A 72,089-nucleotide genomic window follows, 5' to 3' on the forward strand; every position below is an offset into this window, starting at 1 on the left:
CTCTCTAAATTACAACAAATTTCATTCAAATTAGTCCAGTGGTTGTCAATTAAAATCATTCCGCGTGCTTGTATTTGGATAGGGAAATCGTGGTTGACCATGAGCTAAAGCTTGCTTCAAGAAATAAAACCCACTGAAGTGCGGTGTTTTCTAGCTATGACTAGGTGACTGGGGAAGCAAACCATGGTTTATACCACCTCGCTCTGCCAATGATGCATCGGCGCATTACTAACTCTTACACACCTGCCGTGATGGCGTATAGTGGCTATGCGGCGTTGCGCTATAGACGGTTTCAGTGTTTACAAACAAACCTCGCTTGCCGCTGATTGGTTGGCCCCTCGAAACTTCCGGCAGGAGAACTTCCGGCTATGTTGTTTGAAGGCATGCGCGACGTGAGGCCGGCGTGTCTATGATTGCTACATCGAATCTGCGATTCTACATCGTGAATATGAATACATCGTGACTAACTTAAATGCTCAAGAATTTACCACTCTTCTAACAAAATGAAACCTGTAGTGTTGGGCACGAGATTGCAATCCACAATTGGCCTCCGTTTAGAATGTGAAGGCTTTTAGAATGTGGCCGAAACATCCTACATGCATGCACGGAAATCGCTAGCTTTTCTGCGATTCTGCTCTGCGATACCGATACGAATGCTCACATGCCGCCGCGGTGGCTCGGCGGTTACGGTGCCCGGCTGCCGACCCTAAAGACGCCGTTTGGGCGGCCCCGGCCGTCGCATTTAGATCGAGGCGAATTGCTAGAGGTCCGCGTACTGTGCGATGTCAGTGCACGTTAAAGAACCACAGGTGGTTGAAATTATCCGGGGCCCTCCACTGCGGCGTACGTCATAGCCTGAGTCGCTTTGGGACGTAAAACATGATAAACCAATGCGCACAGGTACTACCTATGGTAGTAAAGCTGCAGAAGTGCACTTGTGCCCCAGATACGAAAAAAAAAAAACACGGCGGCAGCATGGAACCCGCTAAACAATAATTTAAACTCATGTTCGTAGCATGGCGTTCCACGCAGAGGCAACAAACTGGACGAGCGGGCAAGCTCGGGGCGAGAGTCGAGCTGCTCTCGCGTGAGTTACACGACATACGGCCAGAAAAATCGCGCAGTAGCACTTTTATTATTCCGCATTATAGCATGCAGTCTACTCCACGTAGTAACGTACCTTGGATGAAGTGAGCAGAGCAAATCTGGGAGCTCTTGGTAGGCTGCCACTTGTCCCGGCGCACCGCTGCTATCCAGGCGTTTCTCCTGTCAGCCTCGACAGGGAACCTAAATGTTCGAACTTTCGAAAGGAGGTTGGTTCCTGAGCGAAGGCTGCACCCTGGCACGACACAACACGAACCCTTCCTTGAACGTTTCACAGGTGATATGTACGATTCGGAATGCATTTTCAAGCCAGCAACAACAACAGCCAGGAAAACACCGTTGAGGATTGAAAGTAACGAAAACAGTCAATGCTCCAGAGAGCTACTCGCCGTCACGCAACACACTTAATGCCACAAGTCGCACTGATATTGATAAACCCCCAAAAATAACACATAATACGCACAGGACGAGCGCGCGAGCCAACAACTACCAGCAAAAACGAGCCAAAGGAACCGCTACCGGAAGTTTCCTAGGGGCGCCGGATGCCGGCGCACAGCGTTGCCAGAGCGCGGTGGTGCTGTATGAAACCGTCTATACTGAGCCCGAGGGCGCGGGATCAAGTGCACTTCGATGGGGGTGTAATGCAAAACGGCCCTGTACCGTGTAGAAAGAGCTCCAGGTGGTGAAAATTATTTCGCAGTCCCTCACCACGGCGTACCTCATAAGGAAATTCTGGTTCTGGCATGTAAAACCCCAGAATGTTTTTTCTTTAAACTCTGAGGCGCATTTTAAAAAAATGACCATTGTAGTGTTCTGGTGTGTTGTTTTTGGTGGGCTGTATTAATTGGTCGATTGCTGATTAGGCAATTCTACCCTGCACATGTCGGAAGGAAAAACAGGGTAGGGAAAACAGTTCTTTCTTTTATTGCATAGCGTACCTTATCACAGCGCTCGCCGGATCGCTTCCTCCCCTGTCTTTGTTGCCCTCTCCGATAAGGTGGCTTTAAATAAAACGCTTCGTGCAAGCCGACGGGTTCAGTTCTGTTTTACCAAATAATGGAATAAACGGTTCCGTATCGTCCGTCTGAACATGACACCTTTGTCATTTTGAAAGCTGGTACCTTTATTAATGATTTCGTACACATCCTTCTCCGTTAGTGATCTGCCCATGCATATTTTGGAGTCAAGTCGCAGATCGATCGTGTTTCCCCATTTTCTGATAGTTCTCTGGCTGTGCGATATGACAGATTGCTGCGCATAATAAGGCTGACCTGAGTGCAATAAAACCAAGTTGTATAGGTCAGCGCTTCGGATGTCTTTGTATTTTGAGTTCGTCCCAGTCAAGCTGCGTTTTCACCAAGGAAGACGAGTACTGAGCTGGATGGGAACCAATAACTAGGACAGATGCTTTTTGTCCTTCTCACGCGTTCCTGCCTCGGCATTAAATTTCCCGCTCGTTCATCCTTATTTTACAGGATGAACCAACCAATACAAGCAAGAATTCTTAGATGGCTTTTATGCTGATCGATTCAATGCTGAGGTTTCACGTGCTCGAAAACACCTGGACTAGGCCGCCACGGTGTAGGGCTAACTTTTATAATCCAGTTTCTTGCACATACCATACTGCACAAGACACGTTGCGTTACTTGCTGACTTGAACGCGTGAATCGACCCCGTGGTGGCGCTGCGTGATGCGCAGGTGATGGCAGCGCAGCACGTGGCTGGGCCCAGCGAGGGTTCCCTGCCAGGAAACATGCAGATTGCTCTGCCTTCAAGGTGAGTGAGCCTCGGCACATAAGCGCCCTGTGCATCCATGCTTCTTCCCTGCAGCAACCAAAGCCGCAACGGCGCAATGCGCTGGATAGCCCTGGCAGGTGGCGTCGCCTTTGTCCTGGTCATCATGGCTTTTCCGGCGGTCATGATCGCCCTCTCTGAAGGTATTTGTCACAGCCATTACATGCGCTTTAAGTGAACAACTTCCTCTGAAAATGTTTTGTAGCATACGTTAAATTTGAAAATGGGACATGTTTCGTGCAACACCGTCATTCCATAAGTGCGCCATGTACGAACATGGTCCGGTTGGATTTCTCAATCGAGCAGTTGGATTGAGAATGTACACGCTAGATGGGAGGAGCCATATGTCTCGTTCCTTAAGAAAATTGCTCAAACTGCAGTGACTCCAGCTGTGGGCCATTGTCGGTCACAAGTGTATTTAGATAACATTCCCGACTCAAGACTACACGGAGGAAGTTACGTTAAGGTTAGATTTGACCACCTTTTTATCGATAACACTCGGTACATCTGGTGCAATGCCTCTAATTTCCTTGTTGAAGTTTCTAATCGTCGCAGTCCTCCTACAGCAGCAGCTACTACATCATATTCAGCAGCAGGTTGACCTTCAATCCAAAACAATCTTACCATCTTGGATGCCAACGCTACAGGTATAGCTTACATCCACATTTCGCTCATTTTGTCCTATTCACCCGATATTAACGGTATTACCGAAACATGGCTACATGAAGGTATTCATGACTCAGAGTTTACACTGCCAGGCTACGTGACCGGGCGAAATGATCGTCATTTTCAAAAAGAGGGTGATGTTGCATTGCTTTATGTTCGGAATTCAATTTTAAAGTACTCATCTCTCCACTAGACATATAATCAATCTGATGTAAACTATGCTCTGGTAAACAACATATAACCATATGCATTTTGTATCCACCTGCTAATAGTTTCTGGGAACTTCTTCACGGCCTGGACAAGCTTATGCTACAACAAAACCTACCTGCCGCAAATTTCGTCGTTCTTGGGGATATTACTGCTCCCAGAACTGACTGGTCGTCTCTCTCACTTTTCTAACATGCTGTGGCACTGAACTTGTTAACTTCGCATTTTCTCTTGGCTTAAAGCAAGTCGTTCCCGATTCCACCCGCCCTGGTGCTGTGTTCGATTTGTTTTTTCTCAGCACTGATGTAGCCAACACGGTTACAAGTACGACGTAGTTGAAGGCATCTCGGATGATGATGCGGATTTTTTTGTATCTCAACCGGCCGATATATAACCAATTTACACTTTCCACCTTACGAGACTTTTTAAAGGCTGTTGATGTTCGTATCATAGATGAGTTGTCTAGTAATTTTCATGCGTTTTCGGCACTCAGTGTCTCTTATGACTTTGACGCGCTTGTGGCTTGCTTTTACATTGTAAAATTACGTATAGACCCCTTTGTTCGATTAAAAACTAAGAAAAGAAACAATAATCTTCGCTGGATGAACCACGAACTGTTGCACTTATCGCGGCATGCTAACTGACTGCGCTCTAGGCGCTCAAACAATACTTAAGCATGTATTTTGCTTGCACAGGTAAAAAAAAAAAAAGCTCAAACAAACAACCATTTGAACTAAACAACTTTCCTATATAACTTTCAACTATACCTAAGCTGCTTAAGTCTTACCCTAGCAAATTCTTCTCCTTTATCTCGCCTAGTTCTTCTTCCACATATTTCAAAATCGACAGCAGAGTTAATAATGATCCATTGGGTATTTCAGAAGCGCTTAATACTTACTTTTAGTCTGTCTTCGCTTCGGATTATTCTAATATTCCAACATTTACGACTGAAAACTCTTATGTAATTGATGAGATCATCATTGGCTTGGCAGGTGTTTTCAACCTGGTGCTGAATATCAATACTGAGAAACCTCCTGGACCTGATATAATTCCAAATTCTGTGCTATAGACTTCTAGGTTCCTTATATTTCAAAAGTCTCTGAATAATTTTGTTTCTTCCAGGACAGGAAAAGAGCAACGGTACTAATCTTACCTGAATCAGGGGGCAGACAGATTTCATCAAACTATAGACATTTTTCTTTAACGCCAACCTGATACTTGAGCACATTATCTATAAACATATCATGGTGTTTCTTGGAAATAATTACCTCTTGGCTAGTTTTCATTACGGCTTCAGGGGTGGTTTTAGTACTGTGACCTAACTCACGGAATTCACCCGTCATACTTCTCTTCATAGCGGTAATCTAGGTAATCAGATCGGCTCTATTTTTGTTGATTTTAGCAAGGATTTTGACACTGCGCTGCCCCCTTCAGTCGCCATGTCTCCATATGGAGACGCGACTTTCTTCGTTGCCTTTTTAACAAAAAGCGAAGGAGTCTCGCTGTACACTGATGCGAATTATATGCGAGACACAAATAAACGTAATGAGCGCCACCTGATAGGAAGCGGCGAAACACTACTGAAAAATGTTTCAAGATGGTTGCCTCCACGTTTTACGGGAGCTCTGGTGAATCGCTGTTCCAGTTTCTCTTTTACCGCAGCCTCTATCATTCAGAACAGTTAAAAATCCCAGTTTTATGTAAAGAAAGAGCTATATTTCATAATAAACAGTTACTCAATACTCCGGGTTTTGTTACTGAATAGTTATGACCCTTTTTGGATCCGCGTCTTCATACGCAGACTGCATGATTTACGCACTCGTTTAACACGAAAGTATAGTCTTCTAGAATAGGGGTAGTGGACTCAGATGACGGCTCCGCTTGAGGCCCTTGATGTCGCCTCCGAGAGATGGCGCTTCAAACATTCCCACCTGAAACGTTTTGGAGTCTGGCGCCTACGCTATGCGGGTTATTTCACTGCATAGCGTAAATCTAAAGGAGTTCTTGCTATCTGTATTACCGGAAAGGCGTAAATTCGCCATTTTGTGACTGCGACGGCTCGGGCGGCGTTATCGATGGCCTCGCGAGTGCATGAGTTTGGGCGCTGGTTCGCCACCGCCGTGGGCAGCTTGCGGCAGTTTGTAGCAGTTACTGTGACGATAACGTGAGCACGATAATTCGTTATATATATATATATGATCACGATGATTCGTTATATATATTGACACGTATACATGTTTATCTTTCACCGGTGGCCGCTTTCCATCGGCTAACAAATGTTAAACTTATTGCTCGGCGCAGGACGCGCCTGTATCGGAAGTTTCTAGAACGTTATCGATGCTTCTTTCCGTTGCCCGTTTTCACCGACGCTTATGTTATCTGATTGTATGACCGACGCGAATTGTCTAGAACTTTCTGGAAGACACGCGGGCACCAGGGAATAATCTGGAACATTCGATGACTCATGCATAAAAGCCGACGCGTTTCGCCGCTGAGCAGATTTTTGACGATCGCCGACTGTGTTCGCCGCTTTCGTTGTGCTTCGAGTGTAGCTTGCTTTTGTGGACACAGGTTCGCCCAATAAAGAATCAGTGTCGTAATACACAGTTTTACGACTGTTTACTTCAGCGTCACTACTACGTGACAATATATATATATATATATATATATATATATATTGTTATGAGCCAGTTGTCCGGCAGACAAAGAAGATGCTGAAGCATAGAGCCGAAGAGATGAGGAAGACGTGAAACTGTGGTTCGCCATCTTTGTTGTTGTTCCCCAACATTTAGTCTTATTGTACATAGTGTGAATAAACCCCCTTTTCTGTAAATCTCCCCGTAACATCTTGGTGGAGGTGCGGGGTATCGATCCCAGTACCTCTCGTGCGGGGTACATCACCAGCACATCACGGAACTTCGAAGCGGAAATCTCGTGGGCCCTTCGACCATGTCAACTGAGAGGCCCGCTGCTTCAGCTTCGGCTACCACTGCACCGATTGTCTTCACTCAACTCCGGGACCCTGGCGCCTTCTCGGGCACTGACAACAAGGACGTTGAAGACTGGCTAATCGAATACGAATGCGCCAGCAAGAGCATCCGTTGGGACCCGACTCTAATGCTGGCGAACATCATTTATTATCTCGAGGGAACGGCCCGTGTTTGGTTCCGAACACACGAGGAGGAATTGACCAGTTGGGACACTTGCAAGCAAAAACTGCAGGAACTCTTTGGGAAGCCGCTTGGCCGCCAGCGAGCCGCCAAAAAGGAACTTTCGTGCCGGGCCCAAACATCGACTGAACCGTACGTTGTGTACATTCAAGATGTATTAGCACTCTGTCGGCGGGTCGATGACAAGATGCTCGAAGCTGACAAGGTCAGCCACATTCTTAAAGGCATCGCAGACGACGCCTTTAATTTGCTCGTGTACAAGGACTGCTCGACGGTCGACGACATTATAAGAGAGTGCCGACGCTTTGAAGAAGCAAAGAGCCGTCGTGTCTCACAACAATTCGTTCGGCTACCTAATACCGCCGCTAGCTCATCGTGTGAAGACGTACAGCCGCCTGGTACCGAAAACTTGCTGCGTCTTGTCCGGCGTGAGATTGAGGCTGCGTCTCCGTCGGTTCCCCCGATACGTTCTTACGACGAGTCCCGCCCGGCAGTATCTCTGATTCAAGCTGTCGTACGCGAAGAGCTGGCGAACGCAGGCATCCGTCCGATCTGTTCTGTAAGTAGCCCTACGGTCGGCAATTTCTTTCGACCTCCCCGCCCACAATCGACCTACCTCCGATACCGCGACCCAAACCAGTGGCGCACACATGACGACAAGCCCATATGCTTTAATTGCAATGGAGTTGGTCATATTTCCCGCCATTGTCGCTATCGTCAGATTTCGTCTCCTCGTCCCGCGTACGCTTACCGCCCAGAAGACAGCCGGTTCTCGCCTTTTCATGCCCGCAATGACCTGCCGCACTGTGATGTTGCTGCTCCGACTCCACACTACGATCGCCGCTCGCCGTCCCCACAGAACCGGCGTTCTCGCTCACCGATTGCCCGTCGCTCACCGTCGCCATACCCCCGCCGTCCCTCTTCGGAAAACTGACCGGTGCAGCTCCCGGAGGTGATGCTGCATTGACCAACCGACCCGGAAATCCTCTGTTGACCCTGACCACCCGACAAAACCTTTTGGACATAGGAGTGGACGGCGTGCCTGTTTCGGCGCTCATAGACACGGGGGCGCAATTATCGGTTATGAGCGCTCGCCTTTCTCATCGTCTCCGCAAGGTTCTGACGCCCGCGGCGTCGCCTGTCGTTCGTGTAGCCGACGGCGGCACATCTTGCGTCGTTGGGATGTGCACTGCGCGTGTGAGCTTCGCCAGTCACCAGACCTCAGTACTATTCGCCGTTCTGCAGCAGTGTCCACATGAAGTCATCCTCGGCCACGACTTCCTGAGTACCCATTCTGCCCTCATCGACTGCTCTTCTGGCCTTCTCCAGTTGGAACTTCCTTTTGTACCCGATCTCCCCACCGAGTCACAGCCGCGTTTATGTGTCGCCGAGTTTGTTCGCCTTCGACCAGCCGCCGCGACGTATGTCACACTGACCTCTGATTCCGCCATTTGTGACGGCGACTACGTCATCTCTCCTTCCCTAGAAGCTCTTTTATCAAGGCAGGTAGCCCTCCCTCACTCTGTTGTGACTGTTTCTGCGAACCGGGCATGTATCCCTATTCTGAACTTTGGACGGACTCCACAGTTTCTTCCCGAAGGTATCACGCTGGGACATATAGCACCTTTAGACGCACACGACCCTGTGGCCCTTACTATGGATGCGCCCCTGTCTTCTGGAAGCCCTGACACTAGTACTTCATTTGATGCACATTTTGACGCCATGATCGCCCCCGACCTTTCGGCTGCTCAGTCTGACGACCTTCGTCGTTTGCTAGCCGCTTACAGCGACGTTTTCGATTTTGCTTCGCCCCATCTCAACCAGACAAAAGTTGTGACTCATCGCATTGACACCGGCAACGCCAGTCCCATCCATAGACGTCCTTACAGAGTGTCTGCGACTGAACGGCGCGTAATTCAATCCGAAGTCGAGAAAATGCTTACAAAGGACATCATCGAACCATCTACGAGTCCTTGGGCGTCCCCTGTGGTGCTTGTCAGGAAAAAAGACAACACCTGGCGGTTCTGCGTCGACTATCGCCACCTAAACAAGATTACTAAAAAGGACGTGTACCCTCTGCCGCGAATTGACGACGCCCTCGACTCTTTGCATGGCGCACAGTACTTTTCTTCTATAGACCTTCGGTCCGGCTATTGGCAAATCGCCGTTGACGAAAAAGACAGGAAGAAGACCGCCTTTATAACACCCGATGGGCTCTACCAGTTCAAAGTTATGCCATTTGGCTTGTGCAATGCCCCCGCAACATTCGAAAGAATGATGGACTCCCTTCTTCGTGGTTTCAAGTGGTCTACTTGCCTGTGCTATCTCGATGACGTAGTTATTTTCTCGCCTACGTTCTTCAGTCATCTAAGTAGACTCTCGGCTATTCTGCGCATCCTTCGCAATGCAGGCCTTCAACTTAACTCTGCCAAATGCCGCTTCGGTCGCCGCGAGATCACAGTACTTGGCCATCTTGTCGATGCTACAGGTATACGGCCTGACCCTGCCAAAGTTAGCGCCGTTGCCAACTTTCCGACACCTCGCTCTACTCAGGACGTCCGTTCCTTTTTCGGCCTGTGTTCTTATTTTCGGCGGTTTGTGAAAGATTTTGCAGCACTAGCACGGCCCCTCACCTGCCTGCTTAAGAAAGACGCGACCTTTTCTTGGGGTCCTGCACAAGCGTCCGCCTTCTCACAGCTGATAGGAATACTGACATCACCACCAGTGTTGGCTCACTTCGACGAATCTGCGCCCACAGAAGTCCGTACCGACGCCAGTGGCCATGGAATCGGCGCAGTTCTAGCCCAACGTCAGCATGGTCAGGACTGCGTTATTGCTTATGCCAGTCGCCTTCTTTCCTCGGCTGAGCAAAACTATTCTATCACAGAGCGAGAGTGTCTCGCTCTAGTTTGGGCCATCGCCAAGTTTCGCCCTTACCTCTACGGCCGACCCTTCACCGTTATTACTGACCACCATGCTCTATGCTGGCTGTCCTCTCTCAAAGATCCCACTGGTCGCCTTGGTCGATGGGCACTGCGACTTCAAGAATACTCGTATACCGTCGTTTACAAGTCTGGCCGCCTGCACCAGGATGCCGACTGCCTCTCCAGATACCCAGTAGATCCACCAGACGCTGCCCTGAGCGACTCCAGCCCGTGTGTTCTTTCCATCTCTCAACTCTTCAACATTGCTGCCGAACAACGCCTTGACGAGTCTCTACGCAAGATCATCGACAAATTGCACTCCCACGCTCCTGATCCTTCCCTCCGCCTCTTTGTACTCCAAAACGACACGTTATATCGTCGCAGTTTACTCCCTGACGGTCCTGACCTGTTGTTAGTCATCCCGGCTCACCTCCGTTCCACTGTCCTGGAGCAGCTCCACGACGCACCAACGGCGGGACATCTTGGCGTGTCACGCACATACGACCGCGCGCGCCGCCGTTTCTATTGGCCTGGGATGTCCCGCTCAGTGCGCCGTTACGTGGGCTCATGCGACCTTTGTCAGCGCCGAAAAAAGTTGACTCTGCCGCCTGCAGGACATCTTCAGCCTCTGGACATTCCTTACGAGCCTTTTCACCGCGTCGGTCTCGATTTACTTGGTCCGTTTCCCCTATCCACCTCTGGGAACAAGTGGATCGCCGTTGCCACAGATTATGCGACGCGGTTTGCCATTACGCGTGCACTTCCCACTAGCTGTGCCACCGACGTTGCAGACTTCTTGCTGCATAACGTCATACTCCAGCACGGAGCTCCTCGGCAACTGCTTACTGACCGTGGGAGACAGTTCCTGTCCAGGGTGATCGATGACATTCTAAGATCCTGCGCGACGCAACATAAACTGACTACAGCCTACCATCCACAGACGAATGGCTTGACAGAACGCCTGAACCGCACCCTTACTGACATGTTGGCCATGTATGTGTCTGCAGACCACCACGACTGGGACGTTGCACTACCGTTTGTGACATTCGCGTACAACACTTCCAGGCATGAGACCGCTGGCTTTTCGCCGTTCTTCCTCTTATACGGTCGCAACCCTACATTGCCTATGGACACCCTGGTGCCTTCTTCTGGGTGCCCTCCCACTGAATATGCTCAAGAGACCATTGCACGTGCCGACCATGCACGTCAAGTTGCTCGCACTCGATTTTCTGAGTCCCAACTCCTCCAGCAGTCTCGCTACAACAGCCACCGCAGGACCACCCACTTTGTCCCTGGATCGCTCGTTCTCCTGTGGTCCCCAGCACGACGCGTTGGCTTATCCGAAAAACTGCTCTTCCAGTACACCGGTCCATATCGCGTGTGCCGCCAAGTGACTGATGTCACTTATGAAATCGCTCCATTGCTGCCTTCGTCATCCTCTGCTCCTCTCCGCAAGGACATTGTACACGTTGTCCGTCTCAAGCCCTATCGTGCCCCGGACACCCCTTAATACTTTGTGTGCTAGCTTTTTTTGTTTTTTGTTTTTTTTTCATGTATCCTTCGTTCACCTGCACCGAGTCGGTGCTTTCGCCGCCGAAGGGTAGTGTTATGAGCCAGTTGTCCAGCAGACAAAGAAGATGCTGAAGCATAGAGCCGAAGAGATGAGGAAGACGTGAAACTGTGGTTCGCCATCTTTGTTGTTGTTCCCCAACATTTAGTCTTATTGTACATAGTGTGAATAAACCCCCTTTTCTGTAAATCTCCCCGTAACAATATATATATATATATATATATATATATATATATATATAACGAGAAGAAAGGGAACCGAGGGGCCCGATTATTTTAATAAGCATATCATAAGAAGCCAACAAACAATAACACCAAGGACAGCCTGTTGTCCTTGGTGGTATTGTTTGTTGGCTTCTTATGATTTGCTTATTATATATATAGTACTAGTTATCACCGTGTAATCCGCCACTGCGGTCCACTAAGGCCAGCTTCGAGCTAGCGCCGCTCTCATTAGCAGTGGACTGCTGCCCAAGCTGACCGCACTTGGTCAAGTTGCGGGCAGTTTTCTTGCATCATAAATGCATATACACGACGTGTGGGTACACATCGCCGGAAAGAAAAACACGGCGCATATATTTATGCAAAAATTATTTTCCTTAAAATATCAAACAAGCTTATTTCTAATTGTATAATTGTAATTGAATTCGAGCAATGATTTCAGCGAGCAGGCGGCATTGCTCTTTGAGCGCATAAAATTGCTTTTGTTTTCGAATGCACTTGCAAGTTCGTGCAAATTTATTAGGAACAGCATCGAAACAAAAGCGATGTACACTATTATTGCCGCAGTGAAAAATAAGCAAAATCAGCCCAATCAAAGAATACTCAAAGTACTGCACAGATTCCAAAAATATTACAAATCTCCAGCTGCTGGTGCATGTGGAAAATATTTCTTTGTACGTACAACAATAACAATGTTTACAAAATAAAACAAACCATTTTTTTTCTCACAGAGCACCACTAGATACAAAGCACTTTAAGAGCATGCCTAAGAATATGGAGTACGGCGAAATGAAAAAAAAAAAGAACTCTTTGCCGTTAACGACGTCAACGAAGTCTCTAATTATGTAACGCGGCTCAAAGTACAATTGGCACACGGCACATGTCTGATCAAGATTCTTGTCTTCACGGTGTAAGTTTCTTTCTCACTGATGTCTCCTTTCTTCGTCTTGTGGGACGGTGAAAAGAGACGCCTTCGGCGAGTCTTTCACTCGACTATAGCCTGTCCGGCACCCTGGTGAAAAACAGTAATTGCTCCGGAGTTTCTTAGCGCACCGTAGAACGAGCACAAAGGAAGTCCGAGGACGTTGCAGAGGCAAGTCGACGAACGTTGCAGTGGCAAGTCGACGAACGTTGCACTTTACAAAAACAATCAAAATCAAGTCGATTCGCGTCCTCGTGTGCAGACTTCATTCAGCAAGCGAATGGAAGTGACAGAAGCGCGCACGCTGGCACGGGTCTTCAGGTGGAACTAGCTCCAGCGCCCCTAGCGGCCTCCGGCGACATGCGCGGCTTCAGCTGGAAGCGTGCGCCGCATAGGGCAGAGAGCACACTACCCAATATTCTAGTACACTGTAACTAGAGTGTACTAGAATATGGTCGAGTGGGACGAGCGGCTGGGGCGGCGCATGCTTTGCAGTGAGGCGCCCGACGTGGAAAAATACTGTGGCGGCGCTGCGATCGAACTGGATTGGGCCGCATCAAGGTTGCGCCGTTGGAAACTGCTGGCGGTGCAGCTCGGCAGGGTCATTCGTGCTACTTCGCGCGCTGGTATTTGCGTTCATATCGCTCAAATTGTGTTCATAATTGCATATGACATGTATTTATGCCTTTAGAATAAATTCTTTCTTTCTCTTCTTTTATTTCATTTTATTTTTTAATGTCGCTCGGTAATTGCGCGTGCATTGCGGCCGCAGTGTCGGCTTTCATTCTACTATGTTATTGTACGGTTCCCTTTGGAGAACAAATATTTTTCGCGTTCTTCAAGCAGCATGCATCTCTCGTACGTATTGTTGCGCATATAGTTTTCCATCAGTAGGTCTTGAGAAAAGCAGACGAGGTAACATATGTAACGTTCTTGTTTGCCGCTTAATTCAAACAAGTAAAGCATATCTGCCCCATCCGGCGCCTGTACTCAGATTTACGGGAAGCATTGTTATAGATAAAAAGAAAGAGTAAACTGCAGCGCAACATTTCATTCAAGTTTCCGCATTCCTCACGTAACAGAATGCGGAGTAATTGGTAAGGGGTCATTTATTGCAGTCGGACCGCGATCGAGCGCCGAAAATGGTTTTAGTTAGTCATTCTATATGCTAATATTTGGCCGTAAGCCGTACGTGAATTTTTTTTCGAGTCGATACTTCAAAGAAGAAAAAAAAAAGAAGAAGAGAAAGAAAGCCTGCGCGGTAGCCTAATTAGTGGCTATAAAGTAGATACGGCGTTGCGCTGCTAAACTGGAGCTGGCGGGTTCAAACCAGGTCGCGGAATTCGATGGGAACGAAATGGAAAAAGACTCGTGCACTTCTATTTAGGTGCACGTTAAAGAACCCAGGTGGTGAAAACTAAACCGGGTGCCTTATAATGACATCGTAGCTTTGCCACGTAAAACCAAATAATTTCTTTAAATTAAAAAAAAAAGAGATAAAAGTAAGTGGCTGCGTTCTTCGGCTTTTTTCTAGGGGGAAAATAAATAATTCTCCAGGCTGATTTCAGAGAAAAACGCTTATCGCGCTTATCCTATATTTCATACATAAATGTAATGCCGTTCCCAAATGTATGACGTACCGCTCAAGTCAGCAGCTTGTACATTATAAACGGCTGCTTTCAGTTATTCGGTGCACTATCATAACGATCATAATGAAACAATTAAAGGAACGGCATGCCTCACATACACGTAGAGATGTGCAGATCTGTTGCGTTCGTTGAAAAAGATAAGTGTGGTACCACATGAGGCACCCAGTTTTAATGGGTTGCAAACATGATGAGACTGTCAAAAAAAAAAAAGTTTTCCTTGTCTGAATCAAGTGAGCAGATTTACAGGCTGCCCAAAAACAGGGCGTTTATATTGAATGACAGCTAGAAACTTGTTAAGCAGGACTTATTAACACCCATGCGTTAATTCTCTCAGAAACTGCGCCTCTGCGCAACAACCACGACTCTCCGGCAGCACTATCATCCGGAATAACAGTCCTCACTTCCATCGGTCCCTCACCTTTGAGACTTCAACAGTGCTGTTATGCGTTACATTCGAACGGAAACGACTATTCGGCGTCGTACAGTATATCAACAACACATGCGCGCACACACACACACACACACACACACACACACACACACACACACACACACACACACACACACACACACACACACACACACACACACACACACACACACACACACACACACACACACACACACACACACACACACACACACACACACACACACACACACACACACACACACACACACACACACACACACACACACACACACACACACATATATATATATATATATATATATATATATATATATACGATGTTTTTGCCTGCATTGGATATTACTTCTGCGAATGAGAGTTTTATGTGCAGTATTCCCTAATAAATGTGTTACAGCAAACACGTGAGCTTATTCCGGTCGGGAGTTCTCGCTTTTTCAATTCGTGCATTTATACTATTTGTTATTTTTTCCTTCCATATATATCGTGAACATATATGTTTATGTACCCTTCGATTTAATTATCTAGAAATACATTGGTCATTCTTCACGCCACGCAGTTATTAAACCTAGTTTATTTCACTCTAATGCTGTTTTCTTCGATGATTTTCCCTGATAAACATCCACCAACAAGAAGCGTGCGTAAAATGACACGATATCAATAATAAAATTACGTAGCTTCATGTTGCAGAGATACCAGTTACTTTTAGAAGACAGTGGTAAAAACAGCAGTTCACCTGGCTAAAACTACATTTGGTACCGGCCGTCAAGAGTCATGGGCTCACCAAAGCAACTAAACATAAAAAAATGTACTGCACAGACGTTCTGCGAGAAAAACTGGGCGTCCGCCAGCGTCCACGTAGCGAACGCGCGCTCGCTAGCAGACGACGCGCTTGACAACGACAGCAAAATTGAAGACGTCGCGCTGTGTAATCCATGCCTCAAATATATATGTTTGGCAAAATGGTGTAAGCATAAATTTGCAGTTGAAATAAAGCACTATTTTAAGAGCTACTATGCGCAATCGGCCTCGACGCACGCAGCGAAAGTACGTTGAATATGCCGCGGAGCGCATTTCCGCCCCAATCCAGTTCGCTCGCAGCGCCCTCGCATTATTTTTCCACACGCGGCGCCTCAGCGGCAGAGCGCCGTTCGGCCCACTCGACCATTGTCTAGTACACTCTAACTGTAACGAAAGTGTTTTATGGCCACATTCATGGCTTCCTGCAACAGATGTAACGGACGAGACGTGCCGCCATCTAGGAGCGGTGAAGCGAAGTACTGCATCGTGACACTAACGAGCGCCGACAGGGAGCGCTGCAGTAGTCACAGCGCGGTAGTAAAAGACGACTGGAAAACAGCGAATTAGGGTTTGATTTATCCTACATGTTTAATTGACAAATGGTGCAACAGAAGGCCCCGGGACTGGTGTATGCGGATGACATAGTGCTACTAGCGGACAATACAAGAGATTTACAGACACTTGTCAATATCTGTGGCAACGCAGCGACAAATCTAGGCCTTAAGTTTAGCACAGAGAAATCTGGAATTATGATCTTTAATGAAGATACTAGTAATTACGTCGTGCCAATTCAACAGCAACAAGCAATATAAGTACCTCGGCGTATACATAAACGAAGGAAATACTCAAGCACCCACCAAGATAATCAGAAAATAAAGGTGAAGTGGTATGCATCCATAATGTAACACAGAGCACTGTGGGAACACAAAAAGTATGAGGTGGTGAGTGGCAGGGGCGTAGCCAGAAATTTTTGTCGGGGGGGGTTCATCGGCCCGACCTGGGGGGGGGGGGGGGGGGGCAAGCGTCTGCTTTGATAATAAGTATCGGTAGTTTAAGCACACTCTATGCATGTATATCAAAGACATGGGACCCCCCCCCCCCCCCCCCTCGCGTGTGTGTGTGGCACTGTGTGCTTGTGAAGAAATTAAGTAAAAAGTAATGTAAGCTCAGTAAAATACAGTAAGTACGACAGGTACAGTGGGCGTTTGGAGCAACCGTCTCTCATCGCGCCACTGAATGGACCAGTCTTCGAAAACGCATCATTGAGACGACCCGCCCGATTGGAGAAGACATCATTAATTGTTAATCTCCGTTAAGCGTAGATGGCGTCGTCCTCGTCGGGGCGAAGTGCGTTTCACAGGTCAAGGACCGCTATACATGTGAAAATGCACGTGTCACCAGGCTATACCTACTCCCATAGCAATAGCTTGTTCGCTGCGTCTTTGCGCTAGAAAACTTAAATACGCGCAAAAACGAATAATGCTTTTTTTTTACGAAGCTTTCGTCGCCTTGCATTTCCTGCGGCAAGTGCATGGGCCGCTGTGTCTTCCGCTGTGTGCGAGCGTGCAGCCGTCATTTGCCTTTACGTCAACAGATTCAGAATTGTACAGAATATTTCACCGCACTGCATAGTTATGGCATGTGTACGCATTTTAAGTAGTGCGTGCGAGTCATTTCTGCTTCACTTAGGCCGGTGCAAACAGGAAGTGGCCTTGTACCTCACAGAATCTCGACTGATTGGTGTACTAGTGATGCAGGAATGAACTCCGGTCTTGTTCAGTGCATAGTGCACATAATCAATTTCTCAGGACGCGTGAACTCCGACGAGAACTGTCAGCGCCTGCAACAAGAGTTTACTTACGCTGTACTGCGCACAGCAGTAATCCATGCTTGTCGGCTGTCTGTTTCGTGCATTCTGTTGCGAGTCGGTGGAATTTCACTGCTGGCATCAACCCTTTCGTTTGTACATTGCTGGTTTTGGATTCCACAACACAACAGCAACTACCAGCCTTTCGTAATTGCTGGTTTGGGATTCAGCAACACAACAGTAACTACCAGCCTTCCGTAGGAGCGCAATCGCAAACGAGAGACGTTTTGCGCTGCAGACTATGGCTACGTTCACATTTGGGAAGCGGCAAGCGGGTGGAGAGGCCAAAGCAGGAAGGAAAATCTTTTCCGCGCATGTCCAAGTTCACATTTGTTTTGCTACCACCGCGGCCGCGCTGCCGCTTTCATCCACATCCATCTAGTCTGCGTACGTTTGTCGGCGTGGTGGCGCTCATTATCGCATTATTTCGAGGGGTATGTTCATTCACTGACCCACCCGTCATCAAAAGTGATCATCTTGCGCAATTTCGCGTGTCATCTGCGACCTTCGGTAAGTTCCGCGTTGGCGTTCTGTAATTCTCCTCACACGGGCGCGGTAGCGCTGTGTCACAGGTTGCTGCCTATAGGCGTGATTATATTTCTTTAATAGCTTTTATTTACAAGTTGTAATAACATTTCATCATTTCGTATTATTTTCGGCGCCTCCAGGACACGAAAGCGGCAACGGGAACACCAAAGCTAAAACCCGGGCTGGCCCTTGTGTTGAGGCTCGCCGAAGCCTGCGCGTCCTACGTGAGACCTACGCTTCCAATCTCTCGTCGCGACGAGAAAAGCACCCCACGACTTCTGCAACATACCGTGCACGTGCGAGGAGAATTATGGAGCGCCAACGAGGAATCTGCCTAACTATTGTCTTCCATGGAAGTGGAAGAAGAAATGGCTTTTATACTTCTACCTACTTGTTTTCTAGAAATGGACAATGAATAAACGGAAGATAAGAAAACCTCGGAAACGGCAGTGGTGGGTTCGCCTGGCTTTGCAAAAGTGTAAGGGCCCATTCACACTTGTGACTAGGCGAGGTCGCGCGACCAATTGCGACTGGCGACCAGAAAACTACTCAAGACGAACGATGTTCACACTTACAAATGCGACCGACGAGTCGCTAAACCGAAATGTATCACGATATGCCGTTCACGTCTGCTTGAAATGTCATCGCTGCGTAAAATAAGCGTCAGCGTATACGGACGTCCTGTTTCTTCGCATCTGATTGGTTCAGCTGTTCTGCGACTGTGGTCGCGCGACTGAGAAATCGAGCAGTGAGCGACTGGCCGGAAACGGTCGCATTTCGAGAAAAGCGACCATTTGCGACTACTTGCGACTGGTCGCTTTGCGACCAACTTGGTCGCGCGACCTCGCCTAGTCGCAAGTGTGAATGGGCCCTAAGAAGTTGGGTCACGCGAAGGCTTCGTTGCCGCACCTCCTGTCGCGCGACGTTGAATACTATCGCGAGTATTGCTCACAGTACGTTTGAGTGCCACTCTTGTCGTAGAGCAAGGGGTGGTTCTTGATCGCGTCGATCAGCATTACAGCCTACTTTTGGTGCCATGTTCAATGTTACGACCGGAAGTTTACATGCTAGTGTAGCTTCCGGTCGAGCAGAACGACTTTCCTACGCGTTTCCGCTTCGCCATGGCGAAAAAATCGGTCCGAGACCAATTTGGCTCGCCGCCTGTTTTTCTGCCTGTTTTGCCGCCTAGGCGGGCGGATTTTTGCAAGATTTTGCCGCTTCCGCCAGCTTCGAGACCAAGTTCCTACGCGAACGCGGCCTAACCGGCACCTGAAGGGAAGCGGCGGAAATGTATACCGAAAATTTCGACCACCTGGGGACTTTAACGTGCACCTAAATCTAAGTAAACGGGCCTCGAGCATTTTCGCCTTCATCTAAAGTGCGGCTGCCGCATTTGTTGCTTCATTTGTTGCGCATTTGTTGCGCATTTGTTGTTTCAGAATGCGGCCGCCACATTCGCGCCCAAAACCTCACAGAGTGTCAAGGCCTTGACAAACACCGTGACAGTTTTTTTTCCATATGCAGACATGATTCGCAGTAAATTACCAACCAAAACGGAAGCGCCCAGGAATGAAAGTGTGAAAGTAGCACCGGTTTCTTGAAATATGTCAGCGCGAAGCGACGAGAGAAAAGGCTGGGTTAGTGGGGGGGGGGGGGGGTGCAAAAAATTTCGGGGGGGGGGGGGTTTGAACCCCCCCAACCCCCCCCCCTTGGCTACGCCACTGGTGAGTGGAGTCTGGAAAGGAGTATTGATGCCAGCGCTAACGTTCGCAAATGCCATTCTATGCTTAAAATGCAAATGCCATTTTATGCTTGTCGGGGTTGGAAAATAACCAAAGGTCGGTAGGCCGGTTGGCTTTGGGATCGCACGGTAAAACCACAAATGCGGCACTGCAAGGTGACATGGGTTGGGCCTCTTTTGAAGTCAGAGAAGCACAGAGCAAAATTTGATTTGAAGAAAGACTCAGGAGCATGGATGAAAACAAATGGGCGGGTAAAGTGCACAAGTATCTCTACATGAAAAGCGTGGACACAGAATGGAGGAAGAGGTCAAGGAAGTTGGCAACCAAGTGAGATGAAGGAGATGAAGGCAGAAATGCTTCTGCTTAAAGGTGAATTCCGGCAAGAAATTAAGACATTACGAGAAGGCATTGAAAGAGAGCTGAGAGCAGAAATCCGTGATTTGAAAAATGAGCATCAAAGCATCACAAAAAGTCTTGATTTTGCACATGAGTCTATAGAAGACTTTCAAAAGAAACTTGAGGCCGAAATTTCTAAAGATGCTGCGTTACAGAAAGAGAATAAAGGTCTGAAGGAAAGGTGCACATTCGTGGAAACTCGAAATAAAGAACTTGAGAGGCGTGTTGTACAAGTGGAGCAGTATTCCAGGAACTCTAACCTAGAAATAAAGGGTGTGTTGAAATAAGACGGGGAGAACGTCAGGGACTTTGTTTCCAAAATAGGAAACGCTGTTGGTGAGCCGATAAGGGAAACCGATATTGAGTGCTGTCATCATGCCCCGACTCGTACACTCAGGAAACGAACATAATTGTTCAACTCAAGTAACGTGCAAAACGTGAAACGATACTAAAGAAGGCAAGGAAGGCTCGGATTACTAATTATGATGTTGGGCTAGATAACACAGCATCGATATACGTGAACGAACACCTCTGCCCGGCTCTAAAGAAGTTGCTTGGCATGGCTGTGAAGCGGAAACATGACAACCACTGGAAGTCGGTTTGGACCTCCAATGGAAAAATCTTCGCCAGGCAGTCTGAGACTTCTGATGCCATAAAGATTGTTTGCGAGGACGACCTTGAAAAGATAATTTAAACAGTGTGTGTGTGTGTTTTTTTCTCAGCTAACTGTAATGGCTGTAAATTACCAAGAGTTTGTCTCACCTAATATGATTACCTTTTGCTCTAGGTCCTTAAACTTTGTACTGCATTTTAATGTACGATCTGCTCGAAGGGAAACACAACACTATTACATACTTACTAAGTGAATTCTCTTTTAAATTCGACATAGTTATGATGACAGAGACATGGTATAGTGAAGGATGTGATACTTTGTGTCTTGAAGGATAAAAAAATTTCTTTATAAACCGCACAAATCGGCGGGGAGGTGGTGTCGCTCTTTACACTGATATCTCTAAAAACTTTGAAATCCTACCAGAATAGAATAGTCGGCAATTACCGATGACTACGAATTTTTATGTGTAAAGAATAGCTTTGAGCTAGCTACTGTGGTGTATCGCCCTCCAAACAGCAACCTAATGTTGTTTATGAATTATTTTGAGGCATTGTTAGAATACGCTCGCTCAAATAACTTAACATTAATTTGTGGAGGTGATTTCAACATAAATGTTCTTGATGACACACCTATTGTACGTGACTTTACTACGAGGTTACTTTCATCAGGCTTTGTTAATATAATCAAAACACCTACTCGAGTAATGGTGTCCACTTCGTCTGCGCTAGGCTTGCTAATTACAACTGCGAAACTGTAATTCGTGACGCTGATACATTAGCATGGGAAATTAGCGACCATTGTCCAATTTTTATGCGTCATGATGCTCCTGGGAAAACCGGAAAACGTCAGTGCGACGCAGTTACTGTTCATTAATTGTATCTCCGATGATGCCTTAGAGGCTTTCAAATCTAATATCTCTTCGCAAGATTCGGTCCTGCGTATATGAAAAGAGAAATGTTAATGACGCATGTTTAGAATTTCTGGAGACATTTACAAACATTTACATGATGCATTTTCCTTTTAAAACTTTCAGACCACCCAGAAAAATGAGAAAACCGTAGATAACGCCTATACGCTGTGGGGTCTCAGACGGGCCCTTGGGACAAAGGAACGACAACACAGTAGTGCAAACAATCAAAAGGGCATTTATTGCACCTTTCATACACTAATACACACTAGCCGAATTACAACCAATAGAACATTCATACGGGCGCGCGACAAATCAAGGAAGTCCGACTCACCGCGACCCGATAGCGAGCGAATACGTTCGCCCCATGCTATGACACCATCGCCTAGTCGTTCACGTGTACAGTCACGCGAACGGTGGCGCGCTCGAACGACCCGTGTTCGTCCATACCGGTGTCCTGCTCTTAGCCTCGCGCGACGGTCGCGCGAAGCGGGCCGGCGCACGCGCGAAGCGTCTGTGCGTGTTGGCCGCCGATCCCAAGCCAAAGAGGCAGCGCCGTTGACCTTTTTCTCCCAAGTCACCCCGCCGTTTGGTGGCGTTAGCATCGCGACCCTCGCGCCATCTCTCGCAATGCGCCGCAACCACCACGACCGCCGTCGGCACTTAGCTACGCGGTGAATTTTGCACCCTTTCTTAAAGACAAGATGTCCTACTGCACTGAAGAAGTTCAAAGAAGTTAGAAATAAGCTAAATGCGGAACTACGGCGAGCTAAGGCAACTTATTACGAAAATATTTTTGGTAACATTTCAAACAAGGACTCCTCTGCAACATGGAATGCAGTAAATAAAGTTTAAGGCCACGAAAGAAAAAATGCGTCTCCGGAAGAAATAACGCACGAAAACAGAGTGTATACTGGTGATGCTCTCGCAGAATTTTTTAATAAGCACTTAATTGGCAATAACACTCCTGCTACAAATCCCCTACTCGGCGACGACTCGGCCAATATCTGCACTGAAAGTATGTTCCTTCATCCCACAGATGAAGTCGAACTTTGTAGGACTTTCATGTCTTTAAAGAATACGAGAGCGCTAGACATAGACAACCTCCAAATTAGACCAATCAAAACAATACTTGAATACATAGTGCCTGTACTTGCATACAAATATAACTTGTCGATAGAACTAGGTGAATTCCCAGATGCAATGAAACGATCAAAAGGGTCTGTTGTATATAAAGGAGGAGACAAAAACGTGCCTAAAAATTTCCAACCTATATCTATCATACATATCTTTGCTAAAGCCTTTGAAAAAATCCTGCATTATCGGCTCAAACTACTTTTTTTCAGAGGATACAGCTTCTGTCAGAATCACAGCATGGTTTTCTTAAGGGACGGTCAATTGAATCAGCATTATTGGAATTGAAAGAACATTACTAATAAACATTCAAAAGAAACTAATAACTCTAGCCTTATTCATAGATTTCAGCAAGGCATTTGATTCACTGGACCATAAAATTTTACCACAGAAGTTATCAATCTGTGGAATACGTGGTAAACCTTATCTTTAATTCGATCTTACCTTACAAACAGAAGCCAGTATGTATGTATCGGCACGCACAAATCATCTTGACTAACAATCACGACAGGCGTACCGCAAGGAAGCGTATTAGGACCGCTTCTGTTTAATGTTTACATAAATAGCATAATTAACATTGATTTGACAGAAAGTTAATTATATATGCGGATGATTGCAGCGTGCTTCTTTCTGTTCCTGACGCGACCAAACTGGCTGTTGACTGGCGCGAAAAATGGAGCCGGCTAAATTCGAGTACCCCCGGCTTGCATCCAACGAAGAGTTCCATCTTTGCTCACGTGGCATATGGCGTTCCACTGAGCAGGAACCATACCGACTTGGCTGGGGATATTGGTGCGCCTCTGTAATCCAACTTCTTGGAGGCCTTGATATGGAATAGCGTTCCTTGGGAGAGTCAATTACTATGCTTATAGGGCTGGGGGTTGGTTGCGCACCCTTGTAATCCAGCTCATTGGAGGCCACAGCGCGGACGTCGGATCTCAGAAGTCTGGTCCCGGTTGAGTCTGGTATTCATTCATGATCCAGAGGTGCCGGAACGATGCGGATGGTGGCGTGTCCATGTAATCTAGCCTGAGTGGAGTCGCGGCCTCTGGACAAGAGCTCTCCCCACCTCCACGGGGTGCGTCACGGGCAACGTGCAGGTGCATGTCCCTGTACGCTGCGTGTCTGGACTCGGAGGACCGCGGTGGCAGTGAGGGGGAAAACGTTTGTACCCAAAAACTAATAGGCAGCCGGCAAAACCAGCGCGGGCTGTCCACCCCCTCCTGCAATTCCGGTGCAGTGGGATGTGTCATAGGGGAGCCGAACTGGACCTGGTCTGCCGAGAGCAGTGGAGAGCGGTCTGCCTTCGGCTGGGCTGCCCGAAACTGCAAGTGGCAGCACTGTTCGTGCTGCTGCGTTAGGAGATCGGGAAGGTTGCATGGTGTCGTGGCTGCGCCCGAACAATTGGGTCAGCTTCACCCATGGGGAATCGGCGTTGTAATCAGGAGCGTCCGACCCATGTCTGACCCGGGGGGCGTCCCTGCGGTCTATGCGGCCAACCCATCACCTGGAAGCAGACTCTGAAATGATGAACCCTGCACCGGTGATGACGTTGCCTTACTGGAATACGATCAGTGACCATTACAGCCCACCTGAGGTGTTGCATAAACTCAGGTGGGTTTCAATGTTGATGCCAGGACATCGTCCGGCACAACTATTCTGGGAGCAATGCCAGAGAAAACAGGTCCCCAGAAGCCAGGCTTCTGGGGACGAAATTGACATACTTGAGAAAATTGTTCGCTGCAGTGTGCTGTATGAATAAATACATCATGCAGCGTTGTATGGTGAAAAAAATGTGGGCAGCTTGCACTAGTGGTGCAAGGCTGGTGTAAACAGCGGAGCTGATGATCGACCTAGCTTTTTCCAGGTTTTGCTAGGCTTGGCTAAGTTTTTCTAGGAAGTGCAAAGTACTGATAGGCACGGTATTCCGAATCGGCTCGCCGCCGACGCGCAGATTCTCGCTTTGCCACGCGACGCACTTCAACATGAGCGGCTTCTTCGGGTGTCCGGATCTTCTTTGGTCGTCCCATGTTAAAGCTACATGTACTCGCCACAGAGTCAACGAGAGTTCTGCCGTCGTCGCGGTGGCTTCTAGCTTTATCTCCCCGGTGACGTCCCGGCCAAGCTGCGTCTCCACACTTGCCGGGGCGTGGCTGGTCGAAACCTGCGGAGGGCTGGTGATTTTGTCTCTTTCGGTCCCCCGTGTGACAAGCGTAGTTCAATGGCGCGTTACAGGTCCCCGAGCCCGCCGGGGTGTGTGCCATTAAGCTTGGATTCTTTTGGCACTATCACCGGCATCGGCCCACATGCCTACAAAGTGGCCCTAGGGCTACCGGTAGGCACACCAACCCAAAAACTATTAGAGCTCGGAATACATAATACCTACTCCGAGCTAAAGACGGCGATACTGACCGCGCAGGGAAGTCGTCTAAGCCAGGTGAGGGCGGGGGGAGCGATACTAGCTAGGGTGGGCTTCCCACCGTACCACCAGAACCTGGACGAGGTACTGGTAGAAATCCCGGATCCCGTCCGATGCAAGATCTCGGTCGCTCCCCTGCCCAAGAGCATGGACCCAAACCAAAATAAGAATCGGAGAGAGGAGAGTAAGATGGCTCCGTTAACACCTAAAAAAACAAAACAAATGTTTTGTATGTGGGCGCTTCCAGGTACAACTGGAACTGGGCCGCAGCAACAGTAATTGGCAGCGACAAGAGAATGTTGACGAGTGCCTCCCTGTACACGTCCTCGATCGCCAAGGCGGAATGCTTTGCCATTGCCCTGGTGATCAAAGAGCAAGAACGGAGGGAGGAACCACACACGATTATAATCTCCGACCGTCTCAGGATGCGTGCCGTTTCTTTTTGAACGGCCGCATCCCGATAAACGTTAAAAATTTCCTAGGTGGGAGAGTGACAAACGGATACAGGTTGATCTGGTGTCCGGGACACGCAGGCCTCGAGGGAAACGAGAGTGCGGATGCCTTGGCGCGTGGGCTCACGAACCGAGCAGAGCTTCGACAGCACTGTCACTCCCCCCAAACATACCAGGAGGAGTCAAGCGAGGAGGACCTATCCCGAATGGCCCCTCACGAAGTTCTTGCTCACCAACGCGGCACGCGACAAAACTACAGCACCCCCCCCCCCTAAATCACAAGAAGGGGAGGACGCCATAGACCTCCGCATGATCAAACGGGGGTCGTTCCACACCTACAAAGGTTAAACAAAATTTTCCCAACGTTGTATGGGCACGCTTGTCCGTGGTGTGGCGGCTCGCTATCGCTGTATCACATTTCGTGGGGCTGCCAAAATAGACCACCAAATTTAAATACCTTTTTAGGTAAATTTCAGCTATCGAACACTTTGGAGCAATGGGAAGCACAACTCGCCAGCTCTGACCCGGAGGTGCAGCTAGCGCTTCTGGGTCACGTCAGGCAGGCGGTAGAAGCCAGTGGAGCCCTAGACTTGGAGCCCCAACCATCGAGCTCATAATCTTCACCCCAACCCCTTTTCAATAAAGTTATTCCTTCCTTCCTTCCCCACATGACAAGGCTATGTGCCATTGAACTTGTACCCTTTCTGCACTGTCACCAGGATCGGCCCACTTTTCAGCATGACACCACCACTGCCGACAGTTGTGAGCCAATAAAGCTTCGCTTAAAATTTGGGGGGCGCTTAATTACACGCAAAATTGCCGCGCGACTGGCCACTCGAGGCACTTTCGTATATTCGCGGGATTCTTTCACACTCGGAAAAACACTTTTATGTAGCACGTATTGAGCAACAGAAAGCTGTATCGGGAGTTTTAGGGGCGAATCTCCTTAGGGTCGAGCCTTGTCCCTTGTCACGCCGTCGTAGCCACGCTAATACTCGATGCTCCCGCTAGAGGCGCAGCTGTGCTCTCTTTATCTTTGTCTCTCGTTCCCGACGCACTCTCTCTCTCTCTCTCGTTCATCCGTAGCTAGGGGCGCTGCGGTGCACAATGGCTATATAAGCGCTGTATATACTGTACACATGTACAGTAAATATATATATATATATATATATATATATATATATATAGTATATGTACGCCACGCTCCGTCTTCCGGAGAACGCTTCCGGCGTTTTGCCCAAATGATCTCCCGGCCGGTGCTTCGCCCACTTATCATCATTCACTTCGTGGATATGTGGTGTTTTTTTTCATGCTGCTTTACAATTTTCTGATTTACACTTTTAATCCAACAATATTTGAGAAGTTGATTAATTAAGACTGATTACGTATTTAGGCGGAATGCGCAAAATATTCTGAGTATCTCCAAGCGACGGCAAACAACATTACCTTGGTTCCGTCCAGCTACGTGGTATTTGCATATGTTTAAGTCCTTGTGCATGATAGTCGGGACACCCTGTATATCCAAAGATGTAAGGGAACTCTCCATTTTCCGAATAAACAATAATTTTCAATGCTTTCTCACGCTATCTGGTAGGTTTATATTTTTTTGCTCCTTCTCTCATTAGCTATCCTGCTTTTATCCCCCTCCCGCATCATAGATTATAAACTGCCTGATGTGGCATGCATATCCAGTCGCAATTGATGTCGGAGTAGCTTCGCAGTATAGCACAGCCGTTGAAATAGAAGCGTTCACGTCGCCCTTAGGATTCGTGCTGTGCTTACGAAGCTGTCATTAATAGTGGATTCTTTAGGCACTATCACGAACCATGAACCATACCATGAACCATACCATGAACTCTAATTACGAAGGCAGTATAGCTTTTCAGTGGAGCAAAAATTGACAGTCACTTAGCATACGCCAATGAGGGTGAAGGCGAAAGCCTGCGCGCGTAAGGGACATACATTAAATTACTTGACATTCTCATTCGAACACGTTGTTACTTCTGACTTGTTTTTTTCCCGGCCAAAGGTCGCCGGTTCGAGTGCATTAATTGACGCTACCTTATTTAAGTGTGCCTAAATTAACGTCGCCCTAATTAACACCAAAGGTCGTGGGTGCGATTCCCACCAAAGGTCATGTGTTCGAGTATCTTAATTACCTCTCTATTAATTAACTGTGCCTTAATGCCAAAGGTGGCGGGTTCGACTCCCACATAAGTTCGAGGGCTAAACCCCCACCAAATGTCGCGGGTTAGAGTGCCTGAATTTTTATTTTTTTAAAATTTATTATTACCCTGAGGGCCAAAGGCATTAAAGAGGGGAGTGGGTTACAGCAAATGAACATAAAAACAATAATAAAAAAGCAGTTCGAGCGTTCAAGTACAAAGGCTTCTGATTATACAGTTTTAGCTATGGTTAAATCGTGGTAAAAATTGGTAGCAAAGTACGATAGTAAAATGGTAAATACAAAATACAAAATGCACTTAGGTTTTAAACATATATTAGGAAAAATGTTTTGATTATACAATGTTAGCTAAAGCCGCTCGAAACCATTGGTTATCGTGAATGGATACGATTTCAGCAGGAAGGTGGTTCCATTCCGTGGATGACCGAAGGAAAAATGATTGCAAAAAAGTTTTAGTGTGATATGATTCGAGACCAACCTTATAACGATGGTCGATTCGAGGCGATACGTATTGTGGCTGAAGGTATACGTATTGTGACAGGTCGTCAATAGAGGAAGTGTACGAGGCTCACCTGTAGTGCAACTCTACAGAACTAGAATAATTGACTCAATATGTCTGTTTGCCGACTGTCAAAACGTGGCACTTGCCAATTCACTCTGAATTTGTCATTCTGTCAGGATTTAAAACTAAATTCCCCAGATTGTATCCAGAGGAAAAAGAAACCGTTAAACTGACACAAGACGCTCTTGCCTGATTCGCAGCGATGACTTTAGTGATAGTTTATGCCTGACTATGACAATATGTGTGGAAAATAAGTTTCTTTGCCCTCGAGCAGGTGTGTACCTCATGCCGGAGAGAAATGGGCGCATCGTTGTACCTGTATTCGTCTTTCGCTTGCGAAAATTTGCAATGAGTAGAATTTTCGAGTTGCTTTGACGGTTACGGTGACCAAAGCTTTGACGGTGACCAAAGCTGGCGGGAAAGAGGTTAGGCGTGGACATTCATACATATGCCTCTATATGCATAGACACATACAGCAAACTGGAGGAATTACCAAAGAATACTAATAACATTAAAATTTCAGTATTTGATCCGAGAACCTAATCATCTAATTTTAAGAGAACTCCAGGGTTTGCCGAGAATAATACTGGGCAGTAAAGACAATCGGTGCTTTTTTTGCGTGTGTTTGATTAAGCACTCAGGCAACTTATACGACTGCTGCATATCTCCGTAGACGCCAGAGAGTTGTATTGCAGGTATGCCTTGTTCCGGGTCGCGGTGGTCGGAAGCTTTCTTTTGAGTCATGAATTGCACCTGGAGTGGAATACTTTGCCGTAATTACTCACCAATACTGCGCTCACCACCGGTGTCGTCGCTCTGCTTCGGCATCAGAGCCCGGGCAGAGAAGTGTTAGTCCACCCGCGATAAGCGGCCATGCGTGACACTTGACATTCGGTAACCTCTGTGCCGTCACTCCCTACTTTCTGAAATAATGTCGTGGCTGGTCGCTACATCAAGCAGAGCAAAATGTCTAATTGCGAAGACGTTGCAGCAGGCATGTACAGTCAACCACAAAAGTTTGCGGACCACGCGAGCGCGTGCCAGACTGCCTATCCGCGCCACCTAGCGGTACGCCACCTAGCGGCGACAGGGGCGCTCTCCCGGATATGAGCCCTCTTGGTACTCGCCTGCCTGTTAATTTTTTATTCCCGTGCATGACATTGTTAGTTCGTTGTGTTGACGCAGAGCGCTGTCTGCGATAAGACCGCCACATATCTGGCTTGATAGCAGTATCGGAGCAATCACTGCAACCTTTGTCGACTGGTGTGCCAGTGGGTAGATAAGTTTCACGAAGCGCTGCGACGATTTTTTTACGCGACGTTTACTGGCGCACTTTGGTTGGCAGCATCTTGGTCCAATGAGTGTTGCTGCTTCTGCGTCTTGAGAGAAAGGGTAGGGAGGTGTTTCACTGTCATCAAAAATAAAGAAAAAGCGGATGCATAGAAAATTTTCTTTCACACATAGGCGCATCTTCGCATCAGTCGCTGAAAACGTAGTAGACTTGCTTCAGGCCACGTGGTGATTGCCTATTTGGAAAGATGCCGCTGCGCGTTCCACTTGACGAAAGAAGGCACATTGTGCGTTTATTTATAGAGGGAATACCTCAGCGCGAAATCTGCCGCCGAACCAACAGGAGCCGGACTGCCGTGAATAGGATTATTCAAGCTTTCCGCGACGATGACAGATTCACAGATATGGAGCGCAGTGGGCGTCCAAGGGCCACGACTGAGGAAGAGGACCGCCTGATTACGGCCGCCATCGTGGCTGATCCTTTTCAAAGTGCAGAGGATATCCGAGAAGCGCTCTCGCTCGCGGTATCGTCTGAGACTGTAAGAAGAAGGCTGAGTGAGCTTGGCCTGCAGTCTTTCGTAGCAGCACAGAAGCCCTGCCTCTCAGACAGCCAGCTACAAGAACGACTCATGTTCGCTACAGCAATGAAAGATTGGACAACAGAGAAATGGGGCGATGTCATCTTTAGTGACGAGTCAACTTTTTCCACGCGCTGGGACCAACGGAAGCGGGTTTGGCGTCCACTAAACTGCAGGTGCGTTTACAGTGTATTGGCAGTTAATTCACGAAGCTAATTCTGCATCACAACATGTTTCACGTAAAATGAGCCTTTGGACATTACGAGATTTTTCTGTAGTGGTATTATGTTGAAAACATTAACGATTGTTTCATAGTACTACTTACTCTGAAGCTAATTAAAAGCTCCCAGTGGGTCTTTCAGTACTATCTAATGATGTTGCACGTTTTCTATTGCAACTCTATAACAGCATTATAAAGTTCATACGCAAGAGGAATCACAACATTTTTAGACGCGCCGCTGGAACCCAATTGTATGCTATTTCTTGCAGATATCTGCCTAATTACACACAGAGTGTTCTATCCAGTGGACGGTGTTCCGTGAGCGTGTGGGGAGCAATCAGCAAAGATGGCCTTGGTCCCCTTGTGCGTCTGGAAGGGCCCTTCACTGCGTCACGGTACTGCGACGTCATCACTAGACACCTCGTTCCGTATGCGCTGGACGGTCCCTTCAGCGACGGCTGCTATTTTTTTCAACACGACCGCAGCCCGATCCATAAAGCACGTATCGTCCAGTCATTGCTAGAAGAACATGCTGTTTGCCAGCTTGAGTGGCCTCCATGTGGCGCCGACTTGAATCCCATAGAAAATGTCTGGGGCATGTTGAAGAAACGGCTGTCCACACGAGCCAACCGCGGCCGCACGGCCGATACGCTGTGGCAAGCGATCGCACAAGAAAGGGAAAGCCTGCGCGGTCGACCGGAGATTACTGAATCTTTGTACGAGTCGATGCCCACACGCATCAATAAGGTGCTAGAAAACGGCGGACATTTCACTTCCTACTAGATCATTGAGAGACCTATGTTTCATGACACTTCTGTAAATGTCTTGTGAATAAATTCATCCTCTTCAGACACGAATTATGATGCACTGTCTGCAAATGCGTCAAATGCGCATGGCATCATTTCAAGACGCTCACTATTACATTCCAAGAAAGAAGACGAAGCAATGTGCTGTTTTGTGCGAGTTTCAGTAAAAAAATTAATTAGCGTATAACTCATTATCTAATTATTCTGAAATCCGTCAGCTTCAATGCTTGCATAAAAAGAATCAACTATTAGGCCCGAAACGCATGCACACTTGCTTTTTCGGTTGTATTCGTGTCGACCGGAGAAAAAAAATACTCTTGACGTTGGTCTTGGAACGCGGCACGTCGAACGATTGTCTAACATGGTAGTGTCTCCAGCAAAGTGATCATCTGCAGCAATACGCAGGACAATGAAGTTAACTGACCGCTAGTTGTCCCATCAGGAAGCGGACACGAATGTGCACACTGAGTTTTAGGTCATTTGAAGAAACACGTGGCGTGGGACGCGCCTCCGAAGTTCGAGTCCCCAAACGAGGACGCCGTGTCGCAAAGGGTTATAAAAAGAGTCATCGCACCCGATTATTTCTTATTTTTCTAAATGTAACCACTATAGCAGCGCGGTGGTTCGGGCTTTGTGCAGCAAAACCTGGGCGCAGGCGATCAAATCCCGGCCGCTGCTGTCACTTAGCGATGGGGGAGGAACGGAAAAATTCTGCCTACTGACTAAGCATCTGTGTCCCATGGCTGCCTCACCGCTCACTCACGCACTCACGAAAAAAAAACAGCGTGGCTACGCGAAAATAGAACTGATAACAGCCGAAGAATACGCTGTCTGATTACTTGTACTGATATTCTGCTCTCAAAATATAAGCAAGTAGCCCTGGCTAACAAAGAGCGCGTCACGTTGAAAGAGATAGGTAGAAAATATTTGCGCACAGTGCGAAAATAGACAGGCCATAGATTTAAGGAGGGATGCGTCTTCAACGTAGCGCTGCTGTCGATCGCTGGTGACGTAGCGGAAGTGTCGCGAAGAGGCTCTTGGCCACGCGCTCGCGTGGTCCGCAAACTTTTGTGGTTGACTGTACCGTGCTTCCCATTGCGTGTTTCCTGATTAGTTTGGCTACCTTGTCTTGCTTGTGCGTGACGCGTTCTGATGTTTTCTGCAGACGCTCGCGTCCAGTACCTGAGCCTTCAGAAGCAGAACTCCTGGAGCAGCAGCAGCAGCAGGAAAGATGACGCCACCGCGGAGCCAACGAAAGGTTAGCGAAGCGTCCGCTTCTAAACCTAATGATCGATTGTGGAGCGTTAATGATGGGCGATAAAGCAAGGAGAAATGTTTTTACTGCAAAAACAGTTTATTGATGGGTGTCTCGAAGACATACGTTCCAAAATGGAACGTGAACTACGACATGGCGGCACCAACCCTGCCCACCTCAAGTAAGACAAGTAGCCGTTTATGACCCGTTTGGGTCCGATTTACTTGAATGATGTAGCATACTAACAGTACCATGCATCTCACCTCTGCAGCAAAGGTCTGTAAATGCGACACCATTGGTCAGCTTTAGTAAACATTATTAGAGCGCAGCTCTTAAGCGCCCGTTCCTGCGGTGACCATCGGCGTCAGTTGTAACCGAGCGCAGCGAAAGGCGAGAGCAGCGGACGATGAAAGACGGCGAGGGCGAAGCTAGCGCGAAGGGGAGAGGAGGGTGCAGCTTAACCATGAGGGCGTAAGAAAAGCGTAGTACGGCGACGTGGCTACGAGATGAGTGTTTTAGTTTAGGCAATAGCTGCTGACCCGCGCGTGGCACCAGCGAAGTCCAAGTGGAGAGCGCTGCTGCCACGCACGGAAGTGACGTCAGAGTTGTGGCCACGTGATCGTGACGTTGTTTAAACAAGTATGGCGTGTTCCGGTTTATAATTTTGCGCGCGATGCAGTGCATGCTGCTGGAGCTGCTTCAATTTTATGGTTTCTTAGTGTAATGTGTGCTAGAATATTCTTCTGTCTAGTTGCGTTGGAAGAGCTGGATCGTGTCCGAGCTTGCGATCACGAGCGACACAAGGGCGCAACCCTGGAGCCGCTCGTTTCTTTACGCCTTGCAGTGCGTTTATGGTTGGTATCGCGTGGTCTTGTGCATTCCGTTTTTCAGTACTGTTGCTCTTGTTTGTTGAATTTGCTGTTGTGAATTAGGCGCATGTGTGCTCCCAGCTAGGCAGCACTTTTTTGTCTGATGGTGTAAAGGTTTAAACTCGTTTTAAACGCTTGTTGCTGCCGTTGCCGCTTAGGTTGGCATCGATCGGGAAACAATTTCGTTTCCTCCTTCGTGAGACTTGTACGTTGCAGATAATGCGCGAGTAAGTGAGCTGTTGCATACTTCTTTATGGCACTCGATGTAGCGTTTACCTCTACTGTTGCTTGCCTTGCATGTTCTGTTTCCCTGTTTATCTCGGATTTTGGTTGCTAGCGAATCACGACTTGCTTGAGCAAGTCTCGCCACAGTTCAAAAAGCACATGTTGAGTAACCCGAATATAAGCGATAAAGACAAATGTTGGGGAACGTGGCCCAGCCGCTGATAGTTCTACTCGGGCCCAATTTTGCTGTAAAGTTTAGCTGCCTTGAAAACCAAGAAATTTTCTTAGATTTATTCCAGCTAGCTTGCTAAGCTGCTATCTAGCATTACTTCTTTTGGTGCTATGCGAGGTACTAATGCTTGTAGAAATATACCTCGCATCTTGTATGCAAACACGACGTAGGTTTATTGCAGGAACCTGCACTATGTTGTAGATGTAATATGCATGCAAATATGACCGGTGTAGGTTTGCAGGCCCATGTCACTCTCAAGCAAATGGCAAGTTTCCATTGTATGAATCTTCCTGCACTTTGCTGCACTTCACAGGGCTTGTTTGGTTATTCCCTTGATCTGTACAATAGAATGCTGATAAGTCTTGAGCCTTACCCTGATCCTCTTGTCTAACAAAAACGTTTTAGGCATCGCATTAGGACATCTATCTGAGTGACAATGTGACAATTTTTGCCTCTATAACCTTTCTTTTCTCCCATATTTATCAGTAAAGTTGTCAACCACTCGTGACTTTGTTCAGAGTGCCGTGCAGTGACAGAATTTCTCTCGGAAAAGAAAAGCCCGTGAAGAAAAATTTTGAGACTCGATAGGACTTCCTCTTGGGCAAGTTGGTGAAGTCTGCTAAACAATGTTCTTGTGTGCAAAAATATATTTACACAGGAAGAACACATGCACACGAAAGTGCGAACTACCAACTGATTTAATGATTCAAAGGATGGAACATACGGTGCAAATTTTGTGCACACACAAGACATGAATGTTGTGACAGTGCTAGTTTGTCTCGTAATGCTACAAAGCGGCCTTAAACAAGTGCATCTCTGGGGAATATAAGGTAATTGAAGTGTTACTAACATGTGCAGGATCTTTCTGATAACGTATGCCTTCATGAGCTCATGTGCTGGTTTGGTGCTGCTTGTGCCCAGGATCATAATGTGCGAAAGCACGGCTCACGTGAGCAGGCCTTGCAACGTACGTGGCACCACCCAGTTTATTTCAAATAAATTGTTTGAATGAATGCTCCCTCAGATAGTCATTTAAGCATTGGCCCGTTTAGCCCACATAGAACTTGCCACAGCTGAGAGGTATCTCATAGACCACAGCACAGTGCACGAAATGGTTGGCATGATTTTTCATACACCCTTGTCTCGTGGTACGAGAACACATTTGGGCTAATTTGACGGGCATAAAAAAACAACTGGGACATCGTACCTAGCAGGCACGACCTGAAATCTGTGGCTAAATTTGTGTACATATTGTCACGTGCCTTGTGAGAGAACGGGCGACGTGACGTTTATTGAGGGTAGCAGCTCCTGAAAAACACGGTGCTGGGAGCTGGCTATCGAGCGGGCGGAGAAGCACGCGCACTTCTTGTCCATGCCTGCCTTTTAGCACTGTACCCACTACTGCTGGTGGCAATATGGCAACCTCAGGTCTTGTGGCGTCTGTACCTGTTACATCTGATTGGCAAGTCCTTGTCAAGCTGCTCTGCAGCTTTCAAAGAATGGATCCGGCCATGGCATGCATGATCTATAGGGTAAACCTGCTTTTAAAAGGCTGTCCATCTGATCTGCCTCATTTTGTTCATCAGTGATAAATTGACAGCTGTTACTGTAGCACCCACTTACTACAGATAGTTCAAGGTGATCCCTTTTTGGTCACTTTACCTACAGAAATTTGGATTTTCTTAGGCCGAGGGAACAAATGTCTTCACTTTTCTTAGTTTTGAGATTGTACAAAAATAAGCGTGTGTCAATTCATTAAGAGTAGCCCACAAAAATAATTTGCCTTCATAATAGCATATACGTTCCTGACACTGCCGGGGCAGCGTGTCGGAGCAAGAACTATCAGTGCCTCGCGCAGCAAGTTGAGTCAACACTGGCATGGACGAACTGTTCTGCCAGCATTGTGCTAGCATTGAACCTGCATGCATGCTCTTGCTTATAGGAACAGAAATGGAGCGAAAAGCCAATAGCAAAATTATTCGCTTTCACGTATGACAAATGTTGTATGCCGCTGCACACGTTCTCAGCATGAAAGAAGAGGTCTCTTTTTTTTCTTTTTTTTTTGCTGAACAATGCCACATTCGAAGCAATGGAAACACTCAAAAAGTGTTTTTTTTTTAGGATGTTGCCACACCGCACATGAAGTTATGCTTTGACATAGCAATTCAATAGTCTGCTAGCATGACTCAGCTTGGTGTTCGAGTAGCTCGCTCATTCGTGGCACTGCTTTGACGCTTTAGCGAGCCTTCAATTTTCGCTAACATTAGCATGCTCAAAGTGATTAGCCGCTTCTCGAGCTAATGCACACAGTGATGATGAAGCTGGATCTGCTATTGCGGCCACAGTTTGAAAAAAGCGAAATGGAGAACTAAGATTTAGGGGCGCGTTAGGGTAGACATAAATCCAGATTTTTGTGATAGGGCCGCCTCACGGTGGACTTCTGGCGCATTAGTATTATGCATTGCAGCACTATCGCAAGTTCATGACAGGAATCGCGCTATCCAAACGTAATTGAAAAATACAAATGGAATTAACTCGTCTCGAGTTCCAAATCAGAGTGAATGAGTCTAATTATCCAGACACCGCCGAGGCGTATACCTTCACCGGATGCTGAAATAACAGGAGCCTGCCCTGGCCACCAGTGTGAGAGCAGAGAGGCAATGAAGCCTATGAAGCATCGGCAGGGGAATCGAGCGAGGCATCAGATCGGACGGAGCAACTATCTAAAGAAGACATGTATTTCATGTTAATCTCAATTTATTACACAATTTTTTCGACCTAGCATGACGAAGAGGACATCTTAACCAAGCCTCTATATGGACAGGCAGAAGAATGACACTGTTGGTTGCTAGCGCGGGCGAAGAGCAATGAGACCGTGAGCGATGAGTTCCAAACAAAGACTAAACTTTTTTATTCTCTCACGAGACACTGGGAGGCGCGTGCACCAACAGACTTGCCTTTCAGGTGCACAACATGGTGTTCAAGAGTGGTGCTATAAACTAGCCATTTAAACGCGCGCCAATTATAGCGGCGCGGCAGATGGAGTTCACTACATCACTTCCTCCCCAGTGAGCTGCCGAACGTTACAGGTCCAGTACAACGGGAACAGTGGCTCGCATCCCACTGCGTTTGTGCTGCACTGTTGTTCGGGAGGAAGTTGCAGTTGGTTCTTTCGTTGCTCTGACAAGAGTCGCGACAGCCGCGGGACCTTCAGAGTTCTTCATATGAGCCGGTTTCACACGGTCAGTAGAGACTACCTCACGTCGACCACGAATGTCCACAGTAAATTGCTTGTTTGTACGATGGAGGACTTTGAAAGGGCCGTCGTACGGTGGTTGAAGAGGTCGCTGCACTGCGTCATGCCGCACAAACACATGGGAGCAGGATCACAGCTCTGGGTGCATGTGGACGGGTCGCGGCGCTGGCTGACGCGGTGGTGTGGCGCGAAGCTTGCCCATGTTGTTGCGCAGCCGGCTGGCGTAGTCGCCAGTAGCTACAGGGCTTTCATCTCCACAGCATGTAAAAAATTCGCCAGGCAATCGCAGTGCTGTTCCATACACCAGCTCGGCACCAATGAAAGCCAATGTTGGCTTTCAGCGTTGTGCGGATACTAAGAAGGACGAGCGGTAGTGCTTCGGTCCAACTGTGCCCTTCCGTCGCCATGAGAGCCGCTTTCAACTGGTGGTGGAAGTGCTCTACCATACCGTTGCTCTGAGGATGGTAGGCAGTAGTTCAGATGCGAGAGGTGCCGATCAGCCGTGTTATGCTGGCGAAAGAGCCGACTCGAACTGCCTGCCACGGTCAGTCGTAACTGTGGACGGCGCGCCGAAGTGAGCCACCCAGTGGTACAAAAAAAGCATGGGCAGTTGTGTCAGCGGTGATGTCTGCGATAGGCACAGCTTCAACCCAGCGTGTAAATCTGTCCACGCAAGTGAGTAATAAAAGTGGTAGCGTTCCGACAATGTCCCAGTGTACATGCTCAAATCGTTCATCTGGCACTGGGAACCTCGCCAATGGCGTCATGGTGTGGCACTGGACATTGGAGCGCTGGCAGGCGATGCACTCTCGTGTCCACTGCCGGACATCTAGATTTATATATGGCCAGACGTACCTTGCCGTCACTAGCTTTTGTGTCGCCCGAACACCCGGATGCGCCAGCTTGTGCAGCGACTGGAAGACGGTACGACGAAGGCCAGAAGGAACAAAAGGACAAGGGTTGTCCCTTGTTAAGTCACAGCACACTCGGTCTTTTGAGCTGGACACATGTAGCCATTTCAACTTCAGCGCGGTTGTTGTTGTCAGCAACTGACCGAGTTCTTGATCTGCTTGCTGAGCTGCCACCAGCCGAGTCAAATCAGTTCCCTTGGAAAGGCTAAAGGCGTTGACATGACTTCGTGACAGGGCATCTGACAGGGCAGCGTGACAGGGCAGCGTGCAGCATCGCTATGTTTCCTCTGGTACCAGCACCAACGGAGTCGCAGCTGCTGTGGCAGTACACTGCGCTGCTCCAAAGGGCGCGAGGTGCGTGCCTGCAAAGCTGCCACTGTTTCGGTGAGGCGCACGATCTCTTCGCGAAGCTCGAGGAATTTGTTGGAAGAGGGGGCGGAAGCACTCGCCACTTGCACGTTAGCGACGGAGGCGGAGGGGTTTGCCGCTGCCATGATGGTGTCAGCGATGGTGGCCATCTTGCCGAGATCCTTTTCAGCCACCGTAGCAAGCACCACGCGCACGTTGCCGGGGAGACTCTGAAGAAATATCTTGCACAGCGACGTGCTGTTAAGATCTATAACGCTTCCCACAAGACGCTGCATGTGGCGCAGTAGTTGAGATGGTGTGCGGTCGCCAAGGATCGTGTCGTTCAGGAGCTGCCGTAAATGTTCGGGTTCGGATAGTGTGAGGCGTCGAATGAGTGTCGCCTTCAAAGTTTGGTAGGTGTTCTCTGCAGGTGGGGCGAGAAGCAAATCGCGGACCTCGCTGGCTGTAGCTGGTGGCAAGCTACTCACGATGTGATGGTAGCGCATGAGGTCGGCTGTGATGCGCCGGGTGGCGAATTGCGCCTCGACTTGAATAAACCAGAGCTCGGAGTCAGTGGCCAAAAGGGGGCAGCTTCAATTCGACTGCAGACACGGTAGGCGCGTCTGTGTCGCTGTGCGTTTTCATGTTGGGTCACCACTGTTGATTGCTAGTGCGGGTGAAGAGCAATGAGTTCCAAACAAAGACTAAACTTTTTTATTCTCTCACGAGACAACAGACTTGCCTTTCAGGTGCATAACATGGTGTTCAAGAGTGGCGCTATAAACTAGCCATTTAAACGCGTGCCAGTTATAGCGTCGCGTGGATGTCGCGAATGACTACAACACAAATGACCAGCGATGTCATTAGGAATGCGAACATGCGGGCACCGAAAACATACTCGCCGTCGATTTGAGGACCGACGACTTAACAAGAACCACAACGCAGAATGGGAAGCATAAGCGTCAGCGCCCATCTTTCAAAAAGATTCATTCTTTTATTGAACACGCCAATACCATGCTGTGCCCCGACTGTTTTCAAAGCCGTGAACTGCGCTGTCCGACAGGGTGCCTATTTGCCATCTGTCCCATAGTTGCGCTTCTGCTGCGACATGTCAGGAATGTATACTTGCAATTATTTTCAGCAATTGGGGCACACTTAGCTATAACGTTCATGTTTAGTGCACTAGTGAGTATTTACCCTAGGTACCTTTACAACAAATCAAGTGTCTGTGCTATGCATTTAGCTGAAAACTTTCTATTTTTTTAACTGATTCTGAACAGTATGCACAATTGTCCAGCAGGTCACTTCCTTCGGCCTCCTCAGCCGTTCTTATCTTCCAAGCTGAAGTAGCCTGTATCAAGCTGAGCCATCATTCTTTTGACCAGATGATTAAAACAGACAATTAACTCGGAGAAAGCATAGGGTAAATTAATTGTGATTATTTGGAATTTATAAATAATACAAAAAAGGGAAATGAAAGTGGACGAAAACAGAACTTCCTGTAGGTGGGAGCTGAATCCACATCTTTAGGCATGGGGTGCTTTACCAATTCAGCTACTGTGGCCCTCGCTTTAAGTATTTGTGTGTAGGATAGCAGCCCTGGGAGTTAGCCAGTTCCACTCACAGCCATGGCAGTAGATGTAGAAGATTCTTTTAACTGCAGGTGTCATGTAAAACATGAGCAGGCTACTGCTCGAGGGCCCCAACTTCAGCTGCCTTGATGCCCTAAAATAGCATACAATGGTTTATTGGCCATTTTCCTTGTTGGGGGTAATGATGTGATTTCATCAAATGATTAGGCATTTAAAAGTCAGCTTCACTCAATTTTTCATGCATGCTGTGACCAAATTCGTTCTTTGAAAGGTGAAGAGCAGCTTGACTAGGACTCGCCATTCAGACGTGAAAGGAACATACATCACTAGACCTGAGTTTGTGCCATGTGTGCACAGAATTAGCCACAAATTGAAGAACTTGGCTGCTAGATATGGCGCTCCAGTCATTTCTCCCACACCCAACAGATTAGCCTCATTGTGTCTTTGTACCACAAGTACTGAGAGACAAGGATGCACGAAGAACCATGCCAAGCACTTTGTGTGTTGTGCTGTGGAGGTTACCTACGTGATACCTTTCAGCTGTGGCAAGTCCTATGTGTGTCAGATTGACTAGTGTTTGAAAGGCCATATTAGGGGAGCCCTCAAACAAATCAAATTAATTTGATGGTGCAGGTCTTAGCACACTTTGCAAGGCCTGCAATGTGAACCGTGCTTCTTGTGTGTTATGATCTTGGGCAGTGCGTGAGCTCACGGAGGCATATTTTATCAGAAAGATACTACACGTGTTAGTAATACTTTAATTACCTTATATTTCACAGAGGCGCACTTGTTTAAGGCCAATTTGTAGCATTACGAGACAAACTAGCACTGTCACAATATCAGTGTCTTGCATGTGCACAAAATTTGCTCCCTATGTTCCATCCTTTGAATCAACAAGTCAGTTGGTAGTTGACACTTTGTATGTGTCCTTCCTTTGTATGTTTGTGTTTGTGCCCCAAAACAATGTGTAACATTTCTGATATTGTGAGCAGTAGGGTACTGTGCCCCTTTACATGCTAGTCAAAAGAAGCGAGAACAATAAGGGGATCCATCGAGCTCAATTCTTTATTAGTTACAACCGCATGAAAAGAAAATGGACAGTGAAGCCAGGGAGCATAGGAGAAAGTAATTGTGTTTAATTTTAATGTATAAATAATAAGTAAAATTGAAGTGCCACAGCTTGGAGTCGGACCCACATCTTCCACATTGTGCGTGCATGTGCTTTACCATTAAGCTACCTTAGCAACTGTCCTGTCAACTTTCTTGCATATTTGCATATGTGTACAAGATTAGCCCTGGGAGTGTTAACCAGGACTGCTTACAGCCATGTTGGCAAATGTGAAACATCCTTTTAACTGCAAGGATAATCCCAGCCGCATTTCGATGGGGGTGAAATGTAAAAATGCTCTAATGCGTGCCCCATAATCCGATTGTGGTTTTGGCATGTAAAACCCAGATTTTATTTCATTTTAATAGCATGTGGCCTTAGAAGCAGTCAAGTTGCCCAAAATTACTAGGGGTCCCTTTTGCTACAACTAAGACGACTTGAAGGAAAAAGCCCTTGCGCCGCTAACTGAAGTCCTTATTTCACCAAACTGAAACTGTGACTCGGCACTTCTTTTTTTTTTGCCGAGTCATCGTCACTCTGAACCTATATATTGCAGTTATTTTTGCAAGTCATCCTTTATTCAGCAAACTCGGACCGTGACTCAGAACTTTTTTCGCTGAGATATCATTACTCTGAAACCATAATTTATCATCATTCATGCAAGTAATATTTTTTTTGCAAGTCACTCTTCCTATGATTCACCAAACTCGAACCGCGACTCGGCACTTTTCTTGCTGAGTCACTCTCACTTGCACCATAATATCTCATATATCTTTTTGCAAGTCACTCCCCCACTTCATAACCCCTTGATTCACTCTTAACTCACGCTTGATTCATTCTTTTGATTCACCCTATCACTGCTTGGTTCACTTTCATTCATTCTGTCATCTCGGTTTTACTTCCATCACACTTGGTTTGCTCTATTACTCCACATTTCCAATTTTCATCACCCTTGATTCACGCTATCACCACTTGAGTCACCTTCATTCACTCTGAATTCACTCTCATTTACTCTTCATTATCTTAGCTCCCTTTATCTCATCATCACCTTTCCTTTGACTCCTATCACCCGACTAAACCCCTTTAATTCACCCCTCTGTATACCCATTATCACTTCAGTTCACTTGCTTAATAATTCTTCTAGCCTTAATCGCGGTTTTGTGCGCATTATCGCCTCTTATCCTAAGAGGACCATTTCGTGTTGATGACATGGTTTTGAAACTGCCTTGAAACGGAGACCTCATCATGAGACGTATAAGGCTTTAGTCTTAATAAACTCTTGTACCCTATCCCACTGCATCGAGGCTGTCAAAATCAGGGCCGTCTACCTTTGCCTGCTCCTAAGCTCAGGTATTGGCAAATCATTTCTGTGGAAGCCTGCAAGGTGAAGGAGCTTTCACAAAAGGAATATTGTCATCAACCTGACTTTAGCACTATGTCCCAGGTTCGATCCCCAGACCAGGAGAATTTTTTTTTCTTCTACGAAGCTTTCTTTCCGGGAAACCCATATGGGTTTCTAAAGAACTGCTCTTAGCTGAGAAACCCATGAAGCCATAGGTACATACGATTGTGTAACACACAGTCACTGAGGACTTCACAATCCAGGCTTCTCTTGCATATGCTCGTCCAGTACCTGTGTAGAACCAAACCATCAGCATGTCGTAAGCTCACGTCGAATCATGCCATCAGTGTCACACGATAGTGGTCACTGCCGTCTTGTCGCTGTCGTTACACACATTGTTGTTCATCGTACACAAACATGTTGGTCCGCCTGGTAACGCTTCACGTTAACCATAATGCATGGGAGCTGCTTCATTTTGATTTCCAACTTGTATAATTGTTTAACCTTTCTGCTTAGATGCACATTCACAAGGCTTCATGGTAAATTACGTGACTGCAATAATAACTTGCAGGCTAATGCAATGTTTTCTGACAAAAGCATTATGAGCAGAGGCGTATGTACAAAGAAGTATTAAACGTGTTTAATGCTTGAACATCTCTGAATTGCATGAGCTATTAAATACCCCCATCACGCAAGTGCAGAGACCTTCCGCTAAGTCTATCTGGCAGGAGTCCTTTGTCCTGTAAATGCTCATGTTTTCCCTGTCCGTTGTACAGCTGCATGAGAGAACCCCCGCTGCGTCTACTTGATGAGACACCGACGTTAAACTCAGAGGAAGAAGTAAAGCTAGATCCACATTGAGTGCCTGTAATGTGATAGCATTGTTATGATTATCAGCATTCAGGATTGGCTCTCATTACAAACCACATTTAAACTCTTGCGCGGAACCCGAACCCTTCAGTAAACAGTACATAGCAAAATTGGAGAGCGTACAAAGAAAAGCGGATTAGATTTATTTTTAATAAGTATCGCCGTCTTGACTCCCCTACAGAACTAATAAGGCAAGCTGAACTTCCCCCTATACAAAATCGAGCCCGACTACTTCGTCTTAAGTTTCTTTTCCTTCTTCTTAATGGCAGTATGAAAATCAATGCGAGTGACTTCTTACTACAGACAGATACACGTAGTTCTCGAACAAAACAGACCAAGCACTTAAGAGAATACAGATTTCACAACGACATCTTCAGGTAGTCATTTTTTCCACATGCAATCCTTGAATGGAACATGTTGCCTGATGACGTCACCTGCACATCACTCGAAACTTATATCGCCAAGTTATCAAACAATGCTTTGTAGCGACGATCTGCATGTAGTTGCGCTGTGTCGTACAATGGCATTCTGAGTCACTTCGCAGTGTCTTGTTTTCTGCCCTGATATATATATATATATATATATATATATATATATATATATATATAATTACTGCTTATGACTTCCCCAGTTCCTGCTGATTCTTGTCTCTTGCTCAATGAACATCCAATATATTTACATTTTCTTTCTTTGTTCTTCTTTTGTGTGCTAAACCTTCCAACATGGCGTTTACTACTTTTCCGCCCTCCTTTTATAGCATTTGTATAAGGAATATACAGTGCATAGGTACTGCCTTGTTCACCTAAACTTATCTATGTCCGCGCCTACTTGAACTGTGTTCTCTTAAATATGTATTCTGCCCCTTTCCTGCAACAGCCTCAAATGTGAGGCTAGCAGTATGTTCAAATAAAAAAGACAAAGCACATACTTTCTGATTAGCTTATCCTGTCCATTTCTCATTCTATAAAGCTTCGTCAATATTTTTTCTTGTAGGTTTTATCTTAAACATTAGGTACACCGGGTTTTTCAACTCGTGGTCAAAATATATTTACACAAGAAGTAAAGTTCGTGCTAGTTAGTGCTGACTAGGCCAAATTTCAGTTTTTAATGTTGTATGTCTTCTTGATTTTTTGTTCTACTTGGCACTTGAGATACCCCAGTGTACATTTACACACAAATCCATACAACTATGTGTATTACAGATTTTCAACCTTAAAATGCAATAAAATACTACTGTTGAAGACAGAAAACACTAAAATTTGGTAAGAAATACTGAAAATTGTTTCTTGCGCAAGACTTGAATTGTTTATTTAAAAACAATTAGTTGGCTTTGGGCAAGGCTCTAAGAAGTATTGCATAGTTCTGTTCACTAAAGTCAGTTTTCCCACGCTACAGTCGTGTTACGCGGTGAAGCATATGAAAAGTGAAAAGGGGCCTTTGTCACAGGACGTGTGTGTTCCTTACACGCGCGCACCTGCCATCTCCTGTCGCATTACGAATACCGAGACATGTAATAACTGTACTGGCAGCCATTCAAAGCTGTCTTTGTGACGATTTAAGTTTCATGTTCTGGGGGTGAAAAGTGCGGCCCCTAGCTATAAGAAAGTAATATTTTGTTTATCAAGCTGAAGTTCATGCTGTTCATGTTTTTTGATGTGTTAATTATTTCTGGAATATTAGCTACATCCTTGCAAGGTGGTCGAAACAAATGCTCAAATCGCCACAGCTACGTCCGAAGTAGCTCAGAAGGCCTGCTACTACACTTAATAGGTGTCCTGGTGCTTTTACTGGCAGGTGACGGTGGGTGTGCACGTGCATAATTAAGGAACACCTATTATATAGTGGCCCCTTTCCACTCTTAATATGCTTCACAGTTTAACACAACTGTATTGCAGTGACGCTGACTTTAGGAAACCGAATTATGCAATGCTTTTTGGACGCTTACCTGAATTCAGTCTAGAGGCACTATGAAAAGGCATGCTGCTCTATGTTCGCAGCAAACATAAGCTGTGTCACAGAAAAACAAACGTTTGTGGTATTTATTCACAAAATATTCATGTAACGTCAGCCAAAATTTCCCCAGCCGTTGCACTGCTGCCAGTAAGTCCAAATAACTGAGCAGGTCTGGATAGTCCAGCTCTAAAAATTGCCCAATGACTATATTTGCATTCTATTGAGATCAGTTTTGCCCTTAATAGGATGCAATGAAAAAATCCTAAAATTATCGGTGTCAATACAACAATCGTAAGCAACCGCTATAAATCTGACATTTTGTAATAAAATTGCAAAATTTGGCAGGTATGTATTGCCACGGGGATGAGAGTAGCAAAAAGGGATAGGGAAATTATATTTACAAGATATATACTGAGAGAGACGGCTGCAGGCAAGATAGCAGAACAACACGAGCACTGCCCAGATCGTCGTCTTCACCGTCTTTCTGGCGCATTCTTCGATGCTCGGCACAGCGCGTAACAGTATTATGACATCAAAGCAGAAAACATTAATTTTGTAATGAAAAACAGTCATGTATGCATTTACGTTTTCACCTTTTGTGCGTGTCCTTTTATTGGTCTACATTGTGCAACAAGTAAAATAAAGAATTGAATAATAACTGAAAACAAAGAAAATCCTAGCCTGTTAACATACACCTACTCAGTACACTATCGACACATCCTGATTTACTTGTACGAATACATAAGCGTGCTCATCTGTCAAGTCAGGCACAGAAGCGGTTAACTAAAACTTCAGTTCTTCAGCTGCAACATATACAACCATGCTTACACAGGAAACGGCTTTCAGGAGGCCATTTGTTGGCAAACACATTGCAGATAGTATTATACATCAAGCATGGAGCTGACCACAATGCCCTCAAACTCTTTCCAACATACATCTACTGTCTAGCTTCCTGGGCCAACCTTCTGGTTATGCTTTGAAGCTGCTGTCAGGTTTTGAACCAAGCGCAATTGCTTTCTTGCTTTGTTATCTCCTCATCGTCATGTCACTTTGCCTTTCATTTATGTTTGGCATATTGACAGAAATATTTGATGATTTTTCATTCGTGTGTTGTTCGGACAAAATCAATTTTAAAGAAGACAAGAGCGCAAGAGTCGCTAAGTGATATTTTATAACCCAATTTTCTTAACCCATTGATTATGCGGACCTTCCCGCACTGCTGCGACATCAGCTGATAGAACCAATGTATATGGCAACTGAGTCCTTGACGAATGTTACACGAATATTTCATTAATAAACTTCAACATTTCTGCCTGTCTACGGCAGAGACCCATTGCTGCTGCGACAATATTGGGCTGCATGGCTGTTCACAGCACCATTACAGAACAAAATCTGCAAGTCTTACTTAATAAACAGTGAGCATATTGAGTAATCGAATAATGTATAGTATTTTCACGAAATTTAAGTATTTTTTAGCTTCCACTGTCGTGTTTTCTTAATTTAAAGGTTGGCAGGCCTAAAAATCTCAACAGACCATCTAACCATGTGGAGGGATTTTTTAACCAAGCACATGTTCACTGCTTTTATCTGCTTTTCACATGGCTACCCATAATCAGTAGCTGTGATGCAGGTTCTTTATATTTGGAATGGGTTACTTAAGCAAAACCTCAGAGCACCCAAAACAACATAAAGCCATTTGCATACGTCCAACAAAACATTTAATGCACACATAGAAGGGAAAGTACATAGCAGCTGAGAGTAAGATGGCATCTTGACTTGACGTAAATTAACAGCAGACTACAACAAATAAAGTGGTAGTACAAGACAAAGCAAATTAGAAAAACATAGTTCAGCCAAAGAAAGTAGTTCACCGTTGCATGACTGGCAAGGTGAGATGAGGAAAGCAGCGACGTGCTCAACCCAGCAGCTACAGGCTTGACCGAAGGGTCCAAGACATCACAAATGTAATGTCCACACTTGGCCAAAGAAACGGGGGTCATATCTGGAACGTTAAACAGGAACACCCGGAGGAGGTGTCCTGGCCCAGCAGCTGTCTGTAAGTTCAGACCCTAAGCTAGCTTGTGTTCTGGCCACAGAAACAGGTGCTTACAGGCATTGTGTTAGAACTCTGTGGCCTGGTGAAGTTGCAAAGCATACTCTTGTAGCTATGTGTTGGCCAGGCCTTGACTGGTTGCCATGGTCCAGTGAAGTCTCGGCAGCTTGGTTCCAAAAACTGACGAAATGTCTTCAGCACATGTCGCTGGGCGACCTCCTTCCTACGTGGCTTTCCTCCATGTTCCAACTGTCCCCTTAATCTTTTCCGGGACTTCGTGGTCCCCAGCGATCAGTCTCTTCTGAGGTCAATGGTCCACAGTGATAGGTCCCTTACTTAAAAGGTACATAATAGCTAGGTTCCTTAATTTTCCGTTTTCTTGCCTTGCATGCCCTTGTGCCTGTTGCAAAAGAAGGTAACATCTCTCGCCTATCATCATGGTTCTCATTAGACTTCCATTAAAGGAGGAAGATTGGGATAGCCATAGCATCTGTCTTGGTTCCTTACATTTGGTGCCGTAATACCCAGGACTCCTACTACAACGGCAGGCGTCATACTCAGGTTCGAGGAGGCGGGAGCACATTCTGCTTGCTTCAGCTACTGTTTGACCTTGCCCTTCAGCATGACGAGCTCGCAAGGCTGGGATGCCCCCGGAGATGAATGACACAACCTGTCGGCCCAGCCCTGATGGCCTGCCTATCGATGTGAAGGACAACTGCAATGACCACTTCGAAGCTTGCAAGGCTTGGACGATGAATTCCTTCATTGACATCCATCCTGTTGGCCTAGCCCTCAAAGTGAACAGCACATATAATGCAGACTTATCTTGCCATCACAATGATGACTGCTCCATAGCTTGCAAGGCAGGGATAGTGAGTCTCGTCCGAAGCCTGATCGTGTAGGCCTAGCCCTTGAAATCGCCGTCTGTGTGCCTGCCGATATTCTAGTCCTTCAGCCTGACGGCCACTCCAAGGTTTGCGAGGCTGGAAGGCTGCGCTGAGCTGTTCCCATCTGAATTTCGGAAGCTTTGTCCTTTGAGCAGCTAGTGCTGTCACAGCAGTATTACAGATGAGAGGAACCATGACGATTACTGATTTTTGCAAATGAACTATGTAGCATCCTTGGCTGTGGACTCACGGGTGCCCTAGGGACAGAAAAGACTGAAATGCAGGACATTGAGCAGCTGAGAGTTATGTGAATGTTCTTGCATGCTGACATCAAAGAAGTCACGAAGAAAAGTGATAAAGAACTTTCATCTATGTCTATGTCACTAATTGTTGGTAAGTTTAAATGAGTTGTCTTACATATGGAATTAATGCAACAGGAGTTGAACGAACTAGACCACCAGATTCATAACACTATATATTTAGTCAACTGGAGTGACGTAGAGGCTTGTGAATACCTTGAATTGGACATCTGCTGCGCTTAAGCGAAGCTTGAGGTTTGGTTGGCCAAATTAGACAAGAAACCACTGTATACAGGGTGTTTCATTTTAGCTGCACCAAATTTTAAAAAATTACCTGTGGCAGATAGCATAATTATAATCCTTGAGCTAAACTACTCGATGAGGCGGCCATTACTTCCACGAGAAATAAAACCGCTTAATTGAGTAATTAACATAAATACGCTAATTAACTTTTTAATTATTAATTTTACGGCACATCTTTCAATCTACGAATTATAGCCCCAGAGTTCGCCAGGCGTATCCACTTGGAACGAATTCTCAGGACTGTGCCAGTTTCGAGATATTAATTTTCAAAGCGTCCCACGAAATACATGGGCGTTTCAGTTAACTTTGTGCTTCAATGCACAAAACAGCGTTTTCCTCAAAAAGTTAACTGGAACGCCCATACATTTCGTCGGACACTTTAAAAATTAATATCTTGAAACTGGTTCAGTCCTGAGAATTCATTCCAAGTGGATACGCCTTGCGAACTCAGCGGCTATAACCCGTAGATTGAAAGATGTGCCGTAAAATCATTAATTAAAAAGTTAAAAAGCGTAATTATGTTAATTACTCAATTACCCATTTTGATTTCTCGTGGAAGTAATGGCCGCCTCATCGATTAGTTTAGATCAAGGATTATAGCTGTGCCATCTGCCACAGGCAACGTTTAAAAATTTGGTGCAGCTAAAATGAAACACCCTATATATGTGCTATACCAACAAGGACTTTAATAAGTAGGTCACTGAGCTGGGTTTATTCACATTATGAGTGGATGCCCATTGATAATGACGAAGCTAAGAAAATCAGTCTAAAAAACGCTGCAAGAAATTCTTACTTGAGTAGTGATATTGTCACAGCAAACAGATGCATGGCAGAGGCAACACTCCTAGCTCCAAAAGCCCTGAAATACAGAGACAAATCTGAATAATTGTGTTACAAGAGCCCTTTTATAATGTGGAATTTTGTTCTCTGTCAGTTGGTCTGCTGTGCTGTGTCGATCAGTGGGTACTGTCTCTGCCCTGAAGGCACCCACAGCTGTCCTTTAACTGGGACTGATAATTCATCTATCGGACACCACTGCTAAAGAGGTGTTACACATGTGTCACGAAGACAACAGCGAAACGAAGGTGGAAAAAATGAAGTTCGCGGAAAAACGAGACAAGGATTGTTTGAGATAAGGTGCAGCATTCAGGATCAGCCACCAGAAGCAGAATGATAAAGTCAAAGGAGAGTTTGCATTTTAGTGTGCAATCAAACGGACAGACATCATACCGAATGCGTCAAGAAGGGCACAAGGATGAAGCGAAGTCACCTGGCAGCTTGGAAAGGCAGAATCATGCACTCGAATGCAGAAATATTGCGGGAAATAACTCAAACCCCCTGAATGCAACTCGAATCAACTCCCCCTCCTAATCGCCTTATCACCCTCCTTGGGGTCCCTGCACACAGCGAACACCCAGGCAACATGGCCGCTCACATCCAGGCCCGAGCACTCGTCAACCGGGCTGAGAGCGACCCGCCTTCGTCTCGCAGTGCCAGAGATCGACTCCTCAGCTACCATGACCTCACCCTGTTTTACAGAAATTCCCGCCTAATCTACCCCCCACCGCATAAATCTCTTCCCAGAAGTGACCAGGCTTTGTGGCGCAGACTTCAAACGGCCACAGTTACGACCCCTTTTCTTCTGTCCATTATTACCCACGGTGAAACCTCTCCTCACTGCCACTTGTGTCCTAGCACTTTGACCACATCTTTCTAAATTGCCCGAACAAGCCCAAGCCCCTGTGGCGAGGGTCAGAACACCAGGAGCGATGGGAGCCTGCTCTGCGCAGCTCGCAACCGGAGTTACAGCTTCGGACACTGGGCTGGGCCAGAGGGGTCGCCAAAGCACAAATGTGCCCGGCCATCTAAAGTGGCCCGAGGGCCCATCGTCGTCCTGCTTCCTTTTCTCCCCTGCCCTCCCTCACATGATTCTCTCATGAATCAATAAAGTTTACCCACCCACCCACCCCTGAATGAAAGAAAAGAGTGAAAATTATATTTTGTGCCAAAAAAAGAAGGATTTCTTTTTAACACAAGGTTAAAATAAAACTGCCTAACCGCACATTACTCAAACCATTATAAACAGCTCCAAAATTGCATAACTGTGCAATCTCGACCTTAAAGCCTGAAATAAGTGGAACAAAATTTGTTCCTCGTGAGCAAATCGGGATGTGTGGCTTGGATAAGCTGAACGTGTGCAGTTTTGGCTTTGCAAAAAGGTTGTTAATTAGTTAAACTTCTATAGCGGTGACCCAACAATGGGGGGAAAAATGTTTAGTGCAGTAGTGTGATAGTTAATGTGGGCAGAAGTGCAGTGTGTAAACGGGGTGTATTTTGGGTTGAAACACCAAGATATAAATTCCACTGGCGTTGCACCGAGTCAGGTTATTTTGACAAAGCAATAGCCTCCCCTTTTATTTGCTTAGATTTTGTCATACAGTTTGCCAACATGTGCATTGCTGTTGCAATAGTGCATACCTCAGCAAGGCCAGATGGCTGCAGAGTGTATTTTCAGGTGGTTCCATACGCTTATGTGATAAGTATCATATATATAAGGCAGCCATGTAAATCTATGCACCAGCAGGCATTCCTTTATGTCATGATGGTGTGCAAATTTATTGTTTACAGGTGCCATATGTTGTGCATAATGTATAGTATGTTCTTTCGTTCATGCTGGACAGCGACAATATTTACCCCTCTAGGTCTTTGTCCAGAGAAGGAAGGCCTACTGCTTGAGTGCCCATGATAGAGTCGATGCTGCTTGAAGCTTCAACAACTCCTCTGCCATTTACAGCTATGTAAGCTAATATTTGCACCGAGAAAATGTTACTTAGCTCCCTCAGATTTTTCAAATAAAGTACTTTACCAACAAAACTGTGTCCCAGGGCTATCCCTCTTCCAATTTTCTTTGGCATTTACAACACTTCCTCAGACTATACATGCATATTCAAAGCACCCAATACATTTCAGGTAGGACATCTTCTGCAAAGTTCCCATTAACGAGGTACTGGCATGATTTTTGAACTATTCTTTTTTTGTGAAAGCTCTAGAAGAAATGACAAGCCTCGGAGTGCCGTAAGTAATTTACTATAATAGCTTTTCTGGAGCCGGTTTTGGTTTTGTTTTCTAGAAGGACACTGTGTCGTGATGTCATAACACAGTATGTGGTCACATGGGAGCCGGACATTTCAATGTTTTGACATGCTCTCGGGGCCTCCAGCTAGCTCGGTCGACTCGTGTGCTGCTACTCGTGAAGGCCAATTTAAGAGTATAGCGGATGACCGAATGAGCTGGAATGAGTGTCGTAACATCGCAATGTGCTGCTCCCACGTGACCATATACTGTGTCGTGACATCGGGAGATAGTATCCTCCTGGAAGATGAAACTGGCTCTAGAAAAGCTATTATATTACATTATTTATGGCATTCTGAGGCTTTGCCCCTCTAAAGATGGGGTGAAGTCAAAGCAGTAAACACAGTGCTGTCTGTCTTCTCTCCACCCATCTTCAGCGCTGTTCGATTCCCTTTTAAACATGCACTAACTAGCCCAGTTCAGCACACTCGTGCAGTATGTGCTACCCGTCACCTTTTTAACCCCTTCCATGCCACGCTATTACCCCAAATTCTGACCTTTGATGGGGGTGAAATGCAAAAACACCAGTGTACTGCGCATTTGGTGCACACTGAAGAAACCCAGATGGTCAAAATTAACCCGGAGTACCCTACTTTGGTGGGCCTCATAATTGTAACCTGGTTTTGGCACATAAAACGCCAGAATTTTTTTTATTCTGACCAAAAGGGTGACCAAAGTATTTTTAGAACCCCAGTTGCCAACATGTTTTACCTCCTCGGAAAGAATTTGCTTCTGCTTCCGCTGTCCCATGGATTATGCGTTGCCATCAATCAAAAGCCTGATTAAGCACTGAGACAAATCTTGGCTTATCCATGGCATTGCTAGAAAATGCAAAGTACTGCTTATAAGCTGAGCTCGTCTTTGGCCATTTTTACCAAAAAGCCATGGATGAACTCAGCTCGTTGAAGGCACGTAAGGGTTAAACACCCCACACAAAGTGTACAAGGATTTCATTTCAGAATTAAGTAGGAGAACACAAGCTGCACGTCTGGTAAGTGTTTGTACAATTGAGGGAAAACCAAGTCTACCAATCTTGCTAGAAAGCACTCCTGAAATAATGTATGCCAGCAATTCCAAAACTAGACAGCAAGGACAAAAGTCTAAGAATGCAAGACATGCAGTGAAAAATCTTGGGTAGCTTTTGCAAAGAAACAAATAATTTAGTAGAATATAATAAAAAAGCATTTGGTAGACTAGTTCATTTAATAATTCAACTCAACGCAATGTCACATGCTTAGACAAAATACTGTTAAGAGTTTAGGTCATAGCTTTCAATGAAAGGCAATAATGAACAAGTCTTGACACAGCCACGTACCTGCATGTTTTATCTTTAATGTTTGAAGATAGATTTAATGGTGCCAGTTGCAGATTAAGAATAATGTATGTAGGACATGCCCACGCATCAGGACATGCCCTCACATCAAGACATGCCCTCACATCAGGACATGCCCTCACATCAGGACATGCCCACACATCATTAAGAATTGGCAAGTGACATCGTTGAAATTTCTGGCTCCTGTTCAGACCATCAAACAAATATGAACCAGGTTCTCTCTAGAATGACTCTTTTATCATCAGGTTCATAATGTTACCCTTTTTATACATCTAAATTTATAAAAAGGAGTTGCAGACTGGCTTCACACAAATCAGGTAACAATGTCCTTGATAAATTTATTAGCTTACTAGCATCAGCACTGGCCTATTAATTTCCACAATTCTGTTCATTAAGTACTACTTCGAACATATACGAAGGAAAGGGCACTCATATTGATATAGTTCTCGAAAATTTCAGGCAACCAGAAGGGCTCCATGATGTTATGTCTTTAGTCATATTAGTATGTTTAGAAGACGTGTTTAGTTATAAATATACACTAAAAGCAACACATTTTTATTAGTGAGCATGGTTCTTTCTTTTTTTGTTTTTTTCAACTTGGAAGGAGAGAAATGAGTGCAAGATGATGGTCGTTGATACACTTATCTTGCCATAACATACTGATTATTAAAAATAGAGTTGCCATGAACCCTTGAAACGGAATAACTTTTTAAAGTGAACATTAGCAAAGCTGCACAACTCTAAGTTTTTAAGTCTGTTAAAATGCATATATTTAAAAAAACCACAAGCTTAAAATATCAAAACGTACCACAAACTAATTTAGCCGTCATATATATCACTCATAGGTGCTAGCGTGGCAGAGTTAAGTCATCAGAAATGATCTCACAAAAGAACCTTTGTTGTAGAAAAAAACAGGAAGGGTTTGAGCTCATGACTTCGTTTATGAGCCAGGTGTTCCGTCTACTATACTGCAGCAGTTTCATTCTTTTCTTTCCAATGCAGGCACAATCCAATAATAAGTGTAGCCCAGTGTATTTGACCATATTTTAATGTTTCACCAATTCAAATGTTGAACTCTCTCGTTGAGCACTTAAATTTGAAATGAAAGTATGAATGGAAAAAGTGAAATATCTTCATGTGGCTAGTTTCGTCAGTTGCTACAGTCATCCTTAGTCCACTATAACTGCTATTATCTTAAATATTAGATGCTGTGTAATATCGGGAGATGTTGCACAAGTAAACACGATCAAGAGATAAGTGAATTTTGCACATAACAAATCTTAGAACAGTTACTCATCGACAAAAAGCTCATAAAATTGACATAGTGCTTAAAAAGCCTGAGTATGTTAAGGTGAGCAAAGGCTTTGTGAGTGTAAAAGCTGTCCATCAAGGCAGATGTGTTTTCAGGTAACATTATATCAAAGTAAATACAAAAGGCAAGTGGAACAGTAGAACCTCCAGATTATATTTGTTTATGGCCAGGACATTACGGGCAACAATTATGACATACTTTCAGCTATCCGCAGAGGTGACAGCTAGGGCAAGCCTTACCTTAGAAGGTTTTCCTAAAGGGCTGCCAGAATAGGTTGATGCATACTTGCATGCAATGGTTCATTTCCAGTTCTGTTTTTTTGCTCTACTTGGGAGAACCTTTAGCACACCCCTTTTACTATCCCAAGCTAATCATTGCCTTCAAGCACTTCTTATTCCTCTACCTACATCCTTCATTTTACTCTTACATACCAGCTTATCCTCCTTGACCCTTGGGAGTGATGAGCTATGTGGAAATCAGTTGTTGGCCTAATGAATGCAAGTCCCTTTGCCCAAACATTGACTCCAGGCAAAGGCTTCTCTTGTTCAGTCACTGTCGATCACTTAATTGTGCGGTGTTGTATTTTGTTGAAGTATTGTACAGATTTAAAAAATTACAAAATTGTTAAAGAGATGCATTTACAAGTCTTTCTAGGTTTGTAATAACTTGCTCTACACAAAATCTTGTACAGTAAGGTGTAATTTAAAACCACAATTGATTTCTGGCTAAGTGGTAATACGGTATAAATGGCCTGACCAATTGTGCTGACCGAATAGCTATATCACTGGTTAAGCCATAAGTAGAAGGGGCATCTCAGAGTCATTAAAATGAGTATGAAAGAAAACATTTCACCAATTACATTGGTTCATTCTCAACTAAGAATAAGTTATTCCGACAGGGCTGCCTTTGTGGGCTCGCTGGGTTGGAAAAGCGGAGATGCATGAATCATCATCATCAGCCTATATTTATGTCCACTGCAAGATGAAGGCTTCTCCATGTGAACTCCAATTAACCCTATCTTGCGGTAGCTGACTCCAACTTGCGCCTGCAAATTTCCTAACTTCATCACCCCACCTAGTTTTCTGCCGTCCTCGACTGCGCTTCCCTTCTCTTGGTATATCCATTCTGTAACTCTAATGGTCCACCGGTTATCCATCCTACGCATTACATGGCCTGCCCAGCTCCTTTTTTCCCGCTTAAATGACAACTAGAATATCGGCTATTCCCGTTTGTTCTCTGATCCGCACCGCTCTCTTCCTGTCTCAACGTTAGGCCTAACATTTTTCGTTCCATATATATGCATGAATCACTCGTTTGTATTGAGTCATTGTTTCACGCTGCAATTAAATAAATCGTCGATTTCATATTCCACAAAGGCGAACTATGAAGCTTTCGATGACAGCTAGGCAAAGAACTATAAACTGACAACTCTGAGTATACCTAAAACATAGCTAGACCATCAGAACACTGACATCATCGCGGAAAAAGAAAGCAGAATAGTTCTTGACTGCCACCTTTATTTCCTAAACTAGCGAACATGCCTTAATTGTGTCGACATGTAAAATAAGCAGCCACAAAACACAACTCTCAGCTGAATTTCGCGGGTGTAAACACCCCGTCAAAATGGTAGATGTTGAGTTCGGGAAAGACATGCCTATATAGTGCATTTTGTATGTTTGGTACTGCGCTATCAAAGAACTGCGGCACAGAGATATCGTGAAGCTATTACAAAATCGGCTATATTTATGCAGCCTTCGCTCCGACCAAGAACATAACCAGAAAGCAGTTCCTGCCTTTTTCACATATAACCGAAGCCACATTCAAACTACATGTTTATCGCGCATTTTGAACACAGTAAAGCCAATTTGCAGGCAACAATTATGGATTACAGTAAATAGCCGGGTTTATTAGTCGGTTTTATTGTTGTCAGCGAGTGGGTGTGTAAAAAGGCCTGGGAGTGTAAAGAGGGCGCGAACAGAGAGAAATCATGAGGGCGAAACAACGTACGGCTTAAAACACCACAACCACGCAAGAAACACCTCTCAATGGATGTCGGTACACTTATTGGATGGCTCAGTGCGCGTACTATGACCGGAGACAACGTGTACACGCGTGTGTAATGAAGGAACTCTTACTATAGGCCCCGTGACAGTTGAACAGTGCGCCCTTTCAATCTCAATCGGTATGCTTCACTGCACGGCAACGGCAAATATGTTTCACCGCATAACAGCTCTGTATTGCGTTGAAGCTAATTAAAGAAAATTTGTCGACCATTATGAAACGCGTACAAGACCCTTGCCCACGTGTGGATGTATATGAGCTATGACTACAGTGGATTGCCCGTGGCTGTGACATATTAGACATTTAGCTCCACTCGCTCTCTCTCTCGAGAGAGGAAGTTTAATTGCATCTGGAGAAGTCCCAGCCACAGGCTTCGCAAATTTGCTGCCCAGTGTGAGATGGCAAGGAAGTGAAAAAACGAAGAAACAGCACACAAACATACACGCGTGCGAAATGCACTACCACAAAACTTATTTTCTCATTCCTTCGTGTGGTGCGCACAGCTCAGGTATTTGGTCCGAGAATACGTATTTTTTAATTGCAACACAAATTAGTCATGTGTGGTGTGGCTACTAAATTTCCAAGGACAGGCCTCCCTATTACAAAGCATCTGCAAATGCAAATAAATGGTCTTTGTTCTGGTCAATACAACAGGGGGATACATATATGGCATGCTGGACAAAAAATTCTAAATAAAACCCTCTTGAGCACATGGCCATTAACGAGACATTTAGCATTTTGAAAAGTGTGTTTTACTGCAATATCAATGTGGTTTTGCTTTCAGTGAAATCACAAGAATTGAAACACCATAGAGAAAAAAAGAGAAAAAAGGTAAAGGAAAGACACGGAGGTTAACCAGACATTATCTCCGGTTGGCTACCCTGTACCGGGGGAGGGTAAACACCATATATATGTACGTGCACGGAGGCAGCTGCAAGCAAAGCTTTAACTCTGAACTGGTTAAATTGGCGATATAGCCAGGTCGAGGTAGCCTTTTCTTGAATATACTGTGTGTGGAACGCAATCACAATTGTTGACAGATAAATCGTCACAATTGCCATCTTCAGAGAGACCTAATCGCGACCTACGTAGCTATGTATACTAAAGTGCTTAGAGGACATATTCGACATTCTACCATCTCGCTTGTCCACCATCTCATTTGCTTGCAAGTGAAGAGCTCTCAGGCTACATTTTCAAGAACCATTGTTACTCCCCAGCCGTCCCTTTAAAAAGATGTTTGCACCTGCTGCAAGATCACCATCTCCCTTCCGTGGTGTATGCAAAAGCCTCAGATGTCATCAGGCCCAGCTGTCATCAACAGTTTTAATGGAGCTTACTCTACCCCTTTTACACAAAGTGTATGCAGACCTCTCGTTCACATTTACATGGATGGTTTGGTCGCGTCCACTGATTTAACGGTCACTGTCATTGTTGCGGCTCGATCAAAGCTAAATTCCAAATGTTGCATATGACCACGTCTAGAAGGTCGGAACATCCCGCCCTTCATGCCACTATTGCATATATTGCACGGAAACCCCCCATGTAAATGGACAGAGTTCAGTAATTCCAAAACGGCTGTTGAAAGCCTGCAAGGTGACACTGCACCATGGGAATTATGAACAGTTTATTTCAAACAAACAAGAAATCTAGGATCACAATAATTGAAAAAGGATGTGATGTTATTATCCAGTGGATGCCTGGTCATTGCAGCGTTTTTGGCAAGCATCTTACTGATGAAGCTGCCATATCATCCCACACGATCCCGCTTTCTAGAATGGACACAGTCAGAGAACTTCAATGAATTTCTAATGACATCATGCTGGCTCTTTGGAAGACTCCAGAGTATTCAACCATCATTTGTGCAGGCTTGATCTATCACTGCAGCTGCGATTACGATGTCAAACCTCTCCTGGTGTTACAATACACTGCTGTGCCACCTACGACTCGGTGTAGCCTTCACAATTTCACAGTCCTTCTTTATTAAATGTGACCACTGTAAACTCGAAAAGACCATCCAGCAGCTCCTCTGGCAGTGCACCCACTCTGACGTCCAGTGTCAGCCCTTCTGGAGTGTACCAGAAGTTGACCTTTTACAGAGGCTAAGATCCTGGGTGCATGGCCATATCAACCAAGAAAGCTATACGTGCTCTAACGACTCTAAAATAAATCAATCTGAAAAAGACACTTATAGACACCCTCTGTCTTCTATCCGAGCAATGATTAGGCAGATTATTCTCTTGCAGAACTTCATCCGACCAAACGCCAGAGAAAGGAGTGATGCTGATATGGACACACAAGTTTTGTTGGCACTGGAATACGTTACCTGGGCAAACTGCTGCAAGCATTGTAAAACTGCATGCATTGAAGCGTGTGCATGAGCTGCAAATTCTCTGCCAATTATTTGCTTTGTCAAACATCTGTGACCAAGGTGAAGAAAGGGCGAAGAAAGGACTGCTGGCATCTGGACCAGGTTCTTGCTAAGTTCGTAGCACCAGCAACTGCTATTACTTTGGAGAACAAAATAAAGCAAACATTGCGCCACCTGAAGCAGTATTCTCACTTGTTGCCTAATCAGGGAAGGACAGAAAAAGAGCAAAGAATGCTGCCTTCCAAGCTTAATTCCAAGCAATGTAAAAGCAACCTTGGAAATCAAATCAACTGCATCATTCTGGGCAGAAAGGGGAGAACTAAACATATAGATGACGTGCAAGAGTTCAGAAATGTCTACACATTGGCCCAGCACGTATTAACTTTATATTATTGCTGCAACTGAAGGAAGCTATGCCAAAAAAAGAGCAGCAAGACTTGGAGCTGAAAAACTGCATGCCATAATCATAATGACATCAGCTTTTGCTGTGACTGGCAAGAATTATATGTGAATATGTACAAGCGTCAATGACCAGCAAATTAAACTCCACCAAGAAGGAAATGGACTAAACGAGACATCTGCTTCAGCTTTAACAAAGTGTTATCAGGCATTTCTGCTTTCATGGCTTCCGCAATAAAATATGATTGCATAATACAATTTTGCTTATGCTGCGATGTGCTTTTTATTGTGTATATTTGCATGCTTATGTTAGTACGTGATTTTTTACACAATTTTGCTTATGCTGCGATGTGCTTTTTATTGCGTATATTTGCATGCTTATGTTAGTACGTGATTTTTACGTCGTTTTAAAGGTGCAACAAAGCATTAAATTTTTTGTTATAGTTAGTATTAAAAGATTTGAATAATGCGGGTTGTTACTCTTGTCATGTTTTTATGCCAAACCAGTGGCCCAAGTTTTATATTACCTAGCTTATGCCACTAGACATGTGGTTGTGTTCGTGATGCCATCGTGCTCATTGCATTGTCATCCAAATCTCACACTATCTGCGCTAAAACCAGGTGGTTCACATGAAAAGATCCGGGTGTCCCAACAGCAGCACACCCACCGGTTGTTGGTCGCCTCCGTATGAACAGCGATTCAAAAGCAAGTTTCACACGAGTGTTGATTTCGAAACACCCGACAGCAATGCTCCACCTTTGCATAGCCTGCAAAGTAGCCTGCAAAGCACCTTGCATAACATCAATTCCCACACTGCATGGGATTTACACAATTTTATCTCATAGTTTTCATGTAGAGCCTTTTGGACCTTTATGTGGGAAATAATGAAATGGCTGTTTCTGTCTAGCTCCTCTGAAATACATGTAATTTGACAGCTTGCATGCTGAGATGTAACTTCTTAAGTCTCAAACTAGCATCAAGAAAGCCAGCACCATAAAAAAATACTGGGGTGGACAAATCAGTTTCCAAAAATTTCTGTTGTCTTCTTGACCACAGTTCCTGTAACAAGTTTGTGTGAAAGGACATTTCCAAAGCTAACATATGCACAGACCAAGCCGAGAAGCCTTATCTCACAAGAATGGCTTAGCTGGCTGATGGTGCCTTTGGTGGAACACTGAATTGTAATTAAATCAGTTTTGATGATATTATACAAATGACACTAGGGCATGCAGACTTATGCTGCAGCTTTATTTTATGCCACGAAACACCAAAAAAGCATACTAGTAAATGCAAAGTAATCTGCATTGTATCCTAGCTGTATTGTGTGTGCCACATTACCAGAGAATCCTGCCGACCTTTAATTCACCTTTCCAGTGCAACATGTCTTTAAAAAGCCGTATCTTTACATTGTGTTGATATGTGTAGGTATGTCTTTTCACCTTCATGTCAGCTCAGCTCTGTCAACAGCAGATGCACTAAAGCTGCACGTTACCTACTTTGCATTTTGCAACGTACTGAAAAAAACATAGGTCTTGAGAAAAAAAAATTTTAATGTGTGTATATAAATAGTTGTGGAACCTTCTTTTCTGGAAGACCATGTGGTGCTTAGTGGTGTAAAGATGTAGCTTGGCAAGCAAGAACTGATGAGCTTTTACTTAAAAATAAAACTGATTGATGTTTCGTGGGACATGGTGCCTCATGTCTCAATGAGCACCCTTTATGGCTCAGAATATTTTTGCCATTAGATCAGCTTTGATAAGGCAGAATCTTTATTCTTGGCACATTAGAAAACACCTTGAGAGAAAATGAATGTAACACTTTTCATTCAAAGAAAGGAGCTTAAAAATTCGGTATAAACAGCAGAATGAAATGCAGGAACTTAGATGGGAAATCAGGTAAGAAATTTATAACCATGTTATGAATGCAAGAGGCTGACAGTTAATAGAATAAGAAAGCCCTGGAGAAGATGTCTCTGAGTTGCAGTGCAAGACCCCTACATGCCTATGATGATATTGCAGTATTCATGGGTGAGACAGGACCGTTCAACGTTGCAATGCACACTGTAACACTCTGTGCATCTCTTTCAAATCTTCCTGTGCCAACAGGTATAAACTGCATGCTTCAAACAGTAAAAGCGTTCTTATTGTAATAGAAACAGTTTTCATATTTATTGAATTCTCATTTTAACAAATGACTTTAAAAAAGGAAGGAAGAGTAGGTGGAAAGACAGGTAGGCTAGCCAGTTCTGACCGGCTGGCTGCCCTGTGCTGGGGAAAGGGGGTAAGGAGAATAAAAGATAATAGAAAAGAGATGCTACAAATAAAAGGGGGGGGGGAAAGAAAAGCACAAAAAAATGAAAGAATATGGCACTGCTTAAAGTCTGTCTCTAAGGCCGTAAGAAGCACAACAATGCTTTCAAAGCCTTCTGTGCTGAGGATGGTCTCGGCCAGTGTCTCAGGATCCTTTCCTCCGACAAAGGGCGTTTGTCAGGTCTAACGCTCTTGAAAGTTCTTTCCTGGCCGCACTGAAGCGAGGACACTCACAGGGAAGGTGGGCGATCGCTTCCTCACAGCTACAGTTATCGCATGTAGTGCTGTTGGCCATTCCGATCCGAAATGAGTAAGCATTCGTGAAGGCCCTGCCAAGCCACAAGTGGCACAGAAGCGTCTCCTCAGCTCCATATATTCCTGATAGAAGATGGAGAAGTAGATTCTGATCCAAGCTGTGGAGGCGAGCGTTGGTAAATTCCGTCGAATTCCACTGTGCAAGTGCAAGTTCACGTGCGTGTGAACGAAGCCTTGCAGCTGCGTCAGTTCTGGATAGAGGTATAATAGCAGAGTGGAGACCATCTTGAGCAGATCGGGCGACCTTATCTGCACAGTCATTTCCGTAGATAGCGCAATGGCCCTGTATCCAATGATACGCTACATTGTGTTTTTTCTCTATTGCGCGACTTTAAACTTCCATAGTGAGGCTAGGAGAATTGAGAGCGGGGCGAGTTGTTGCATTTTTGAAGGACTAGAAACAGTGCACAAAGTATGAAGGCCAGTGAAAACACAAAACGAGCATTGACTTGCAACAGAATTTTTTATTCAATTATATATACAAGAACAATACGCACACATCAAGCAATGTGAAAAAAAATCAAGCAAATGAAGTGAAGGCTATTAATCATGATTGACATTCTACTGATCCTCATGTCTGCATTATTTTTTATAAGGTACGCTTCAATGGAGTGCCATGCATGCCTACACGCTTACTCCAGTGCAGACTCTGTTTTTTCGAAGATAGGCCTGCACCCACACTGACCACATTGCAGGCAAGAAGTGTAAAGGGACGTTTTCACTAAGCAACGTCTTAATGCTCACTTAATCTGGTATAAACACAATGCTGCATTTGCAATGTGTATTTGCATTTGCACTTGTGGTTGCTGGTAAACAATGCTGAACATGGAACAAATTGAGTGGCCATTTAAGATGACTAGAAGGGCCATGTGTATCTTATACATTTCTTTTTGTACTTTAATAGTGATTACATATTCTTGAATTATAATTAAAATGTGTTACATAATGGTGTCACAGGTCACAATCCATGTTTGCTGCTGTGCAATAGCCCAAACTTTGTATCCAATGTGCATGCATTGTCCCAAGTAGCCATGACACTTGGTCTGTTCAATTCGCACCATCTGAACCAGTTCACGAGGTGCAGTAATGGTGCCCCGCCCCTCCCCCCCCTATGAACCATGCCATTAATTTCAAATAAATCACAAAAGGTGCAGGGCTGGTTCACAATTTTTCTGCACGTTCCCTACAGACGGTGGCAAAACATAGTGCAGGCGTGCTGGTGCAAAGCAGCAGACAATAAAGCACACGGACGTAAGCACCACTGAAACCATTCTTACACATGTCTGCTGTACCTAAGCAACGCGAGGTGTGCTTACGCCTCAGTAGCCGACCATACCTGCAGTTTAGGACCTCTCAAAATGACATGAATGGCACTCTTCAGGCGGACAAAACATAATGCCTGCATTGTGTCTACACCTCGGCATTTGTTTAGAGTGTCGCGTTGTGCCTGTACCGATGAAATTAATTGAGCTGCACAATTTTTATAACTTCTTGTGCCCCGCTGTGAACTGGTTCATAGTGGTGCAGGTGAATCGAACGGACCAATTGTGATGGCTTATGTCACAACAGTAAATATGTGTAGGAAGGTCTGCAATGAAGACTTGCTTGTATACAATAATTATGATGCAATTAAGTTGCAATCTGAATTCAATTTTTTAATTATGTTGAGAAAGACAGTTTTACACACAAAACTCTCTTTTGTCTTTCTCGATTTGACAGCACAAATTCTCAGTCGAATGGCACTATAATTTTTAAAACCTTTCTTCGCAGCCCCCCATGGCATCTTTAATAAGCACTCACTTTCAAACTAGTTGGCCTTGCAATGCAATTATAAATATTTCATGCAAAGCAAACTAATAAAAGGTGACAAACACAGCCTCAACATTTATCTCTTTTCTTGTATTGGTCTAAACGTAGCTTTCATTTAACCTTTCAAAGCTAGTGAAGCCCATACAAACAAGACCGGCTTTCAAACCCCGATAGTGCAAGTTTAACAGACATTGATGATTCAAGGAAAATGTGACTGGATGGGGAAAGTAACGGTCGAGCTGTCTGTAAACAAGGCAAATGGCATTCTTCTGGACGGCTCCCAGTTTGTTAATGTTGGTAGCTTGTGCACATTCCATATACAACTCCACCATATTCTCGAAAAGGTCATATTAGCCCAATTTATATGAGAAGTTTAACATTGTTGGTAGATGATTTTAGCATTCGCTGCAGCTATAGTAGTTTATGAAAAGCTTTAACACAAATAATATCAACATGCTTTGACAAGGATAAATGATAAGGCAAGATGAAGCCTAAGCACTTGTATTGAAAAATCCTGTCTAAAGTTAGCCTGTTATTTGAATAGATAAAAATAATTGGTGATGTATGTTTTACGAAGGACTTTATCACAATTTTGTTGAAATCATTCACTGCCTGCCAAGCCTCACACAAGGCACAAAATTGGGAAAATGAATAATTCTGGCATTGACAGTCATAAGCAGAATTAATTTCGTGATATAGAAAACAATCGCCAGCATACAATCAAATGCTACTTTCTGTGTTACTGAGAAGGTCACTTATGTAAAGTAAAAATAGTAAGTTGGCAAGCACAGACACCTGATGGCTCCTAGTATGGCAGAATCAAACGAATTGAAACTAACAAACTGCAAACAATTTAAGAGAAAGTTAGAAATGCAGTCAAGAAATATAGAGTTTTAAGGATAATGCTCAGCTTGTTCAGCAGTTAGAACAAATAACGGAACAAAAATAACAAAAATGGCATCTAACTGGATTCTAATGTCAAAAGCGCAAGTGAGGCCGTGAGTGAATTCCATAAACGGCAAGATGGTACTAAATCCATGCAAAATGCCATGCTAGGTCTGTTCGATTCGCCTGCACCACTGTGAACCAGTTCACGCAAAGTTCAGAAATTGTGGTGCAGGCACAGCGCGACACTCGAAACAAATGCCAAGGTGCAGAGGCGGTGCAGGCGTTATGTCCGAATAATGTGCACAAGAGTGCGTAAGTTTGAGAGTTCCTGAACTGCAGATATGATCGAATTCTTGGGCATAAATACACACACCACATTTGCATAGATACATCAGATGTGCATAAGCGGGGTTTTAATGGCGCTCATGCCCGTGTGCTGTGTGGTCTGCTGCGCTGCTGCCGCGCGCCTGTACGCCTGCACCAAGGCGGCACCGACAATGGAGTGGGTGCAGCAAAATCGTGAACCAGCCCTGCGCCTTTTGAAACGAACGGCGTGGTTCAGCGGTCGCCATTGCTTCACCGCTGAAACGAATGGCAGGGTGCAGCACCTCGTGAACTGGTTCAGATGGTGCAGGCAAATGGAACGTACCTGTTAAAACTGATAGGCATTATGTGATCAAACGAATTCAACAATATGCTTATAAACTATGTATTCTAACATTTTACTAGACTAAGGTGTAAAGAAGATCTATATATAGTTACAAAAGCACGTTTTTACCAGATTTAAAAAGGGGGAGCACTTACGTTTGTTTTCAAGATGAAGGAACAATACCTGTTGTGAGAGAACACTGAAAAATAATAGCAATGCTGAGGAGCCCACTGGGAATAATGTACGAAAATGCATTAGGAATTACGTCAGGGACCCCACATTTCTTAGATGTGCCTTCATTGAACAACATTTCCTAAATTTGCAGAAGTACTTCTATATTCTAACCATGTTATTAAGGCATACAACATTAAAAACAGAAAGAAAAAAATGCTATGGTAGCGTTTTCAATAAGAAATGAGCCCCTAAGGGTGCATGCACCAGTAAAACTCTACACATGTGCTTGACTCCTGCTGATTGCTTCAAGTTCAGCTGAAGTCGCACAAGCCTTCTACACCTTAGTTAGAGAAGCTTGGCTTTCCTTGCAGAGCGAAGACAATTGCAAAAAGAAGGCACATAAAGATAGAGAGCTTTTGTTATAGCCTGTACAGTAAGAGATCCACTGAAGATAATTACAACACCAGCTAGCTGCTGTCCCATAATCTCGGAAGATAAACCATTTATCTACACACATGCACAGGGTGGAAATGATTGCATTCCCATGCATACGCTACATAATGACAATCACCACAAAACCCCATCGCATTACTACCACAGATAATTTACCACAGATAATTATATTACCATAGATAATTTTCACTGCTGCTATGGAATTGCTGTCTCACTACAGCAACCAATACATTGGACATTTCAATTGGTTCATGAAAGCGGGATGGGCACTCGCCAGACTGAAGCAGAGGCATTACACACACTGTTCAATGACCAGCCTCGTGTAAGTCACTTAAAACTCGTCACAGACACTTGCTGACTGCCTTCAGGCGGGGACATGCCTTTCTGTTAGATTCACGTTTCACGTTCAGACTTTCGCGTCATTAGACATGACTATAGCCAGACTGACTAGGCTTCTGCGTGCGCAAAGGGATGCGAAATGCGTGAATGCAATTTGTCCATCGACAAAAGGCGTTCCTATCTTGCAAAGTGATAATTGGAAATACCTATGCACCCTACATCGATCGTCCAACGGCGGCGCGCATCAATTCTGCGTTTTCGAGCTCGTGAGCAGTGCCTCGACGTGGTTACCCATCTAGCCACCGTAACGTGGTGTCGAAGGCTAAACAGGCATCCGGCTATATTGGAAGACGCAGTCACAACTAAAACTAGCAACAGTCTACGACACATGCTACAACACACGAATTATCTCTGTCGGCACCATGTAGTCGGCGGCGCAGTGTCACCACACGACTCTTCGAAACCGCCAATCCATAGCAGGCGACATGTGGTGCCGTTTTCTGGATGCAATGCAGTTCCTTCGAAGCTTCACTATTATCTTCGTAAGGGAAACGTTATTCGCACTCACTGATACTACACAGTACACACCACACGGCCACAAGTAGCCACAGCGACGAAAAGACCGTCTCGTGCGATCCCCTCCCCCGCTGCGTGCACGCATGTGTAGGCGCCCACAGTCATTTTCTATTTTAAAACGCGGCATTAAATCAAATGCTCTATATATTTAGACGAAGTATATTTAACAACAAAACGATAATACTAGCATTTCATGTCTTCTGTTAAACTGCTTTCTTTTTGGTGACGCCATTGCGTGGCAGCAGCGCTCTCCACTTGGACTTCGCTGGTGCCACGCGCGTGTCACCAGCGCCGGCCTTTAGTTTAGCGTATTTACGCTCCGCTTAGGTGCTGAGCGGAGCGGAAGCACGAATGCGCATGCGTCCTCCGCTTAGCCGCAAGCGGGCTAGCGGAGCGAGAAACACGGTCCGCTTACAAGCTGCCTAAAGGGCAAAATATAGTCCAGCGTTTTCGGCGCGCCAGGCCGCGGCAGGCGAAGTCGGATACGCTACGCCAGCCACGCCAGCCTGCGGAAGAAATTTGCCTCCTCTACAGTTCGGCGCGCACGCCGTGCGAGGCTAGCGCCATCTCTGTGTGTGGGAGCGCAACTTCACGGCCGCGTGATCCATGGCGCATGCGCATTCTCACTTTCTGACAGAATGTGCCCGCGCCGTCCGAGTTCGGCGCGCTTTTCTTTTCTTTTTTTTTGACATGAGAAGACACTTTATTTCAGACAACCAACATACATAGTTGCCTTGGGGCCAGCCATGCATAAAATATAAACATAAGTTCGACAAGAAAACACATCGTGATTTTTACATATGCTAACTCGAAAGAATACCTTATACACAGGTCTCGCTCCGTGTAAAGCCCCTATATAGGGGCTTTAGCTCCGTGTGCTGTTTGACTGCCTTCACGGCATGGCGTTAACTTGTCCTGACAGTCAGAAGATCGCACTCCTAGTGCTAGTGCGTCGGCTACGTCAAAAGCGGAAGCGGACCATGTACATACATCTTCACTTGCGTTGTCATCTTCCACGGACGTTGAGAAAGCCACAGCCGCGCTTTCACTACGAGCGACGCAAGCCGCAATTTTGCTTTCTGCCCCTACAGCGCGCAGTGCATTCTGGTCTAGCGGCAGCCGCGTGAAATAGAACATGTTCTATCTCCGCGCCGGCGGCGCTGAGCGCACCCGACGCAGCTGGGCACGCCGGCTACGCCGTGACGCCGGACTGTAGATGGTGCACTTTTCACCGGAGTTGCTTAACCGCGACGCGCGTGGCCGCGCGCGCGCGTTACGCCGGACTATTTGCCCTTAAGCGGAGCGCGGAGCGTTGCTGCCGTCTTCCGCTAGCGTGTATGGTAGGGTGCCTCGATGCCAGCGCCGCCGTTCAGGGTGGTGCCAACCTTTGAACGCCCCCGCGCCGCCACTTTCTCGCTGCGACGCCATATTGTGTCACAGCGAGCCGTTGCGATTGCTTGGTGCCGGTGATGAGTTCGAGATACAGTGCGCGAGGATGCTACGCGGACGCTTCTACTTGCTAGACAGTGTTCAGCCGCATGACTGACAAGCTATCAAGTGCATCGTGTCGACATGACGGGCTGTTGTGTTCCCAAGTGCGCCGGATCGACGCGTAAAGGACTGCGTTGTTTTCGCTTCCCCCGGGACCCAGAGCGACGGAAGAGATGGGAAGCCCAAGTAAAGCGCGATCACTGGAAGGCAACGGATAACTCCTGCATTTGCGAGGTAAGTGTCAAGAATGTTTAGACTACCGCACCGTGTTTTTCATTTAAATAAGAAAGTATTCTCTGATCCTCGCTCACGTACCTACGTTCGCTCACGAACTAAGTAAGCACTGCACCGATGCTGTCTGAGTAGCGTATGGTTTGCGAGCGCGCGTCGCATAGGCTTTTTTCCTTTTGATGGGCGCAGTCTGTACCCTTATTTTAAGGACTGACGAAGATGCTTAACCGCGAAATAGTCTTACATTAGCTACGAATCGTCACGTAAGCCACCTATTTTCCTTTTTCACGGGAAGCACACATCGTGTGTGTCTCTTGTTTTTTTTTTTTTTAGGTACTGGTTATTTGGGACTAAAGAACGCAGTGCTTCGTCTGGGGAGAGCGGCTGTTTTGTACGTGGTAAGCGAAACATTGTGATTTTCTCTGATTTCTCAGGAGATATCTTGCGGACCTCAGGGTGTTACGTTACATAGCTGATTTTTTAGACTTGTACATATTTGTAGCGTGGTGATCGTAAGCCGATGGTCATTCGTGATCATTCCCGATCGTAGTGGGTACTGTGACGGTCTTTAAATGCCTGTGCACGGTATGCCCAGGTGTAGTAGAGTTAAGGGGCATCATGGGACCAAAATGTTTCGGCGCTTTCTGCCATGGTGTCTGTTGCAGCCTGTGCATTTCTTCGAAACGTGTGAAGCGAGGTAATACAGCATTACTTCTGAGAAAATTTATTTTTAAGCACTGTAATGTGTTATCTGTATTTACAAGGCAACTTTTCATATCAATAATCACTTTTGTTGTTTTACTTGTACTTAGAAACACTTTGAAGAGGACCAGTACGAGGGAAATCGACAGGATGGGCGCCGTCTGTTAGTCAACAGCCCTACATCATCATGGACTATATTTTCGAAGTGAAAAACATTGCTAATCTGTATTTGACTGTCTTAGTTTCATTTACGGTTTTTGTACGCGATATGTATGCAGTGTTGTTTATTTTTTCAATGTAGTTATCAGTGTTAAAAAATTATGGGGTTTTACGTGCCAAAACCACTTTCTGATTATGAGGCACGCCGTAGTGGGGGACTCCGGAAATTTTGACCACCTGGGGTTCTTTAACGTGCACCTAAAGCATAGTACACAGGTGTTTTCGCATTTCACCCCCATCGAAATGCGGCCGCCGTGGCCGGGATTCGATCCCGCGACCTCGTGCTCAGCAGCCCAACACCATAGCCACTGAGCAACCACGGCGGGTTATCAGTGTTCTAATGGTTATTTATAAAATGTTCTGTACTCGCCATCGATGTGTTTGGCTGATGCGACGTATTCGATGGCATCTGATGTATTCTGGCTGGATATCTTGATTAATATTACCCGCGGTTGCGTTTTCTTGTTTGCATTCTTGTTTTCGATTTATATTGTGTGTAATAAGGTTGATGTACTTACTTGACCCCCCCCCCCCCCATGTAATGAATAAATTAAAAAAAAACTCTCACTATCCCGAATTGTGTGTCGAGCCTACCTTGCGAATTTTTTTTTTATCTCGTCTTTCAACATAACTTTCAGGCGCCACATAGTACATATAATTTTTCATGTACATATCTCTTTCATGATTGATTGTACTAGACATTATAAGTAAATGTATTTTGTGCATCGTTTGGTTTCTTGTGTGTACTACGCAAGATTGACACAGACAAGTTACGTTACATGTTTCTCTACAGCACTAACTAAACCTTATTTTTACATCGCAGTTATTTTACACCAGCCTAATCCTGGCAGCACACAGTTTTGTGGGCAAAAAAAAGCAAAATTGCGCGTAGATATCGTCAAATAATTGGAACGAACGCGAAGAGCACGCGCAACGCAAGGGAAACTAACCGACGTGCGCGAGTGGCTGGCTATGGTAAAGGAGGCGTGACGTGTAAACCAAAATACAACAGCGAAAAAGAAAAACTTCCACACACAGGGGGTCGCAAACCTTATATACCAAGCACCGAAGCGCAAAAAAATAGTGCGTATTTCAAACATACACACGGCATATTAAATGTAAATTGAATTAGGCAACTTGGGGTATGTTCCCGGCGCCATACATTTAGGTCTTGGACCTTCGACGAGTTAACGGCTATTGGTTATAAAGATGTGCAGATGCGATACCGATAAAAAAATCCTCATCAAGGCAAAGCACTTCGAAGTGCGCCGCGAGTAACACTATTTATGAACGCAAGCGTAGCTGAGTCTCAGCTCGTGTGACACAATGTGGCCGCGCCAGCGGGGTTGTCTCCACGCTGGACGGCGGCGCTGGGCATCGAGGCACCCTAGTGTGTGGTCGATGCACGCGCCCTCTCTCGCGCGTGCACCGTGGCCTAGTGGTAGAACGCCCGCCTCGGCTGCGGGAGGCTGTGGGTTCGATTCTCACCGCCGCCGGGCACCCACTGGTTCAAAAGGGTACAAGCGTACCCCGGCCTGGCGTTCGGCTTCCTTCAGGGGTGATACGCTTGGGAAAGGAGCCTGCGCCCTGAATTCCAGTCGAAACCAACGTTAGCACGGAAATAAAGTGATGTCTGGGCCGCTCCCATGGCGGTCATTTCCCATGTGGCGCCCCAAGCACCTATTGAGGTGGGGGCACCTTCGGGTTGAGGTCAAACACCCCTTTCCAAGCGTTGATGTCCCATAATGGCCGAGCACCAGGCCGGGAGCGCGCTTGTACCAATTTTACCGGTAGGTACCCGCCGGCAGCACTTGCCTCCCACAGCCGCGGCGGATGCTCGTCTACCAGGCCGTCTGTGGTTGGACAAGAGGCACCCAGAGACAACAGCTGAAATCTCTATTGGGCCCTCTTACGTGATGTGGACCCCCACGACAGCCGAGCACCAGGCCAGGGGACATCTCTACCCATTAGAAAAACCGGTGGGTTCCCGGCGGCACCGGGATTTGAACTCGGTACCTCCCGCATACGAGGCGGATGCTTTACCGCTAGGCCATCGCTGCGGTTTACTCGTCTTACTGTGTAAAAGTGACAAAACGGTTTTTATTTTGTTTCACTACGCTGAATTTGCCCAGAGGGCGCTGCAACTACGAAAGGTCCGCTCCGCTACACTACACGCATAACTAAAACGTGAAAGTCGCCCGCCGCTCCGCTGTGGCTTAGCGGGGCAACTCGGAGCGGAGCGGACCGTAAAGACGCTGAACTAAAACACTCTAAAGTAGCGCTGGTCGTCCACAAGCACGCTCGGCAAAAATGCCCGTGCACTGCTCGTCTGGGAGGTCTGTCAGTGGCGGCTGCTGTGAATCGTGCCCACGCGTCACGCATGTGGTGGCCCCACGTGCTGCCTCTCGCGTTCTCCAGATTAGCGAGGCAGTCGCGCCACACTTCGCTCCGTTTGCAACGTGCCGCACGAGACCGATTGTCCGCGCCAGCCAATATATCGCGAAATGAAAACACGTATAGAGCTGCATTCAAATTTCGGATTAGGGAGCATCGTAATCGTCGGTGATTTTTTTTATAAATCCTTATTACCCTCCCTTTAAATCTACCCTACCCTTGTTTGGGCCACAACAACTTGCGAGAACTTAGAAAGTTCTTGCTACTACAAAAG

This window comes from Dermacentor silvarum, chromosome 3, assembly GCF_013339745.2.
Source record: "Dermacentor silvarum isolate Dsil-2018 chromosome 3, BIME_Dsil_1.4, whole genome shotgun sequence".
Lineage (NCBI taxonomy): Eukaryota > Metazoa > Arthropoda > Arachnida > Ixodida > Ixodidae > Dermacentor > Dermacentor silvarum.